This window comes from Mercurialis annua, linkage group LG3 (genome assembly GCF_937616625.2).
Source record: "Mercurialis annua linkage group LG3, ddMerAnnu1.2, whole genome shotgun sequence".
In the NCBI taxonomy this organism is placed as follows: domain Eukaryota; kingdom Viridiplantae; phylum Streptophyta; class Magnoliopsida; order Malpighiales; family Euphorbiaceae; genus Mercurialis; species Mercurialis annua.
Window position 1 is genome coordinate 63381243 of NC_065572.1, and position 72089 is coordinate 63453331.

The 72089-nt window shown below is 31.1% G+C and overlaps 5 protein-coding genes across 6 annotated transcripts in view; 1 reads left to right on the top strand and 4 right to left on the bottom strand.

The window, feature by feature from the left end:
• LOC126671440 (uncharacterized) overlaps window positions 1-136 on the bottom strand; it is a 1456-nt gene extending 1320 nt beyond the window's left edge. The window contains exon 1 of the mRNA XM_050365213.2: window positions 1-136. This exon is cut by the window's left edge and continues 1320 nt beyond it. The gene's annotated coding sequence lies outside the window, so the exon portion shown is untranslated.
• A 12124-nt stretch (window positions 137-12260) lies between these two features.
• Window positions 12261-16157, top strand: LOC126675472 (uncharacterized). Of its 2 annotated transcripts, XM_050370119.2 has the most exons (8): window positions 12263-12648; window positions 12902-12982; window positions 13087-13146; window positions 14110-14153; window positions 14684-14726; window positions 14824-14895; window positions 14980-15081; window positions 15735-16157. In XM_050370119.2, exons 1-8 carry the CDS (start codon window positions 12307-12309, stop codon window positions 15852-15854), a joined length of 864 nt encoding a protein of 287 aa, XP_050226076.1. In that variant the 5' UTR covers window positions 12263-12306; the 3' UTR covers window positions 15855-16157. The 2 variants fall into 2 exon arrangements, with proteins under 2 accessions (XP_050226077.1, XP_050226076.1); XM_050370120.2 differs by lacking the exon at window positions 15735-16157 and having other exon boundaries at window positions 12261-12648; window positions 14824-14846.
• A 758-nt stretch (window positions 16158-16915) lies between these two features.
• Window positions 16916-22850, bottom strand: LOC126673770 (choline/ethanolaminephosphotransferase 1). The gene is made up of 20 exons (XM_050368031.2): window positions 22621-22850; window positions 22377-22521; window positions 21920-21929; window positions 21767-21817; window positions 21610-21687; window positions 21412-21487; window positions 21294-21316; window positions 21110-21210; window positions 20782-20876; window positions 20571-20639; window positions 20206-20275; window positions 20055-20118; window positions 19931-19971; window positions 19758-19842; window positions 18495-18557; window positions 18037-18095; window positions 17885-17937; window positions 17667-17739; window positions 17365-17412; window positions 16916-17257 (listed from the first exon to the last, which is right to left on the bottom strand). The coding sequence occupies exons 2-19, from the start codon at window positions 22511-22513 to the stop codon at window positions 17391-17393; spliced, it is 1170 nt and encodes a 389-aa protein (XP_050223988.1). The 5' UTR covers window positions 22514-22521; window positions 22621-22850; the 3' UTR covers window positions 16916-17257; window positions 17365-17390.
• Window positions 22851-35206: 12356 nt separating this feature from the next.
• Window positions 35207-38161, bottom strand: LOC126674538 (protein STRICTOSIDINE SYNTHASE-LIKE 10-like). Its single transcript, XM_050368999.2, has 3 exons — window positions 37839-38161; window positions 36566-36835; window positions 35207-35878 (listed from the first exon to the last, which is right to left on the bottom strand). The coding sequence occupies exons 1-3, from the start codon at window positions 38102-38104 to the stop codon at window positions 35392-35394; spliced, it is 1023 nt and encodes a 340-aa protein (XP_050224956.1). The 5' UTR covers window positions 38105-38161; the 3' UTR covers window positions 35207-35391.
• An 11372-nt stretch (window positions 38162-49533) lies between these two features.
• On the bottom strand, window positions 49534-54921 carry LOC126671487 (protein STRICTOSIDINE SYNTHASE-LIKE 10-like). Its single transcript, XM_050365259.2, has 3 exons — window positions 54522-54921; window positions 53213-53482; window positions 49534-50257 (listed from the first exon to the last, which is right to left on the bottom strand). The coding sequence occupies exons 1-3, from the start codon at window positions 54821-54823 to the stop codon at window positions 49771-49773; spliced, it is 1059 nt and encodes a 352-aa protein (XP_050221216.1). The 5' UTR covers window positions 54824-54921; the 3' UTR covers window positions 49534-49770.
• Between the last annotated feature and the right edge of the window lie 17168 nt (window positions 54922-72089).

The window sequence follows — 72089 nt, forward strand, 5'->3', positions numbered from 1 at the left end:
TTGAGAGAGAAAAGGTGAGATATTTAGATTGATTGATGGAGAAGAGAAGGTGTAGATAGAAAAGAGAAGGCGTCTAGTTTACGTTTTTTTCTGTGTAATTGATGAATTTTGAGTGAGTGAAAAAGTGTAGAGAAACTGAAAAAGAAATAAAGACTTATTCCTTAGAAAAAAAGACTGTAAACAGGCTGGGTCTGCCGAGTTAACCCAAGCTCAAACTAAAGTTCGCGTATATTATCCCGGCTTGAGTTCGAGTTCGAGTTCGAGTTCGAGTTCGGACAATTTTCAACTAACTGAGCTCGAGCTCTACTTGAGTTTAATAAAATAGTTATTAAAAATAATAATATTTGATATATTTTGATTCTCTCACCATAAAATATAGTATATAATTTAATCAATTAGTATATGATACACATATAAATAGAAGTATAGAAAGTTAATATAATAAAGATAAATTATTGCTTTCTATATAAAGAGGCACGTTTAAATTCGTTTAGATTTACAAGTCTTGCGGCACTCTATAATTAATATTCGAACTCGGCTCGAGATAAAACTTGACTTTTTTCATTTACAAAAAACCTAGTTGATTTAAAAATATTTACAAAATATCAAAAAGTAAAAAATAATTACAAACATACGGTGTATATTGTTGGTATAATATCAGTATACTAATAAACTAAAAGTATACCAACATTATACCAACATTATATATCAGAACATATTGAAATTTTATTAATATTAAATAAAAATTATATCAAATTGTTTACTAAAAATTAAACTAATAATATACCAAAATTATACCAAGAGTATACACATAAAATTATACTGAAATTTATTAATATTAGATAAAAATTACACCAACACTATACCACATCGTATACTAAAAATTAAAATAATAACATACTAAAATTACACCAACAATATATAAACTCTCTAGTTCATTACCAACTATAGTGAAAACTACATATAAAAAAATGTACATGTTATCAACTAGAAAATTTATATATATAAATTATTATCGATATACTGAAATTATACTAATAATAAACCAAATAATGTTTTTAAATTTTCTGATTTATAGTTTTAATATATCGAAATTATACCATAATTATACTGACATTATACACATCGTACTTTTGTAAATAATTTTCATTTTTTGATACTTTTATAAATAATTTTAAATTAGACGATATTTTTATAAATAAAAAAAATTTACAAATACTTTTATAAATATTTTCGTCATCATCCTTTTTCTTTTTATTATATTTTTGGCCCAGAAGAACCGTAGTGTGAGGACAATATATTAATGAGGCCTAAATTGAGTAACATGACCGTTAGATAGATACTATAATAAATTCAAAATTTTAAGATAATGGATCAGTTAGTCCCTTTCACTTTTATGTTTTACATTTTTTCAATATGAGATTTCTCATTAAACTTATTATTCAACAATCTCTCTATTAAACGTAGATCTCTTCTATATTGAGACGTTCGACTTTACTCAGAACTTAATCCCAAACTGTTGTAAATCAGAGTGGACAAGGTAATCACTTTTCATATTTTTATCTGGCATTTCTTTAAAAGTGCCATAAGAATTATTGGATCAGAAGGAGTGATAGATATGAGAGATTATATATGGACTCCAAAATAGGAACCAGGACCCATAAATCATATTAAACTAAAAATTCTAAAACAATGGATTAGTCAGGTTTTATCATTTATATATGCAACATTTTTTCCATATATTTCTAATGTAAAATTTTCTATTACATATAAATTTTAATTTGTAGCTATTGGATTCAATCTAAATTAATTGGCTAATAATCAAACGGCCCCTGATTTTTTAGTTTGTGATCATTAAACTCTTTGATGTTGAAAAACGATCACTAAATTTCCTGATCTTTGTGGCGGCGCTCACTAAACCCCATAAACCCCAAATATGACTAAACTACCTTGACACTGTCTTTTTTGGTCAACTGTCATTTAAAAATAATAAGGCGCCACGTCAGCTGTCACGTCATCAAAATACCCTAAAAATTAAAATACCTAAAATACTCCTAAATTAAATTTAAAAAAATAAACAATTAACCCAACTCAATTCAATCTAACCCAACCATCCGGTCAACTCATCCACCATCGACCAAACCACTGATGCCCACTACCACCCAGCTTCCGCCGCCACCCAACCGTCGTCGAAAGACAAATCCAAGAACGGGTCTGTTCATGAAAAATGTTCTTCATGACAGACATGAAGAACAAGGTGGAGAAGATGACTAGTAAAATTTCCAGCGGTGGTTGGGTGGCGGCGGGCAACGGTGGCAGGGTCGGTGGTAGATGGATTGGCCGGGTGGTTTGGGTTCGATTGAATAGAGTTTGGTTATTTTTTTTTATTTTTTTAAAATTAAATTTAGGGGTATTTTGAGTGTTGTAGGGTATTTTAATGACGTGACAGCCGATGTGACGACGCCAAATTTTATTTTTTTAAGAATATCAGTTGATAAAAAAACAGCGCCAGATGTATTTTAATTCTTAGGGGGTTCAGCAAGTGCCGCCATAAAAATTAAACAGTTTGGTGATTGCTTTTAAATATCAGAGAGTTTAGTGATTATAAATCTAAAAGTCAAGGGACATGGGTGATTATTAGCCAAATTAATCAGAGCAGTAGTTCCGATCCAATGTCGACACTACCTATTCAATAATAAGTGATGAAGAAAAGCAGGAGCCATGAGTATTATAGTTTTGCAGGGAAGTGAATGGAACAGCAATTGAGTAAAACGGTGGACAAAATCCATCTTTTTACTTATATTCTCTGTTCCCTATTACTAGTAGCAATAGTATCACTTTTGCATTTGTAACACAACTATCCCTTACTTCATAACATGGAAACTACTTTTTTTTTTCCTTTTTTTAATTAGGCCAAATGTTTTAAAAAGGCCAAACCTTTCATAAAAGTTTCACAAAAGTCCCGACCTTTCAATTTTGTCGATTTTGGCCAAAAACAAATTATTTGGTTTCAATTGTGGCCAACTCTCAATTTGATTTCAATTTGCCTATGTAGAGCCTATGTGACGCCTATGTGGCATGCCAAATATTGAAAGGTCAGGACTTTTGTGAAACCAAATAATCCATTTTTGGTCAAAATCGACAAAATTGAAAGGTCGGGACTTTTGTGAAACCAAATAATCAGTTTTTGGCCAAAATTGACAAAATTAAAAGGTCAGGACTTTTGTGAAAGGTTTGGCCTTTTTACAACATTTGGCCTTTTAATTATAATGATAACATCCTAACTTCTATAAATTTTCTATAATGTATATATTTAATTTGTTATATTAATATTTAAGTTTTAAAATTCATCAAAAACAATCTTTAAATATAAACTTAATCACCCAAAATTTTTACTTTTTCGATTTTTCAATCATAGCCTTACTTTTTAAAATCTTTAATTTTAGTATTTTTTAGTTTTAGTCATTTGTTTAAATTGGAGTTAAAAAAATTTCAAAAGAATCTTTTATATTATTTCGTTTTTTAAAATTTATTATATTAAAAATGTATATTGGAATAATATAAAAATATATAAACGATATATTTCAGTTTTTCTCATTACAATTTAGATAAACGACTAAGACTGAAAGTGAAAGTTGAGAAATGGCTAAACTCTAGTCTATTGAACTTATGAAACAATAAAGAAAACAAACAAAAAATTAATCGAAAATGAGAAAACTCAAATTGTGGATGCTAAAAGTGTCATTTTGGACTGCAACAATGAACAAAGTTTTGTTGTGTGCCGGGATTCCCTCAAATTAATCTTACACCATTCATTTTATAATGAACGGTGTAGATTATGAACATGACCCCCTCAAGTTCAAAATGAACTTAAGAGAATTCCAATCCATTAAAAAATGTATAAAATTGATATTTAATACTTTTATATTAAATTAGATTCAATTATTTTTATTAACAGAGACGAAGCCATAAATTATTGAAAAGGGGGGTAAAATTTGAAATGTCATTTGATGTAATTATAAGATTACAGTGGGCAATATATTAATAGAAAACAATCAAATGTATATTTTTAAACTAATTCATATGTATGTTAATTAACGATGGAGTCTGTCTTCTGATCCGGTAGATTAACTTGCAAAACAAGGTAGAAGCTAACCGGACGGTGGTGGTCCGATTAACTCTTCAATGCTAAAGTCAGTTTAGGTTTTGAACAACGTTTTGAGTATGTGAATGTAGTTGTGTGTTTAGGCATATCTTAAACTCCTTATATAGTAGTTGAACATATACTTATTTGACTTCGAATAGAAAAGTGATTCCTATTTAGTAGGGTGTGACCCTGAATAGGAACGTAGTTTCCTATTCAGGTGAAATTCTTATTTAGGAATATCTTCTTAAATAAGTTTATCTTTCTAAGTTGGAGTTTGTATCGAATCCGAGTCTTTAAAAGATTCGGCCTTATCTTCGTGATTCGACGTATTATTCTGGTCAAGGCGAATCTCATGGATTCAGTTGCTGGTTTTATCTGGTTTACCCCTTTAGACGAGAGCTTATTATCGGCTCGGAGGATGAATCTCCTACGACTCGGCTCCATAATACTTATGATAGGATCCGATATCCATCAGTTAAGAAATAAAGACTGAAAGGGGGTCAATTGACCACCTAAGACAATGGGTAGTTTCGCCACTGATTATTAGTGAAGATAAATTTAATTTATTTAATTTTTTTAGGGTAGTTTTGAATAAAAATTCTAATTTTTTTATCCCACCAAGAAAAATCCTAGCTTCATCTCTGATCTTGATTTTAAAACACTTTCGATTTAACCTTCAAACAGCTAAATACGTTGAAATTTTATATTTTTCGATCTTTATCTTCAAAAAAATTATAAAAAAATATATTTTTATCATCAAAATACCTTCGATTATCCAAAAAACTAAAAAAAAAACTATAACAAAACTTAATAAAATTTTAGATTTAAAAGAATTTATTGATTAAAGATCTAAAACAAATATAAATAGAAATTTAATATGAGCGGAAAAAGGACGGCTTTCTGGTTGAACAGAAAAATTATCTTTTTCTACCCTTTAAGATCAAATTGCGAGAAAAAAATTTAAAAAGGAAGGGAGAGCAAATTTTTAAAAAAAATAAAAGGGTCTTGGGATGTTCTTTTTAATTTTATTTAAATGAGGTTTTGTGATGCTTTTTACAACTTATATCACTCTTATAGTCTTATTCCATTCTTTTTTATGAGCAATTTCCCTTTTTATATTCTAATTCCCATAAAGATTAGAGATGCATGCACGTACACTCTTAATTGTCGACTTCTCATTCCTATTTTCAGTTATGAGAAGACACCTCTTATACTACGTCGTTTTCTTGTAGATCCTAGGCACGTGTACCACCGACAAATCTATTACATGATCCTACATGGACAGTTACTAGACCTTCTCCAAGGTTGACTTGTATAACTATTAAATGTAATAAATAGATTATAAATATATTGATGGCTCTGATAGGTCAGCTCCATGGGCAAATCATACTCATCAAATGCATCATTACACCATCTTTAAGGCATGCTCTATTGCAATTGTGACCTTAAGGGTTCCAAATTTTCAATAGAACTAGAAGTAGGGTGGGCATCTAATGAATCGAGTCGAGTCGAAATTGAAATAACTGAAATCTCTGCTCGTGGCTATCAAAACCATTGATTCAATTGAGCAAAGAGTGTACGTGATTTTTCATAACCGAAATGAAACTGAATTATTTTAAAATCGAACACTAATGAATTGAAATAATATTTCGGCTCTATCGATCATTTTGGTTTGTTGAATTACCGAATTTCATTAAAGTTGACGATTAAAAAATAAAAATAATTAATTTTGCTATTAATTTTTAATTAATATACAATTTGAAAAGCATTTAATTTATAAGCTATTAATTCGGTTTGGTTGGTTACTTCGGTTAAAACCAAATAGTGCACACCTAACCGGAAGATGTTGTTTCCATTTATTTATATTCTTTCTCATTTCTAAAATTTGAAAAAAAAATATAACAATATGTTATCAGTCTTTTTGTAAGATATCAAACTCTTAGTCTCAACGAGAAATTCGTAGGTAGATCGAATCTGCCACGTCAACTGTAGACTAAGTCACTCATAATACAACATCTCATTAAAATAATGGCAATATCATAATAATTGTGCAATAAATGCATTCAAATCTTAAGGGTGATATTATGATATTGCCATCATTTTAATGAAGTGTTGTATTATGAATGGCTTACTACGGATGACGTGGTACACTCGGTCTACCTAAGAATTTATCTAGTATCAACATATGTTTAACAAATGATATAAACTCAAAGTTAAATAGCTTAAATGTAAATAAAATTATAAAGGGTTAATGTCATAAAAATTCACCAACTTTACACGTTTTCTCAAATCACACCCTTTATATAAACATTGTCATTTTCATATACGAACTACCAGTTTTTCTTAAATACATACACCGTTCAAAAATCCGATGAAAAATGTTGAGTTGGCAATCAGATAGTGACATGTCATAACGAGTTGGATAGTAACACATCATCAATTTTCACCGGATTTTTGAACGGTGTATAAATTTGAGAAAAATTGGTAATTAATGTATGAAAATGATGATTTTTAAATGGCGTGATAAAAAATGACAAAACATATAAAGTTTGTGAATTTTTATAACATTGTCCCAATTATAAATTATAGTAACAAAACAATTTAGTTTTTACAATTCAAAACATGAATTTTTAATATTATTTGAATCATTAATTGAAAATACGATCAATGGACTCTGATGTGTTTAGTAAAATTAAAACAAAAAGAGTTTAATAAGATGGATTTCAACATTTCATATCAATATCGGTTGACCAGATTTCTTATCGGTGATTTAAATTGTAAGATAAAATAAATTTATAGTTTAAATTATATAAATTAAAGTTCATGGTGAAATAATTTTATAAATTTATTTACATTTAACATAATTTTTATTGATAATATTAATATTTTTTAAGATAGATAATTGAAATGTATCCAATACAACGAGCAGTTTGTTTATAATTGAAGGAATTCAAAAAACATTTTAAAAAATTGTGACAAAATAAGTACAACATACAATCAAGAAAAATTAGCGACATGTAATGTCTTTTACGTGTTGGAGTAAACTTTCCTGTTTTTATGATTTTTTATCCCCGATTTGATATTTCATCTATAAATAGACTAGACATTAATACTAAATCGACTTAAAAATTTACAAATATATTTAAAAATAAAAATAAAATTTTAAAAATCCAGTTTTACTACTTATATAATTTCAGCTTATTTTAATATTATCGTTAATAATATATAAATATATTTTAATATGTATATTTATAGTATGGGCAATGTTAAAAAATTCATAAAATATTTTTTTTTTTTAATTTAATCACAAACTTTAAAATGTGTCAACTGTACGTAGAAAGTTGATTTTTTTTTTTTATAAATATGCTGAAGTGATACTCATTCATTGGTGTACTTTTGGTGAGGTGAAAGTCATTTTTGGCGCCCACATCACTCATCAGTATGTTATTATTTCGTGTATCGGATTGAAAAAATATGTAACTTCTTGTATACAATTGACGCATTATAAAGTTTCTGATTTGATTGAAAAAATATGTATAGTTTATGAATTTATTTAATATTACCTCTTTAAAGTATTATTTAATTTTAATATATGTCAATAAATTATATATACATCAATAATTTTATAGGGAGTTCTTATCGTCAAATAGATATAAAAATTATGTGATTTTTCTTGCCGATAAGTTTTCTTGAGGAAAATATGTCAAATCCAGTATGCCATTTTTCATTAACGGTATTAAAATTTAATAAATCATTTTCCTAGAGAACTTTGATTCGTTGGAAGATCTTATCAATAAGAAATTTTTATCGGTGTTAAATTCAATATGTTTCATTTTCTCAAGAAAGTTTCTTAATTCAAGCCTTTTCTGTTCTCATGTTTTTCATTTTATTACTTTTTTCTGTAGTAATTCTTAAGTTGGTTGCTCTATTTCTAACTGTTTTGCCATGCATTGCTTCGTGGTTGATTCCATTGATCATTTATCCAAAACCAACCCATGAACAGTAATAAAATCTTATTTTCCACCATTATAACTCAATTAAATCACTTCCATTGACAACTAAAACTTTCAAAATTCAAATTGGCTAATTCAATTCATTTGTAGTTTATTAATACTTTTATTAACAAAATAGTCTCTACGATTTTAATACTTTTATAATTATTTTTCTATATTCTTGTTCTAATCTTACAGAATTGGTTATATTTAATTTTTTTAAAAAATATATTTTATTTTTCACATGAATTTCGTACTTTGAGAAATTATTTTTTAATGATAAAAAATATTTTAATTTTTTAAGAAAGCGTTAAGTAAAACTCCTAAAAAATAATTGGTATAAAAAATATTAAATTAGATTACGTCAAGTACAATGCTCAATTAATCTATAAAAAGTTTATAGGTATGTTTTTAGGATACTAGAACATAAATAATTGTTTATAATTAATTTTTTTAAATTATAAAAATTAAATAAAAAACAATTAAATCCATTAAGCTAGATTCTCACTTGTTGCAAAACAGATTAGTTGGCCAATATAAAAAATGCAAATTTTAAATTGTAGGGAGGCTAATAAAAAAAAATATAGGAACGGAATGAAACATAACATAATGGTTAAATAAATAAAGATGCATGCGCCCCCACGCATGCACAATCATTAGGGCACATTTACAAGTCTTTCTTAAGGGATGTTTTTCTTATCTAATTCAATCCTTCTTTTAAATATCAATACTTACGTCTGTTTTTTTTCATATTTATAATATTTATCGCATTTAAAAAAATTAATTTATAATATTCATTGTATTAAAATATTAAAAAATTAAATTTAATAAAATAACTAAATTACAAATGTTAAATTTATGCGATCAAATGGGCAACATATTTTTATATAAAATAAATATATTATTCAATGTAATTAAATTTTATTAAATTAAATTTGGAATAGTTATATTTATAAAAAATTTAAAGAAAAAACAAAAATTAAATTGTATTATTTAACATGGAACAAATTATTATACTAACGTGCGTTGTTTGATTTCCATATCTACTTACGAAAATAAAAATTAAATTATCAATTGTTTCATTAATTAAGTGCAACCTTTGATTAAATCTATTCAACGCCTGGTAGCTGATTTCTGATATCAAAAATGAAAACCATAACATCTTATTCAACCATCACCGGTCAAATCCTTCTAAAAAAGGCATATATAATAAAATTTTCATAAGAAAGGACAACAAACATTTCACATAGAAAGAACAATAAACAATAAAAAATACTTTAACCCATAAACGATTCTATTTTTATTATTGAATGGTTTTCAATCTATATTCGGCTCTTTATTTGCGATAAATTAAATTTGATATGCGTTTCGTCGATAAATTTAATATGCATTTCGTCGATAATTTTTAATCCATTAAGAATAAACATAAAAAAGAGTTGGTTATTTATTAGAGTTTATGTAATTACAATATTATAGAAAAAGACATGGCTACCGCCAAATGAAAAATTAAACCATTGATGCAAAATAATAATAATAATAAACAAACCATATGCAGTTAGAGTTTTTTTTAGAGAGTAAAAGAGAGAGAAATGTAGAAATGCAACTATCGAACCTTGTTTTATTTATGGTAAAATCTATTCTGAATTTTTTTGTACTTTTTTTATTTACTTCGCCCCTAGATATTTTTATTTCTTTATTTGATATTTATACTTTTGAAAATAATTTTATAAAGTCTTTTAATCAATAAAAGTGCATAAGTATGAGGGATTAAATAAATTCATTTTTGAAAGTATAGGAGTCATGTAAAGAAATAAAATTATTTTATAAAATTATTTTCAAAAATATAAAGACCAAATAAAAAAATAAAAGTGCTAAAGATGAAATAAAGAAAAAATAAAAGATATATTAACTTTAAAATAGGTTAAGCCTTTATTTATTTTATACTTAATAAAAGATAAATCATTTATTTGGTATAATTTTAAAATAAGTACTCCCTCCGTTTTAAAGTAATAATACAGTTTCTAAAAAATAATTATCCCAAATAGTTGTCCATATTCCTAATAAATCACAATTTATACTGTTGATTTTTCCATATTGCCCTTATTTAAAATTTATCATTTAATGGAATTAGCCTAAAAAGTAAATTAGTCATAGCATTTATAAAATTTATAAAAATTAGATCATTAATTGTGTTTTTTAAACTATGTGAAAAGAAGAAAATGAACTATATTATTGAGATAGAGGGAGTATTAATTATATATCATATTTTTTTTGAAAGACTGACTATTTAACTTTTATAAAATAAAGTGATTTGCAGATAAAATAAATTTTTAAATTATAATATATAGTAGTGAAATGGGAAATACTCAACACTTTTGTGCAAGTGATGTTTATGATTCATATAATGTAAAGCAGCTGTGTTAGTGGTGGTGGTGGCCGCCTTAAGCCGCCTACTTTTTGGTGTTTGGCCAACAAGCGGCGGAAAGCTTTTCTTTACGCTTGATTGCACTATGCCTACCAGATTTTAAGCATTACAACTTCCCATCTCCTTTTTGTTGGGACATAATATGTTAAATTAAACTTACTATTACATGCAATATTTATGAATGGCAACTAGGCGGGATTGGATGGAGATAATTATAATAAAAGGTCATAGATTTATAATAAAATTAAAAACTAAATTAAGTTGTAATTATGTAAATTTGTAATATAATTTTTCAGCTTGCCGGAATTACTGAAGATGCCGAGAAAGACACCGGAGATACCGGAAAAGACTTCGAAACTTCCTATATGAAGAAGATACAAAAGTTATCATCCATATAGGGTAGATAAACTTCAAAATGGATATATAAAATAAAACCCGTAAAGAGAAGATAAACTAAATAAATAAAAAAGAAAAAAAAAGACAATTTAAACAAATTTTTTTATCTATTTACATAAAATTGTAAAATATTGGAGGTGAGAGGTGATTTTTTTGCCAAAAATAGTTAAAAAACCACCTACCACCATAGGGTATGCACTAAAATTTGAGAAAATAAGTTGGGAGGGTTAGGAAAAAAGAGAAAAGAAAAGAACGATTTTGTGTGTTTATAAAAAAACGTATTAATTCGCATATATTGTTATTAAAAACATTTAATTTATTTAATTAAAATCTTATTAGCTATCTGTAATATTCTTATTAAATAATTAATATATTTTATTAAAAAATTTATTCAAAATAACTCATGAAATTCATATAAATTCATTGTTAATATTAATATAATCAAAATATATCAATTGTTGTTGTTATTAAGTTCATCATCAATGTAATTTAGTTGGTAAAACTTATTCAATTGAAGACATTTTAAATAGAATTATTGTCAATAAAATATTTTTATTTTTGTATTTTTCAAATTAAGCACATTCTGAAGATGTGGTATTATATATCACAATTTTTATTTTGTAGTATATATAATTTAAGTACCTTATACGATATTATTTTGCTCATTCAAACGGCAAAAACGACATCATCTTTTACGGATGATAACAATGAAATGGTAACTGAGCTATAAGATGAAAATTTAAAAAGACTAAGATGCGAGGTGAGACGTTTTTTAAATTGCACTTAAAAAAAGATAAAGGTGCCGTATTTAATAACAATAACCCTTTTAAATATGTATCTACTTACCGATTTTAAAAATAAAAATAAGACTTCGAAAAATCAGTTTATCTTTTATGGACTGTTGGAGTATATTTTTAATATGGGTTATATAATAAAAATTTACCGGTTTATATGTTTTTTATTTAACCATATCTTTAAAACTTGTCATAAAAATATTATTATTTTTTATGTTTTTCTAAATTCATACAGGATGCTGAGATGACACTTATTCATTAATAAAATTTGTCGAGGTGGAGGTCATTGACGGCTTCCGTTCGGATGATTAATTTTGATAAACGGCTATCATCATCAAAATGTTGGACTAGATAAGCTCAGAAGCATTACTCATCTTGATTTGAATAACTAGGCCTTGATCACAAATCCAATGAGCCTATAACTCCAATCCAAAAAAGAACGATTCACAAGAAATAAGGCCCATAATAACCCAGAACTCCACTCCACCACTCCTCTAAAATTTGCTCTTACATTATAATCTAACCCAACAAAAACAAAACAAACTAACAAACATGAACCTCCTCAAACTCAACTCCCATGTCTTCCACTCCCACAATTTCCATTTCTCCCATTTTCACTCAATTCCTCATGAATTCAAATTCCCATTCAAGCCCTTCACTCCTTTGCCACTTCCCTCCACACCCACCTTCAAAGTCTCAAGCTTTTCAAAAGCTGAACCTTCATTTTTTGACAATAAAGAACAACTACAAGATGGGTATGCTAGTGGAAAAGAATTTGAATACTTGGCTCAAGATGGTGCAGTTTATCAGAATACTCTTAGACTGGTGGAGTGCTCTATGTTTGCTGCTGTTTCTGGTCTTGTTTATTTCTTGAGCGTTTCTTTATCCATTGAGGTTTGGTTTCTTGATCATTTCAAGTTGTTTGCTTTGTGGGTTTGGATTGTTATTGTTTTTTACTTCTTTAATTGAGCCTTTTTACTGTATTTGAATTATTTTCATGCCCTTTAATGGTTAAAGTTATAATCTTTCAATTGAATAAGAAATGAAGTTCTTGGCATTTGATTTAAGATTTCATTCTTTTGGTTTTACCTACCATGTAGAAATGTTTATGTACTATGTTATCTCATTGTAATTTGGTTTTGTGCAGAATTATTTTGGATGCTTCTTCTCACTGCCTATAGTAATCTCTTCATTGCGATGGGGCGTTGCTGGTGGAAGGAAGACAATGGTTTATGACCAGCTATAACTTGCTTTGTAGAAGTTCAAAATTTAATGTTTTTCTAATTATTGTGAATGATTCATTATCATTGGTCTAATGTTGAATTCTCGCAGGTCGCGACAGCTATGCTTTTGTTTGTCTTGTCTGGTCCGCTGAAAGCTTTAACATATCTGGTGAGCTACATCTTATCATATTTAGCATTGCCTTATTGCTGTATCCTCGTGCTCTTGGATCTTAATGTTGGAGATTGTTATTGAATCTTTTGGTTGCACTTTGTATTTGTGATGATTGAGATTTAATGTGGCATGGCAGGATGACCGAGAACTTGGCCAAATATTTTTGGCTTTTCAATATGAAGAAAACTGTCCGTTGTCTGAAATAAAAAATATATTCCTTAGCCATAGTTTAACTTGCTATCATTATCATACATTTCAGAAATTGGCAAGTTATAATTCTGCGAGACTATGGCACAGCTGTGGTTAGTGACCGGACCACCACAGCATGTCAACTCACCAAGAGGAGTCACATTTTGAAAGGGTAAAAGAAAACCGATAATCTTCAACTTCCACATTTCAGAAAATTGAAAGACTTACTCTAGAGTTGCAAGCTAGTTTATCTCTTCAACCTAGTTCAATCAAGAATGATCTAAAACGTTGTGAGAGAATTGATTTCTCTTAAAGTAACATGTAGGGGAGAAGCATGAAAATGTTGTCAATTTTTTTCGTTAGATTTCTATGTTTTTGATGGTTGGGGGAAGAGGGGATGCCTTCGATGTGCTTATACAATATTCTTGACTCCCAATTTAACAAAACGGCGGAAACCTGTTTAGGAACAGCAATTACTTTAGGTCAAAAGCCGCTATTTGATTATTCCATTTGCGAAAATAAGCAAAGTTTAACTCCAGTTCCTTTTATTTTGTGAATTTCTGTTACTCTGTAGTCCAATTTTCTTACCCCTGAAAGCACATCTTAGTTTTTGAGCATGTTAAATAAGTTATACAAGTTTCCTTCACTATATATTTCTGAAAACTTCAAAAATGATGTGCCAAGTGATCTAGTTTTCTATGACGAATTCATAAGCCTGTTGTCCTGGGTAGAAAAATTGATGATTTACATGCTTGTACTTTTTTTTTCCAGCTAACACATGGCGTAGTTGGTTTCACAATGGGTTCTTTGTGGAGGTATGAGATTACAAGCTTTACATTTATCAATTGCAATTATTGTTCGCCCATGTCCTCCCTTATTCTGAGAACTTGTGATTTTCATGCAATATTTGGGTAGCTGCTGGTATTATTATACATATTGATTTACACAATGACATGGTAGTTGTTAGTGTATAACAAAATATTTAACGGCACTCTTTTATTTCTAAATTAATTGCTGATTTTAAGTAATTCTGCCATAATTTAATTTTTTTGACGAGGCACACTTGTTTCACTGCCTTGTGCAGTGAAATACATATCGTGTTAATATCTCACTAGCATCTGAATGCTGACCATCAAGAAGCGGTAGAAATTTTATATTTAGTAGCAGCAGTCCTGAATTAATGCATGTGAATTCTAAATGACTGGCTTTGTTAGGGAAATGATATTTATGGGATTTCAGCTGTTCTTTTGACATGCATCAAAGTTTAAATGCCCTAGCTGGACAAGAAATATAAGTGATCATTCAATTCTAGGTGACCGTTTCTTTGGTTTTTGGATCTTTTCAGGTTGAAAGCGGATTGGGGTCTTTCTATACTCGCATGCACAATTGTATTGTTTGCTCCCTTTGGCCTTAGATTTCATTTATTCCATTCCGAGCAATGGCTTGTTTGAATCTCTCACTTAATAGACCTTTCTTTAAATGCAGGCTCGAGCATCAGGTGCCATGGGGTATGTCTTCTTAACCTCATTCTTGATAAGAGAAAACATACTTGCTTTGGTAATTGATTACTTTTCATCCCATAGTCTTTCTTTATTCTGCTTCAGCATACACTTTTCTGACGATTCTCTCATTTCCTTGTAGATTACGATAAACATTCATGCTTCTCTGACGGTTATATTTTCTGTGATTGGTGTCAATACAATTCCATCAATGAATCTGATTTACACCTTGTTTGGGATCCTGGTAATATCGATAAACACCTCCTTTCTTCCAATAGTCTTTTTTTCATTATATTTACACTAAACGACTGAAATGATCAAAACCTACGCGCTTGACAAATTTGACCAACCCTGTGATGATTATAACCAACTTACAGAAGCAGAAAATAAGCTATTATTGTTTCTAGGGTTAATTCCATAAAAAATCACGACCTTTATACAAATTTTCATTTTAATCACGACTTTTAAAAATTGCCATATAAAACCATGACCTTTCATTTTTTGTCAAATCTATCACCGACTATTTTTCCGGTGAATTTTACCTTTCATTTTTTTTCAAATCTACCAGATTATGGTGGCCACGTCATCAAAAATACACCAAAAATTGATTTGGTGATAGATTTGAAAAAAATTGAAAGGTCGTGGTTTTATATGGCAACTTTTAAAAGTCGTGATTAAAATGAAAATTCGTGTAAAGGTCGTGATTTTTTATGGAATTAACCCTTGTTTCTAACATCAGTAATTCAGCTACGGAAGCAAATAATTATTCAAGTCAGCCTAAAGTAAAAAGAAGAATAAGATCAATTAAATTTCTAATGCACATAAAGGCTTGGAATTTACGTGTATGTCCATTTTCACTAAATGTATGCCATGCTTAAATGTCTAATTGTGAAACAGGTATTGCTGAATAGTGCGTCTTTCGTGTTTTTACTACACCTTTTATATTCCGTGTTTCTTACACGGCTCGGGATGAGAGATTCATTGAGATTGCCAAAATGGCTGGAGAAAGCATTGTAAGTACAGTCAGCATTGTTATGGCATCATGTTCAGGTGGCCACAAAAAATTTGAAGTCTTGCTCAGGATTATACAGTAGTACTAGCAGAAATTCAATTGCCATTCAACTTAGCACTACAATCATCATAACTTCATTTTGTTTCTTCTCCTCACCCGATTACCATATATGAATGAAGGCTGTTCGTAATCAACCAGTCACGCTTACTCTGTATTGTAAAATTCATTAGTTATTATAGTGCAAAATGCCAAAGCTGTAATGAAGTTTTACTCAACTCTAAAATGTGAATGAATGTATTTTTTTTCTTTCACTTTTTCTCACCGTCATTTATCATTCGAAGTAGTCTATTAATTTCATACCGGCAAAAATAAACTGATCTAACTAATTAAATCTAGGTTTAATTCCTTAAAAAACCCCACCTTGCACTTATTCTTCGTTTATACCCTGACCTTGTAAAAACACCATTTGTACCTAATTTTGGGTTTTTATGTTTAATCCCTACCCAAAAGCATTAAATTGTACTTTTTTCATTTGGAAAAGAGTTTAAAACATACTTTTTTCTATTTTAAAATATACAAATAAATTCTTAAACTTAAAAAATAATCAAATACATCCAAATAATTAATTAATTTTTTTAATTTTATAAAATAAAAAAAATTAAAAAAAATTATGATTATTTTTAATTTTTTTGTCGGAAATATTTTTAAAACATTAAAAAAAATTAAAAAAATTAGGAAAAAAAGAGAATATTTTTTTAAAAAATTAAAAAAGAATTATTATTTTTATTTTTTTGAAAAAGATGGTATTTTAATACTATTAATAACATTAATATCTAATTAGTATATAAGTTAAAAATGAAGGATTGTTTTAAACTCTTTTTCAAATGAAAAAAATGCAATATAATGCTTTTGGGTAGAGATGAAACATAAAAATTCAAAATTGGGTACAAATGGTGTTTTTACAAGGTCAGGGTATAAACGAAAAAAAAATGCAAGGTGGGGGTTTTTTAAAAAATTAAGCCTTAAATCTAATTAGTCCACTAAATAAATTATAAAACTGTACACATACACAACGCGCACATTAATTAGATCCAGCATGCAGCTGCTGTTGGAAAAACGTAAAGCTAAATTGCAGCTAAGATCACTACTACATTTTCAGAATTTAAACCATAGAAATAATTATGAAAGCATTTGTATGCCACAAATTGCATGCCCTACTGTGACAAATAATTAATCTATAACAATATTGTTGAACCAGACTGCCCTGGATCATGTTACAATCCTACCATTTAATATTGCACCAAAAAGATGAGTCAATCATTATCAATTTGCTGAATTACTCCTCACTTGCCAGCGGAATGAAGAGTCGAATCGTACAAAAAATCCCATCCATTCAAAGCAGTCCAAACTGCTTAACACAAATTAAAAGCCATATGTTACAGGTTTAACCATATGTTACAGGTTTAACCATATGTTACAGGTCAATATTAAATAAGAAAAAGGTAAGGACATTACCAAAAAATCCAAACCTACAACTTTTTTCAAGCTTCTTTCCTAGTTATCCTGTAAAATAAAAAATAAGCGATGAAAGTTAGTAGTCCTGTCTTCAGCAACACAAAAGCAAAGGATTCTTCTAACTTAACACCTGATGGTGCAAGTATGAATATCCGAGAATCATTTTTTTGAAATAAAAACTGTAACATGACGATGCATTTCATAGAGCCAAAACCACCGAAAAATAAGAGCAGAAACTTAAACAAAAGCTTTGTACCAAAAAGTATCAATTTCAATGCATTTCATGGCACCGAAATTCTCACCTGAAGCAATTGATTCCCAAGGCCGTTGTGATTTCATGAATGACTGATGTGGAAAAATGTAAATAGAGCCCCACTGAGGTAAGAAAACAATTGTGACATCAAAATATGAACACAACAACATACACTAACAGCTAAATATTGTATTATATATACATGTTCATAAGAGCTTCAAAAGCAAACCGAGTTCAATGCATTTTCTCAGTATACAAGCAACATACCTGTAAATACACAGTAACCAAGTAGAACCCAAAACTCATCGACCAAAGGAACTCTGCAACAGAAAGCGGGATGGGCCACATTACTATCACAGAAAATTCATTAAGACTCAAAAGAGATGTGCATTAGCAGCATATGATTCATTGTCACATACCCATCATTCAATCTGGCTGTTAGGGCATTTGCAATGGCAAGTGGCAGATATAATAATGACTGCAGAAATTAAAAAAGTTAATCTTAGACCTTCATTTTTCAGTCTTTAACCAAATACATGATAGATCCCTCAAACACAAATAGTAAAACGTCAGCAGACAATAAAAGGAGTTCCTCAACAGCTAGCTGCTAAATACAGGAACACATGAGCATTCATTAGACGCCTCACACAAGGACATGAATGCTTCATTTGAAGCTAGGATATCCGAGTGATTAACGTCTATCTGACATTTTTGATAGACATTCCAATTCAGACAAGGATAAACATGCTAATGATATACAAAAACTAGAAAACGAAGAAAAAACATACTTGTCAGATGAAATCTTTAAATTAGCGCATATGAGTAATCTAGGGCACTACTGAATGATTTTATATTATAGAATTCAATAATTACGTACCATACACATGTTTGTTTTCAACCCCTTTGGTTCATCACACAAGTGAGCCAGAATCATCCTCCCCTGTGAAAGCAAACTTTCTTTCAGCACAACATACAAATTTATTAACTACTTTTTTGTTTTTGCTAACTTAAATCTTATTATTCCAAAAGAGTTAGATCTATTATATGATTATATCTTTTTAACATTTGATAATGCACACAAAGGCAAAGTTACCCCATGATGAATTAAAAAAAGACCATCTATTAAACCAATCAAAGTCTGCCTGAAAGAACATGGCATAGAAGAATTAGGGACAGATGAAATGTGATGCGACACAAATGGCCTAAAATACTTAACCTGAAATTGAGCAATTGCAAACTAAATTCAATATTAAAATTTAAAAAACATCATAAAGTAAGCCCATGCAACCTCTAATAAATACTGCAAGGTTGACTAGTTACTTGACAGTTAACCCAGCTCAAAACAGATGAAGTTGAGACGAGATTTGAGTAAACATAAAAAAACACATGAAAGAAACAAACTAGATACTCCCCGATTCAACCCCACTGTCACCGAGATGCTAAACTGACTAAAACTATATAAATTAAAAAAAATTACAGCTTAATGAACTTTATTTTCCAAGAGCACAAGCCCACAGAACATTTGCCTAAAAAATTACAATAGTGCATGAATATGCATTTTCTTGTTCACTGACTTCATTGATTCAACTAATTTTTATTTATATATAGCCAATCATATCTGCAGTTTGCAATGCTAGGGATTAAGTGGATATTGAGAATTTGAGATAAAAAAAATTAATTAAGAGTCCCAATTCAGTATTTCCGTAAATTGGTGCTCTCCTGCGCAGAAATCGCTATAGTTCATAAACCCCTTTTCCACTCATGGTCGGAGCACTACTTCACTAAAAGTTACTACACGACGACTCATCAGTAGGATTGAGTATGTAACATCAGCACAACAGCACCGTATTACTCTAAACTCTGAAAGCACCACATAGTGCAATTTATAAAGAAATGTAATTGCAAATTCCATGTCCATTAATGTGTCTAGTTGTTTTATTATGAGGTAACAATAAATAGGCCCACACGACATATCAAGCAGCCAGTATGCGATTTATTTTTTTCTTTCTTCAAAATCGACTAACTTCCTTAAAATAAATAAAGCTAAAAGTCATCAAATATTTATATTAGAATGAACATAAATTTAAAAAAGACATACATTGACTAAAAATATGTTACTGAAATAGAAAAAGCATCTTACCACAAGAAATCCAAATGCAAGTCCAGTTCCCAGGATAACTAAATGAGGATAGTTTCCCATTAAATCAGATGGCGACAGATAATCCCTGCATAAGATGTGATATCCTCAATAAAGATAAATATGCAACTTGAGAATAGACTATATACATGAAAGTATTGCAGGTCGAGTCATACCATACCAAGACGCCTACCATAAGCACGGCAAACGGATAAAGCTGGTAAGAATAAAGAAGTATAAGACATCTCCAAAGCATAAATATAAATAAGAAATTGAAGGTTCTAAACATTATAAACATACCATGGCTAATGCCAATAACATGCTGCTTTTTCTTGCCTGAACAACCTTGTAGACATTTTGCACACTGTGAAAAAGCATTATATTAGATGAGGATAAGAAATGCATTAGTTACTTACAATTTTCAACACTTCATAAATATTTGACTGCTTACTTGAATGTTACGGTCGGTATAACAGCAAATGCTACCATTAAGAACATAACAGCATGGTATGTTCGGATTTCTGGCATACAGAAAGTCCACAAAAATATTCAAATATTAGTTCCAACAACCTAAAAGTATTGATAGAAAGGCAATTTACAGGTAAAGAGAAACAAAATGTGTCAAAAAAGGAATGGCGTTATGAAAGTAGTAATCGGCAACGTAAATATAAAGCTGAACCGTGAAGATGGTGATCAATGGCTAATCATGTATTGTTCACTTTATGGAAACTGCATTCTAAGGTATAAGGCTATAAGCACATGATAAGAGATGAAAGCAAAACAAAAGTTTAATAACAAAAAATTCATAATTCTTACCACTAATAATTGGCACCCAACTTAAAAAGGGTAAAGACTTCCCGAAGTGCTGACTCCACCACTCAGCACCTTTAAAACGAAGGGAAAAAAATCAAGTTAGCATGAAAGTAATAATAGACAAAGCACAGAGAGAAGTAGTAAAGAAATAGTCCATTATATTATTGATAAAACATCTCCAATAATATTTGTATAAGGAATAGAGAGACAATACCAACTATTCCTGTGAAAAAATGAGCCACATAAATTAGCATCAGACCCTCTGTAGGTCCATTAACTGCTGGAAGAATCAGTGTATTTGTAAAGAAGCTGGATCAAAGAACAAGTAAATATTCAAGTAGTCAGTGTAAATACAAATTATGTCATAAGAACTTCCCTCAGAGAACATGAAACCAAAAATATGTAGTGGTCAAGAAAAAAAAAACAAATAAAAAGGAGGTCAAGAACACAAACAAACTTAGACACAAAAGAAAAAGAAAATAGAACTCATTCAGTCAATACTACATCATTCAATTCATACATTAAAAAGAACAACACTTAACTGTTCCCAAGTTGCACCATAAAATGGAACAGCTGAAATAACCCAAAACCAGAAAGTGTCCCTTCCGCACATGGCAGTGCTGCCAAAAGCCATGCCTTCAAACTGTGGACAGTAAGAGCAGATTTTGAACCAAGGTGCAATTGCTACTTGGTAGCACATAACAATTAAAGATGAAAAACACATACCGCACATGCAAGCGCATCACATCCTGCAGTATTTTGAAACCACCAAAAATAAATTCAGCAACATTGAACATTAATTTTTTAACAGAATGGCAAGTCAAAGAATAACAGAGCTCATCACCGTGGTCAAAAAGTTCTCCCAGTGGACTTGAGGAGTTTGTCCGCCGTGCTTGTTTGCCATCAACAGCATCAAAAGTCTAGAAAATTAAAGAGAGAAGCCAGTTAAAGCCATAGTAGATATAAGACAGTCTACTTAGTCTACCAACACAGCACACCAGACATAGTTACAACAGCAACAGATTTAAATTGAAAACTAAACCTGATATAAGAACAGAAGCAATCCATGTGCGAAATGAACCCATCTTGGTGGAGCTGTATCCAAGTGAGGTGAATATATCTGGCATAAATGAAAAGTTACAATTCCTCATCTTTGAAAACACAAAAGCAAAGAAAAGACAAAGATACTTGCTACTTACATAGCCCAGCAGAGCAGAAGTAAGTAGGAACATGAATCCCATAAGTGTGATCTAAATTAAGGAAAAAAACCAGAAACAGCAGAACCAATTAGCAACCAGAAGCTAGCAAAACAATCACTATTACAGCAAATTAACGTCTTCTTTTTATCATACCATGTTCGGACTGCAGAATCCAGAGGCAGATTACAAACCCCAAACAAAAACAAAGAAAAAATAGTTAGTAAATTATTAAATTTGAAGCATTATTGAATTAGCATTACAAACTAACTTACAGCTCAGTTTTGCATGATTAAAGGTTTTACCTTTCAATTAGGAATCATGCAACTCTACAATTATACATATAGTACAAAAACTTTATTCAACAAAATGAAACTTTATAGGATTTGAGTTATGCAAAGTACATACACACTAAAATTAGAAAAGTTAGCTTATAGCACGGACACCGGGAGACTTGGATACATCGAAACAGTGTTATTTTAACGTTTCCTAGGCAAAAAGTGAAGTTTCTTGTCCGAAATGTTTCTGAAACAGGACATGTTGATTGAATGAAGTGCCCGTGCTACTTAGTATACAGTTTATATAAAAAAATGAGAGAAATTGAAGTACTAACGGCATCCAAAGAGGGAAGAAGTTAACAAAACGCGACCAAAAGGGTTGCAGAACATATTTAGCGACGTAAGAGTGATCTACTCCACTGTATTTGTATCTGTGCAGTGCTGATATCCCATGCGACCCTATATACCCCATTTTTCTCCCTGCAATACAAACACAATCACTGTAATCAGAAACTTAATTCAAAAAACAAACACAAAGACTGATAGCAAACCAATTGAACCAATAATTTCCGCAAAAACCTTGGGTTAGTGATGAATAAATGGATCTGGAATTAGAAATGAGTGTATACAGCAGATCTAAATCTCAGCGGCGAGAGAGAAGTGAACGGTTTATAAGGGTAATTTCTTGTATTGTTTTAGCGATCGGAATCAATGGAGACTGATTGAATTAGATTTTGGATTTTTTTTTCTCTGTGAGAATAATTGATTTTTTTTTTTAATTTTTGGGTGTGAACTGAAAAAAGAGCAAAATAATTATATATTTTTGTTCCCTTTATTTGTTCCTTCTACTTTAAGTTTTAACTCGGTCCGTCCCGCCCAAAGCATAACGATAATTAGGCTAATAATCATCGACGGTCCTCGACCTTTGCTCTAAGCTTCCGTAAACCCCCCAACCTTTCAAAAGCTTCCCTAAACCCCCCAACCTTTGTGGCGGCGCCATTCACGGTCCTTATGGACGAAAACACCCTTACAAAAAAAAAATTGGCGGCTGGCGGCGCCACGTCATCTGACATGTCATAATTTTTTTAAAAAAATGAAAGCCCCAAAATACCCCTAAAATAAGCTAATCAAACCAAAATTCAATCATATTCGATCCAACCAAACCAAAAAAAAAATGAACCAAACTAACCAAACCACCATCCACCATCCACCCGCCGCCGGTACAGTCGCCGGTCGTCATCTCCGGCGACCATATGTTATAAGAACAGATCTGAAAACCCAGATCTGTTCTTGGAACAGATCTGGAACAGATCAACAGATCTGTTCTTAGCTCCCTGGTCTCCTAGGTTTTGGTTGAATCACCACCGCCGCACTGCCGTCATTTTTCACCGTGTAACCCTAAGAACAGATCTCCCTCGTGTAACCCTAACCCTAACAATCCTTTATCCTCATCCAAAACCCTAGCTGCTGCTACTAGTGGCGGTTGCGGTGCTTTCGGCGGCCTCCCTGGTCTCCTAGGTTTTTGTAATACCCCGTAATTTTAAGTAATTAGAATATGCCACGAGGTCAAATTGGAGTAATCAAAATATTAAAAATAATATTTTGAGATTTCGAATATTAAGAAAAATATTCGGAAAGACCAAGTTTAATAGTCAAATGGTAATAATAAGGTTTAACCATTTAAGGTTATTAAATTAAATCAGGAAAGTGATTTAATAAATTCGGAATACGTAAATTAAATTTAAACGTAAATTTAATTTATACGTATATGTAAAAGAATATCGTAATAATTGGAGTTTATAATTTAAATCGAGAATTTAAATTTTAATAAAAGGATATGAACGAGATTAATGTAATAGAGAATACGACTGGGCGTCGTTGATAAAAATATATTGATAATTAAAATATCAATGTACTACTCTAAATGGAGAGTTTAAGATTTCGGACAAAACCCCGAAATTAAAATGTCGAAATTCAGAAAGCTCGACGAGTTATGGACGAATATACGCTAAGATATATATAAATATATATATATATATATATATATATATTAAAAGATAAAGAAAATAAAAAGAATAAGAATAGTGAGGCGGTGGCTAATAAGGAAAAAGGCTTCCTTTAGTCCCTCAATTCTTTACTTTCATTAGTTTTAATTATAAACTAATTAAATGGTATTAGATTTTCTAAATTGAAAATAAAATAATATATAAGTCCCGAGCGAATAATTTTGGTGTCATTATTCGCGAAATAATTCGAAGAAGTTACGGTCCAATTTTTATTAAATTTGGACGTAGTAATTTTATTTAAGTGGGACTGATTTGGACCTAATAAATCTTTGGAGATTTATTAAAAATAAAATATAAGTCGGATGCGAATAAAAATTATATTTTTATTCGTTTTGTATTTTATTGGATTTTTGGGTAAAGTTTGACGGAATTTGGAATTAGTCTCCGTTTGGATTACGGACGACTAATTAAAATTAGAGTTAAAGTGCATGATTGAGCTAGTACCAAATGGTACTTTAGCCATTCCAAATGCCTATATATAGAAGTGAGGGGGGCATCTCATTTCTCTGCGTCAAGATGGTTGACGTGCTTGCTAGTTATAGCAAGCCGAGGGCGGCGCGACGCGATCCATTTCGCGATTCCGACTCCGATTCTTCAACGAATCAAGTAGTAATCGAGGTATTAATCTCGTATACGATATTTATTTCGATATATATTAATTATATATTCGATATTAAACGGTAAACGTATCGAATCGATCGCGTACATATCAGTTCGACGTTTTAATAATAGAATTGAATTGGATTGTGTAGTAGAGTGTTGAATTAATATTTTTGAATGTTCCAGAGCATCGGAAACACGTCGAATTTGGCCCGGGGAGTGTTCCCGTGGCTGTGCACACGCACAGCCAAAGCGCTGTGCGGGCGCACAGGCTAGCTGTGCGTGCGCACAGCCCAGGGAAAGGCTGTGCGAGCGCACAACCAGGGCTGTGCGGACGCACAGCTCTGCTGTGCGAACGCACAGGCCCCTCTGTGCGGACGCACAGCGAGTCGGAGGTCCGGTATTTGGACGTTTTCGTCCTAGTTCGAGTTGTATACTCGATTGTTGATTCAAGGGACTTCTGAAACGTTAGTTGATACGTTTAAAAGGTTAAAAAGAACCTAGACGTTTGAGGATAGTTGGTTTATTAAAACAATGTGATGTTTTAATAAAGTCCTACGCTAATCAAAGTGATTAATGTTAAAAGGACTATAAGTCCATACCAAGAGTGGTACTATATATTGAACGAGAAGTTCAATATTGAGATGAGTTTATATGCGATGTTTATAGTGTCAGAGTTTGTTTATTGAGTCTATCGTTTATACGATAGGACTAGAGTTAAAATTCAATGTCTAATGTATTTTGACATTTGAATTTTAATTAGATCCGACGAGTGGTCGATCTAGTGAGCCAAACACCAACGTGTTTGACTGACAAGTTTGCTTGGAGCTTACGTTTTTAAAAATGGGGACGACAGTACTGTGAGTTTTACTTTGTGGTTTTTACTTTTGAATATTTATATTTAAACTGTTTTTAAATAACAAATCGCACTAGTATAACTTAACCATGAAAGATCCATTGGAACAAGCTTCCTATTGGTTGTCAATAGGACTGTGTGATCACCAGTAGTGTTTCTCGATACGAGCCTGTGTCTGACATAGAGGTCAGTTAATGTCATTGGGCGTTGGAAGTGCTAGCGACCCTGACTTAACAGTCTGAGATGGCAGTAACGGTTACGGTCACAGGCAGTACTGTGATGGCAGTTTCACGGTTACGGTCCAGACACCCGGCTTAGACGGCAGTGATTCAGTTCACGGTCTAAGGCCTATATTGTGTAGGTTGAGACCCATACAATAGTCTGTCTTGTAGCGTTTCATCTGGATCGACTAATTGGTAATATTTTTGATATGTACAAATGTTTTACATATATGCGATTTAAATATTCAATTGTAAATATGCAAACTCACTCAGAAATATTTATATTTCTGACCCTCCCCAATGTTTACCTTTCAGGTAATCAAGTACGAGGTCGGACTTCCACAATAATTCCGGAAGTCAATGTCAGTCATACCTCTAGAGCTGCAAGTAGTTGGGTACGGGAAGTCTGTCTTTCTGTTTACAGTAGTTCAAACTATTTTGATAAACTCTGATTGAACTACTGTATATAAGATATAAGTTTTGAAAAGCTGCGTGTTTTCTAAAATGCTTGGACCAGTTGTTTGAGAGATACACTGGTTTCATGATTTAGCATTTTAGGATTGTATTGAAAACAGAGCAGGTGCGTCAGCTGAGATTGATGTTTGCGCTCTGATTTCTTGAAATACAATCAGGGTCTTAAGACCCAGTTTTCAGAAATGTGTTTACGTTAAACGAGAAAAAGGTTTTAACGATATTTTCTGAAAACAGATCATATGTGATATATGATCTTGAATTGCGATCGCGTTTTTTAATAAAGGTGTTAAAGTGTTTCCGCAACGAGGTTGCAAACCTTTTCATGTTTTAAAACGCAAAAAATTTATAATGGTTTTCAGGCTTGCTACGGGTTTCGGAGCAACCACTCCCATTCCCTAGCGCCGGTCGTGATCCATGAATTTGGGTCATGACAGTTTTGGTTGAATCACCACCGCCGCATTGCCGTCATTTTTCACCGCTGATATCTCCTGACCTTTTCGTCTCGGATTGCGTCTCAATTGAGACGGCTTCTCCTCGTCGGTCTCCTCTACCTGAGTAAAAAAGTGAACGAGAATAGAAGTTTCTTCGCCGAGCTTCAAAACGTCGCCGTGATGGATAGGGACGGGAGTGAAAGGAGGAACAGGCGTTGAGTTGATGGTTGTTCCGTTGGAAGACTTGAGATCTTCGACTAGCCATTTACCGGCCAATGAGGAGAATTTGATGATTAGGTGCTTGGAGGAGATGGCCAGTTCTTTAATGGTGAGATTGTTGCCTCTTATGAGAAGACGAACAGATCTGTTCTTAGAACAGATCTGATTTCTAGATCTGTTCTAAGAACAGATCACATCTGTTTCTGTTCTTCAAGAACAGATGTGAAATCTGTTCTTGAAGAACAGATCAGAACAGATTGTGGCGACCGGAGGTGGCGACCGGAAGTGGCGGCTGAGGTGGCGGCCGGACCGGCGGCGGTTGTTGGCCATATGGTCTGATTAGGCTGTTTTGGGTTTGGTTAGATTAAACTAGGGTGTTTTGGTTTGATTTTGATTTGGTTAAATTAAGGGTGTTTTGGGGTTTTTGAATATTTTTGGACCTATGATGACGTGGCGCCGTCAATTTTTTTTTTTGCGCCGCCAGCCGCCAAATTTTTTTGTAGGGATATTTTCGTCCATAAGGACCGTGAATGAGCGCCGCCATAAAGGTTGGGGGGTTTAGGGAAGCTTTTGAAAGGTTGGGGGGTTTACGGAAGCTTAGAGCAAAGGTCGAGGACCGTCGGTGATTATTAGCCCGATAATTAAAATGAAAATGAGAAATTATTTTTAATCCTCTATGTTGAAGTCGGACCATAATTTGAGGACGCGGCATAGTTTTATGAAAGACGAAAATCAAAATATAATACCATATTTTTTAGATTAAATTGCGATTTTATTATGATCTTTAAAATTGTGAATTTCATTTGTTATCTTTTAATACATGTTTTTTTTATAAAATTAATACATGTTTTTAACTATGTCACGATGAGTTGTAGCTAACATGGTACAACAAGTCAGAGGTTACAAGTAATTGATATAATTGAAAAAAATTGTATTGGCTAATAATGAAATCTTTTATAATTTTTTTTATACAAATTCAATAAATTAATAATTCTAATAATTAATAAATTTTTGATCCACCGTATGTATTAATTATCAGAGGATCGACTGTAATTAAAAAAAGCTTAATCCAAACTTTTAAAATAGTAAATTATACTAGTATTTTTTATGAAGATAAATATATTTTTGTAATTTGGGCCAATTAATTGCTGATAGAAATGGGTGGACCAATCAACAACACGACTCCCAACATTTTGGGAATAAATCAAAGTTGGGGGTAACTTCCTGGACAGTCACTCAACTTTTGTAATCGTTAACATAGTCCCTAAATTAAATTCTTCATTAGCAAAAGGTAAACATGTTTGGCTTAATAGATTTTTTAATCATAAAATAATACTTTATTCATCTCAATTAGAGGTAGTCATTTTATCATTATCACACGGTTTAAAGAAAATACAATTATAATGTTTACAATCTTTGTTTTTGTTGATCGCCTACTTTTTTTATTCTACCCCTAATTAATATGTTCACTAACTATTGTTTATATATATATTTTTAATAGATAACAATAAATACTAATTTATTAGTGGATATTAAACAGGAGTGATATGTAACACAAATAATTTTAATTGTTTTTACTAGAAATGGATAAGAATTTTAGGACAAAAAAAAATTATTATTTACTATTTTATTCTTAAGTTAAACTATATCATTTTACTCTATGACACTTTTTAACTATGTTTTTTTCTATTCGCATATTTAAATTTTTATTTTTTTCAATTTAACCTCTTGATTTTAATTTTTTGTCGACTTGACTCTTTTCGTGCTCGTGGCTAAACGTGTGTATTCATACGCTTTACAGCGCGCGAAGAATTACCAGCAATGTATAATTTTACCCTAAATTATACTATTTTGACCTATAATGCCTCTTAACTATTTTAATTCTATTGTACATCCAAATTTTTATTATTTTTTCCCATTTAATCTCTCAAGAATGCAATTATTTAAATTTCAACCATATTATATCTAGTATAAATGCTTAAAAACATATGAACTAAACTTATGCACCATGCAATGGAGTTCCACAAAAATATTTGTTCCAAATTTTTTGATAAGAATTGTTGATGATTGTAGAAATCAAAAAAATAATAATAACAATAAATAAAATATATTTAAATTTAATCAAGTAATTTCATAATACCATTTCTTGTACATGTAATAATAGTTTTTTTAATATTCCAATAATTATAAACAAAGTTTGTCTCCTTTTTAACAATGTTTATACAGAAAATTATTTTACTTTAATGGTAAATAATGTATTTTCAAGTTAAATAATATATAAAAGACATTGTTCTTTAGTGTATATATGATTGAAATATTTACACTTTTTTAAAAATTAGTTCATTATTTAAGGGTTTAATACATCTACGTGTCCCTACACTTTTCTGTTTTTGCACATAAGATCCCTGCACTAAAGTATCCCATTATTAAATTCCTGCACTTTAACTTCCATCATCTCAAGATCCCTCTGTTAAGGTTCTGTTAACGCGTGCAGTACACGCGCCGTTAATGAGACTAGTATTCAGTTTTGTAGTTTGATATATACAAATAAGGTCCCTACACTTTAATTTTATGTAAACAAAGTCCTTATAATTGTTTTTATATAAAAATTTATTTTAATATATATATTTTAAAAAATATATAATTTTTAATTAATAATATAAGATGTTAATTCAATTTAATTAACTTTTTATAATGTTTAAATTAACAATAAAAATATTTTTTAAATTAATAAAAATATTATTATTTATTATTTTTATCAGAAACGGAAGCAGTCAGCTTTGTTTTGTAAGTTTATATAACACACTCAAATTCAAAATTGACATATATGAGGATCGACGCTTGTTTTATTTTTTTTGAAAATACGTCTGTTTACTTCTGTAAGTGCGATTTTGTTATATATTATTTAAAAAAAATCATTAATATAAAAAATCATTTTAATAATTAATAAATACTATTAAAATTAGTTTTATTTAGGTTAGTTAATATTTACTTTTAAAAAATAAAAAATCTAGTTCACTTTTATTTTTTAATATAATTAAAGAATTAATTAATTTTATTTTTTATTTAAAGTTAAGTAATTTATAATTTAAAGATTTAATAAAATTATATTAACAATCATTTTATCAAAATAAATATGATTTAAATATTAGAGTATATTTCGTGAATGTGACCCTTACTCAAGAAATATTCAACATTAGTTTAAAAAAAATATTAAAGGTAACATAAAAAATTATTAAGAAATTAGAAATTCATTCAGACTTCCGCTTGATATGTCTCCTTTAAAAATGGAAGTAGATAGCTCGAACTTGTAAGTTTATATAACATACTCAACTTCGAATTTGACATATATCAAGATCAACGTCCGTTTACACCTCTAAGTGCGATGTTATCATATTATTTAAAAAATAAAATTTATCGGTATATAATATTATTTTAATTATTTAATAAAAAATATTAAATTCGTTTTATTTCTCTAAGTTAATATTTATTTGTTAAAAAAATTAAATTCACTTTTATTTTCAACATAATAAAATAAATAAATAAATTTGTTTTATTTATAGATGAATAATAATACATTAAACATTCAGTAAGAATGAATGAAATTTTCAATAAAATAATTAAAAGATATAATTTTTGACATTATTATTATTTAAATATGTTAAATTTGTACCCTTTAAAAAATATTAGTTTTAATATTTTATACTTAAATTTAATTTTATTAAACTAAAAATTAATGCATATTTATACATAATCTCAACATTTAAAAGTGCAGGGACGTAACATTAAAAAAATAAAAGTGCAGGGATCTAAAATTAAGAAAACTGAAAGTGCGTTAACGGCGTCAACACTCGCTTCAATAGAGGTACCTGGGGATGATGGAAGTTAAAGTGCAGTGATTTAATGATGGATATTTTAGTGCAGGGATCTTATGTGCAAAAACAGAAAAGTGTAGGGACACGCAGATGTATTAAGCCTTATTTAAGAGGTAAAATGGACGAAAAATAAAAGTTTAGATGTTCAATAGAGAAAAAAGAATAATTCAGTCTTATAAGTTAAAAAGGTATAGTTTAAGGGTCACATTTCAACATGTTTTTTTTACATTACCGCACATGTCATCCACGCCCTTCTTGAGGGGTTAAATTGACAAAAAAATAGAAGTTTAAATGTGCAATAGGAAAAACAATATAGTTAAATGGTATAGTTTAAGGGTTAAAAAACCCATTACGCCAAAAAAAAAATTCCTTCCAAATTATCAAAAAAGCACATATACTTTTAGTTTTATTGCCATTTAAGTCCTCAACAATTTTAAACTTCACAAAGGAGCTGTTTAAATTTTTGAAAAGACCGCTAAAATCCTTTTATTTTATTTTTTGGACACCTGCCCCCTCATATTTGTAGTTATTTCTATGATTTTTCAAGTTTGGGTGTTTATTTGCATCATTTAAAAACATTGAGGACTCAAGTGGCTAACAAAACTAAAAGAGATCATGTGCTATTTTTTTTTAATGATTTGACGGTTTTCACTTAGTTACAAAATAGGTATTATACTTTTTTTTTGTTTTTTTTTGTTACCGAAGTCCGAAGTTATCATTTTGTTTCATCGGAAAGGAGAGATCTACCAGTGACGAGAGAGAGGAAAAGAGATGGGTGTTTCCGGTCGTCCATTGATGGAGCAGCGACGCTCTTCAGTTCGTCTCCGGCCACAGGTATTAGGAGTTTCAGATTATAGATTTGGAAAATCATTTTGTTTTGTGTTTGAAATTCAAATCGTTAGTGTGAATGATGATTTTCAGGAAATTATGTTTATGAATTTGAGGAAGAAGGTGAAGCAACAGTGAAGATGAAATTCAAATCATTTTGGATCTTGATAATTTCAACGATTATGTTTGGTTTTTGAGAGATGGGCTTCCACCGTCGTTCTTGTCACCGGTCTAGAAAGAAAAGTTGTAGTTGCTGGCCGGAGAGGATCTGCACTCGTCGCCGTTCTTAGTGATGTAGCGCTACCGCCGAACAAGTCCTCCCACCTGAAATACAGCCAATTTTGATTTATTAGGTTTAGGTTAAATTCGATTTGATTAAATTAATTAGAATTTTAGTTTAGTTTTAATTAATGTTAAAAACTATAATAATTGAATTAATATTAAATTTAATTTAATTATTAATGTAAATAGTCCAAAATGATCCCTAAATTTTTATTAAACTGATATTTAATTAGAGATAAATTCATTTGACGTGGCATATGAGGCATGTATGATGTGGACATCCGGCGAGACATGTCATAAAAACGGTGAGATTTGTATGAGTGACTTCCCATTATAACAAATTGTTAACTTCAGTGATACTTTTGTAATAAAAGTCCGTTTAGTGACCTTTCTGTAATCTGGCCTAAATTTAATGATTCAGGGAGTTTAATATTGCAATTTCTTGTGTTCTTATGCCTATTTGCTATTAATCAAAAATTGTGCTTATATTATATGCTTTGTCAATTTCATTTTGTATTTTGTATTTATGCTAATTAACTTTTTTTTAACAAATGGGGAGAAATATTTATTTTTGTATTTATTTTTTTTTAAAATTGCAAATTTTACCAAATGCCTAAATTTCAAAAAAAATCTTTACTTTATGCCTTTAAAATATGTTTTGATATTTAATGTATAAAGTGAGCGAGAGACAAAGTTCGTTTGAACTCTCTTTGACTTAGTATTTGAATAAATTGATTGTCGAAATCAAAAAGAGTTGTTGGACCAAGTTTTTTTGATCTCTTTAACTTTGACTTGGACAATCAGTTTAAAGATTATAAGAATGTTTATTAGTGTGTAGGAACCTATTAAAACTATCATGGATCAAACCGAAGCCTTCTAGTAGAATCGGAAATTCAAAATCCTCGAGAAACAGGAGGTTTTTGCGACGGCAACCTATGGTAAGTCACGTATGCAAAACACGCTTCACGGCCGCGATGTAGTAAAGTTACGAGCGCGACTCAGGGTTTCTAAATACCCTTTGGTTATGGACAAGGTTCGCGGGCACGATTGAAAGTGCCGTTGGAGAGACCAACAGTTATATTAGAATACCCCAATAAAATATTTCCATGTATCAAGTGACCGTTGAAGAATTCTGAAAAGTGGCAAAGTCGCAGAAACATTATGGGTCTTCACAGGCCTAACATGGGTCTTCATGGGTGCGACCTAGGCAATTCATGCATACAATTTATCCATCTTTTGAATGACATAGAGGAGAGTTATTGGGTATTATAAATATCAGATATTAAACTCTTTATGTCACTCAAATCTCATGAAATTTTAAAAAGGTCATTAAAGTCAATTTTCTTACAAAGGTCACTGAATTATTCATTTTATTACAAAAATATTTATATTGTTACGAAAAGAACAATAAACTTTTTGTGAACTACAAAAAAATCATTGAGTTATTCCTTTTATTACAAAAAGGTCACTGAACTATGTTCATTTTTGTAATTTTGGCTTGCCACATAAGCAAACATGTTAGATTTTTACGTCGTTTTATATGGGTGAACCCTTTTGTAATAAAAGGTATAGTTCAGTGACCATTTTGTAAGAAAATTCATTTTAGTGACCTTTTTGAAATTTCCTAAGACTTGAGTGACCCAGAGAGTTTAATATCCTATAAATATCCTTCAACCACCATATTTATATGGTTAGACACTCTAACAGCAACTCTGCTCTCAAGCAATCAATTTTGTACCTCTTTCATTAATTGTGCATCAGTTTAATTTGATTTCTTTTTGTTGATTATTATCTTTGATTAATCATTTAGTGTTTGTGGGTTTATGATTAGTCTTGTAAAATCACTTTGTGAGTTTGAGTTTAGCTCTGAAAAAATACTAATTGTATTACTTTGGTGTTAAGCTTAAAATACCTCAATTCATGGATCAAATCAATGTCTTCTAGCGAGAATTGGAAATTAAAAAATCCTCGAGAAACATGAGGTTTTTTGCGATGGCGACCTATGGTAAGTCACGTGCGCAAACCACGCTTCACGGGCGATGTACTCAAGTCACGAGCGCGACTCAAGGTTTCAAAATACCCTTTCGTTATGGACAAGGTTCACGTGCGCGACTGAGAGCGTCGTTGGAGAGACAAATGGTTATATTTGAATACCTCAATAAAAGATTGCCATGTGTCAAGTGACTGTTGGAGAATTCTAAAAAGTGGCAAAGTCGCAGACACAACATGAGTCTTTACGGGCGTAACATGGGTCTTCACGGCTGCGATCTAGGCAATTCATGCATAAAGTTTTGTCAGCTTTTGATTGACATGGAGGAGAGTTGTTGGGTATTATAAATATCCTTCAACCACCATATTTATTTGGTTAGACACTCTTACAACAACTCTACTTTGAAGCAATCAATTTTGTACCTCTTTCATTAATTGTGCATCAATTTAATTGATTGCTTTTTGTTGTTGTTGATTATCATCTTTGATTAATCATATAGTGTTTGTGGATTTATGATTAGTCTTATAAAATCACTTTATGAGGTTGTGTTTATTTCTAAAAAACTACTTATTGTATTAGTTTGGTGTTAAGTTTAAAACATCCTCATTAATAGACTAAAAAGAAATCTCAATTTTTAATTGAGTAGTGGAGTAAAATCGATTTGTGATTCGAACCACTTTAAATTTTTAGGTCATTTTATAAAATTTTAATTTTTTCTGATCTTTTAAAATTAGTCATTAATTCTAATTCACCTTCCTTTTAGGGATTTGATCAACTACTCCATTTGACGTTAGGAGCTTCTATTCTTTGTGGTTAGTTTTGGCAAACTCAAAATTCAAGAATCTTTGAACAATCATTTGGATGTTAATATTTGAAAAGCGAGAAACAAAGAAATTATGATTCACTATAAATATCATAATTTTAACTTTTCTTATAATGACAATGACCATAGTCCTAACTTTTCTATGTGAATTTAGACGTGGAAACAATGATTATTTTTGATGTACACATCACTATTTTTTTTATAGAAATTTGCTCAGTGTCTAAAATTATATAAAAAAATAGTTCATATATTAATTTGCCTAAATTAAAAATTCGTGTTAATTTGCAACGCTCGCTAAAGTTCGTGAATAGCTATTAAGCTTAGATGAGATTGATGATATCATTTATTCAACGTTAATAAATAGACAAAACAACACTTATTTTATTAAAAAAAAAACTAAGACGCCTATAATACATTATAAATTAAGTAGATGAAAGATTATGTATAAAATCTTTAAAATGATTAAGCATGACTAAATTAAAGAAAACACTCTTCAAAACTAAACTACAACAATTGTGAAATTTTAATTTAGTTACAATAGACCACTTTTAGAATGATGAGTTCATATGAGAAGGATTTATGAAGATCGGGGATACACAATAAATTTTCAATTAAGCAAAACCAAAAAGCAAAGCAGTTTGATTAATACGTCGATTTTGATTCGCTTGCTTCAAAGACGGGTATACTAACTAGACTTCGTAGTACCAACATAAGGTCGTGCTGGAGATCCAAACCACAGCCTTCCATTATGTTCTTCAACTTCACTCACCAATTCCAGAGTGTTAGTATCATCCGAATTAACAACCTTAATAATTCTTCCATGTTCGTCATATTTGATACCGACAGGGACCTCGGTAACAATTTGAGGATGTTTATGACTACCTAATGCGACCCAAAAATCACCATTATCGGTTCTTCTAATGTTATCTGCAAACTTGTCGACCCTTGCGAAAACTTGAGGAGCGGATACATTATGATGACTAGAGAGTGTAAACTTCAAGATTTGAAAATTAGTTGAATCAGCAAGTAATAGATATGAATTATTTTTGGCTAAAACGACACCATTTGGAAATGATAAACCTCTATGCAATACGCTAACGTTCTTGGTGGCTGGATCATATTTCAATAGTCTTCCACTTTTATCTCCTGTAAGAATTATTTGGCTAAAGTCTCTGCACTTAAAAAAAAAACTACATTAGCAAAATTAAAAAATTAGGGTGAATCACAAATTAACACACGAACTTTATCCTGATGTGCAATTATAATACGAACTTTAAAACTTGACAATTACCACATCAACTTTCATTTTTTGACAAATTGGTATACCGAACTAGAAAAATGTTAACGTGGACATTGTAACATACAACCACGTATTGTTGTATGATTGGTCGGTGTATCAATTTGCCAAACAAATGAAACAGACAAAATGACTTATCTATCTATAATTTTAACGTTAACAATTTTTAAATTTTACCAATTTGATCTATCAATTTTTAAATCTTTATCAAATATACCCACGACGATCATTTGGAGATGACTTGGCATAAAATTGTATACACTCCATAGGACCATAGGATAAATTTTATACATATAGACGTACAAATATTACGCCACATCAACTCAAAACGAGTTATGAATATATTTAATAAAAATCGAAAAGATGATAGATCAAACTGACAAGATTTCAAGGTCGTGATATATATATATTTAACAAAAACACTAAAATTGTGAGTATAAAGTTTCACTTTGCCTATTATTATATCCACCACAATAAAAAAATTCATAAATATATCATAAAATAAAAGACACCATTGTGTTCTTCAATTATAAAATTCACAAATAAGAAACTAAGAGAATACCTTCTTTCATAGTAAGTGCTGCTATCGGTAAAATAAACGACACCGTTGTCTGAATTAATGTCCAAATCATTTGTAAATTTGAACGGCACTCCTTCAGCTGAGCTAGCAAGTTGTGTAGCAACTCCTCCATTTGGTCCTACTTTTAAAAGCCCGTAATAAGCATCTGCTATATATAATTCACAGCTTTTTTTATCAAATTTTAAACCTAACGGTCTCCCACATGCTGATTCTTTTTCCTTTTCCATAGATCCATCACATAGTCGCCTATTTCTGATATAAAAAAAATCAAAAAATATACTTCAGCTTTATTTATAAAGTTTAAAGGATATTTTTATTTCAGGGTTACATATTTTTCCAGTTACGGAACTATAACCTCTCTATACAATGGTTACCGAATTACAAAGGATTATAAAATGGTTACCGTACTATAGATTTTTTACAAAGCGGTTACTAAATTATAAAGAGATGGAAAGCGGTAGGTTACCAAACTATAGTTTTTTTTACAAAAATGGTTAAATAGGCTTGCTGATGTAGACGAGGAAAAGATGTCAGATATCTAGTTATAACCATATTGTAAAATATTATAGTTACGTATTCACAGAAATAATTATTTTTAAGTGATTATTATAAAAATTGAACATCGCTTAGTCGATAAATATAGCCACCAGTTCACGGTTTTATCGATTTAATGACCAATCTGGTCCGACTTTCAAAAACTTATAAATAATTTACTTAGATTTTTTTTAAAAAAGTTATTTTCCCTATTAAAGAAAGGCCTAATGGCAAAAAAAACTCAAACCTTTACGACTTGTTGCAATTATATCCAAACCTTTTAATTTTTGTAATAATATCCAAATTGCATTATTTTGTTGCAATAATATCCAAATTGTATTTTTTGTAGCAATAATAGTCAAATTGATGGCTAGACTTGTTGTTTTTAATTAAGATATTAAGCTATTATTATGTTTTGATGTATAATAATATAGTAAAAGTCCTAAAAAATGACAAAAAACTCAAAAAAAAATCACATAAAAAGTGCAATTTGGATATTATTGCAACAAAATAATGGAATTTGGATATTATTGCAAAAATTAAAAGGTTTGGATATAATTGCAACAAGTCGTAAAGGTTTGGGTTTTTTTTGCCATTAAGCCTTAAAGAAACATTTGGCTCTTAGTTTTCCAAAAAGTAAAATATTTATAGTATTTTTTGTGTTCCGAAAAATTAATACTTCATTGATCCTGACAAAATAATTCTGAACAAAAAATGTTACCTATGAGGTGAGGTGAACGCAAATTCGACCCAACTTTGTGCTTCCGGTTTCCATCTAAGAATCCGACCATCGGAAACACCAGAGTAAGGTCCGTTCCCGTTGCAATCAAAAGCAATACTTTCAGGGCCGATTGCTCCTCCGAGAAGATTGAGTTGATAGTAATCATTTTTCGATGCAACCGATGGGGCATGTCGTGTAGATTCTGTGAAAACAAACAGCAAGAGAAAGCCTGTAGTCAGCAGTAACATTGTTGAAGAAAAAGACATGGTTCGAGTAAACTTATCTTAATTATAGAGTTTTGAGTGTATAAAATAATAGAACGTTTAATGTTTTATCCTGTGTTTTCTCAACATAATAGCAACAAAATAGCTGAAGAGTATTCAAAATTTAAATAGTAATTGCTTGACCTATTCTCAAGCACGTCCACTGTACATGCCCCATGCACGTATCCTGTGTATATATGTCCATTTGCACACTTTTCTGATTTTTTTGATTTTTTGATAAGTCGGGAGAAATTTTTAGATAAACCAAATTCACCACGTAGGATTATAAAAAAAAAAATTAGGTGAACCAATTTCACCATGTAGGATTATGAACTATATCCATTTAAATAATTATTTACAACTAATTAATGAAAGACACATTCATCAATGATTATTTAATAATATGTTTTATTAAAAATAAATGTTCCTTTTATTGATTGGTTGTTGTAAATAATCACGGCACGTGTTACATATTAAATGGATGGTTCATAATTTTACGTGGTGAATTTTGGTTCGCCTAAAAATTTCTCTATAATATAGATATCCAAAGAAACATCCAAACGGGAATGTATGTTTCTAGAAGAAATGATAAAAAAATTCATAAAATAATTTCATATTAGTAACTATTAAATTAGAACACACAATCATCAAAACCCCACAAAACATCAAATATAACTACTAAAAATTTCTACCCATGCATTACAGTAATTATATCCATATAAAATCACCAAAATTTAATAAATATCAATTAAAAAGACAAATGCAAAACAAAAAAACTAACCGATATAAGAGTAAGTGTTAAAATCTTAAGAACTTGAGGCTTAAAAATTTAGAATTTTTGGGTAAGGATTGGTGCTTTGATAGAAAAGTTAAAGTCAAAATGCAAGAGCAAGTGTAATGTGAAAGAAGAATCTCAACAGTAAGAAAAGCAAACTGAAACCAGAGAAACATAGATATTGCAGAGGAATATGGAAAAATAAACAGTGAACTGCCCCCAAATAAAAACTGAAACCTTTTAGCATGGCAAGCAATTTGCTTTTTGTTTTCTAATATATGTATCATTGAAAGTATGAAATACTTAATGACATGAGGGCTTAATTATACCTAAAAAAATAAAGAGGCAGATTTGTATTTTTGAGAAAAAGTCGAGGATTTTTTTTTGTACCGCCTTCTACCTATTTAAAATCATTTAATCACATAAACTATATGTTAGCAAAAATTATAATCAGGACTATAAAATTCATATTTAAAAATGGTGAGAAAAAGTATTTCTCTTTATCATATTTTTCGAAGATTTGATGATTGAAAATTGTTGAAGCGTTTGACTATGATAAATCCGTTGATATCGAAGGAGTAGCAAGTCGAATGTAAGGAAGCAGCGTCAAAAGAGCCATATTCTAACTTGCATGTACGTTTCTAACAACTTTGGGTACTTAGTAAAATTTGATTGTGGTTTTATTTTGTTAATGTGACCATTTTCGTCTTGATCAATCAAAAGTAAAGAACTTTTGGTAATCGCTATAGAGAACTAAATAATGATTTTCATACAATGCATACCGTCAAATTTGGGTAATTTTCTCTAAATGTCCCTGAACTTTCGTCTTTTTTCTCTAACTGTCCCTAAACTTTAATTCATACTCCAGTCGTCACTGAACTTTAATTTTAGGCCTAATTACTTAAAAATCACTCACCTTGTAACTTTTTTTTTCATTTATACCATGACCTAGAAAAATTTTCAATTGTACCCTATTTTTGATTTTTATGTGTCATCTCTACCCTAATGAGTTAAATTGACCTATTTTCTTTTGAAAAAGAGTTTAAATTAGTCTTTCATTTTAATCTATATTCTGATAAAACGTTAATGTTAATCATTTATATATCTTGTTTTTAATATTTTCATCCTTAAATTAATTAAATTATCAAATTTTTTAATTTTGGGGTACAAACGAAACATAAAAATCGAAAATAGAGTATAAATGAAAATTTTCCTAGGCCCTGGTATAAATGAAAAAAAGTTACAAAGTGGGTGGTTTTTAAGTAATTAGGCCTTAATTTTATATCTCGAAGATCCCTAACGTCACATTTATAGCAACTCTGTCCAATTATTTGACCTGAAAATATGACTAGGAATTTAGGTGGTTCAAATTAAAAATGGTGAGATGACATTTATGTGGAGAAATAAAAAAAAATTGGACGAAGTTACTATAAAAGTGACGTTAGGGGCCTTGGGGATATGAAATTAAAATTCAGGGACGGATGGGGTACAAAGTAAAGTTCAAGGACAGTTGGAAGAAAGAGACAAAAATTTAGGGAGGGTTGGTGAAAATTACCCTCAAATTTATTACGGTGGCTGTTATTGTGGAAGAGACGGTATTGTTGAAGAAAACTTGTAGCCAGACCTATGTTGATTCCAACGTGCAATTCAAAATGTTAATTCGCATGAATACAATAGGGATGATGACAAAAGTACCTAAAATTTTAAAAATATTTACAAAAATATCTGTAAACCTTTTTTATTTACAAAAATATCGACTGATTTAAAATTAATTACAAAACTACCAAAAAATAAATATTATTTACAAAAATACGATGTGTAAAATATCGGTATAATTATGGTATAATTTTGGTATATTAAAACTAGAAATTAGAGAATTGAAAAATAGTATTTAGTTTATTATTGGTATAATTTCAGTCTATTTTTGGTAATATCGATAATAACTTTTTATATATTTTTTCTATTTGATAACATGTATATTTTTTTATATGTATTTTTCACTATAGTTGGTAATGAACTAGAAAATTTGTATATTATTGGTATAATTTTAGTATATTGCTAGTTTAATTTTTAGTATACGATGTGGTGCAATGTTGGTGTAATTTTTATCTTATAATAAAATTTTAGTATATTTTGATGTGTATGCTCTTGATATACGGTTGGTATAATTTTGGTATATTATTAATTTAATTTTTAGTATATGATTTGATATAATTTTGATAAATTTTTATTTAATATTAATAAAATCTCAGTATACATAATGTTGGTATAATGTTGATATAATGTTGATATAATGCTAGTTTATTAGTATACTGACATTATACCAACAGTATACGCCGTACGTTTGTAATTATTTTTTATTTTTTAATATTTTTGTAATTATTTTTAAGTCAACTAGAATTTTTGTAAATGAAAAAAGTCAATATGTAGTTTTATAATTATTTTCATTTTTTTGTTAAATGGTGTAATTTCTTCAATACAATAATATAAGATCCATCAAACTAATCCACCTAAATAAAGATCAGATCCACCATCCGAATCTGGTGAACATCAAATTTATCTAAAATATGAATGTGGATCAAACATTAATCATGAGCCTGGCCTGGGTACCCATCCGGCTTGGATAATAAATTTTCCGTACCCGAACATGTAGAAAGCCCAAGTTTTTATGGGCGGGTTTGGAATTTAATTGATATGTAATTCTCCATGTAAGCCAAAAATAGTCCAGCCCGAACCTGCATATAATGCAAGGGTCAGGTTTGAGTAACAAATATGAGGCCCGGATCGTGCTCGGGCTTGCATTATAAATTACAAAACTGGTTGGTCAAGCCAGAATCCGATACATGAACAAGTCTATCTAATATGAGCACAAAAACATTAAATTCATCAAAATTCATTGTCGGTCTCATGCGAAAGCGGCAATGGTGGTCAGTGGTGATCCGGAAACCGTAAAAACCAAATTAATATTATTGAATTTTCTTAGATTAGTAAGTGTTTTTAGTGTTTTTCACACATAGTACGTTTGTAAAGAAAAGAAACTCATTAGATAAAGATAGATATGATATTTTTATGATTAACTCAAACTATATTAGTAAAATAAAGAGATATTAGAAGAACAACTTTTAACGTTTCAGCTTTATAGCGATTTAATTTTACTGTTCAAAATGTTATAAAAACAAACATTTGTAGTCCAAACCCGTTTTTTCGGTAATTGTATGCATCCATTTTCCAACAACTTTATTGTGAATCAAAATATTAACCATATTTTTTAAATGGACTTTTTATATAAAATACTGTTTTTTCTTTACTTTTTTTTACCCCTTTTAAACCTTTACATCACATACCAACTATTTTTCTTTTTATGCTACTTTTTAAAAAAAAATTACTTTTTGTATTAATTCGGGTTAATTTCATATAAAATCACCACCTTTACACGTTTTTTCATTTTAATCATGTCCTTTAAAAAGTGTCAAATAAAATCAGCATCTTTTATTTTTTCATAAACTATCACCGATGAGAAAATCCGTGAAAAAATCTTTCACCATTATATTCCTGCATTTAATTTTTATCACATATTTATTTATTTTTTAATTTTTTTTTGACTTTTTTTGGATTTTGACTGTTGATGTTCTCGTCAGTTTTAATATCAACACAAAATAAACTAACTAATTTAAATTTTTCAATCCTTTTTTACACTAATTTTTATTTTTTAAACTTTATTTCAATTTCAATTTCAATTTTATTTTTATTTTTTATTTTATTTCACATATAATGTGTTTTTTTGTTAATGCTAAAATCAACATAATATCAATACAATTTCAACATTGTAACATTATAATAATTTAACATTATTATTGTCGTTTTCACCAATTCTAAAATCAACAAAATATCAGCAGAAAATCAACACAGTATGAACACTGTAACATAATAATTCAACATGATTATTTGTTTTCTTCCCCAATACTAATATATCATTATCTAGTCTCAGTTTAATTTTTATTTTTTTAACTTATTTCACGGACAAACTTATCTTATTTGCCAATGTTAAAATCAAGAAAATATCAACATACTATCAACATAAAATCAACAACATTGTAACATTACCATAATTCATCAATCAACCATCATCAACAAATCGTACTGCATAATTAAATAAACGCAGAAATACAACAAAACACAGTAAAATTGCAAAATTAATAGATTTTTATTCCATAAAATTGCAAAATTATTTTATATAACATAAAAATATAATCTTTATACATGTTTAATGATGAAAACTTACTGTTATATAAAACAAAGTAAACAAAAAAAATTGCTGATCTGAAATGAAGAAAAAGAAGAGAAACGATAAAATTCAGATCTGATGAAATCAAAATAAAAAACGGCGATAGTAACATCGAGCGGAGAAAATGACTTCGATGGCGAGACAAAGGTGGAACGGCGGTGACGGAGCGCGAGAAATAGATCTAAAGATGTCGATCTATTGAATTGAAGATGAACAGAGATGACTAGGGGTGATCAATCGGTCAGTTCGGTTAAAACCGAACCAAATTTTGCCAAACCGACCTAACCGAATGTTGAGGTACATTTAACCAAACCGACCGAATAAGAAGTATTAACCAAATTTATTTCTACCGAAACTGTTTTTGGTCGGTTTGCTCAGTTTGGTTAAATGGGCTATGTATGGGCTTTTATAGGCTTTTTACAAATAAATATGTTTTAAATATCAATTACACTCATTTTTTATATCCAATTTTTCATTGACTTTGTAGCTTCTCAAGGAACCAAATTTCTCATATGGATTAATTTTCTTGAATATAAAATGAATACGAGAATCATCGCTTCTGCTAATAATAACCTCAATATGTCATTTCATGTTTAAAGCTAGATAAATTGTTGATTTTAGTAATAAACATATTAATACAAAAAATTAAATTAGAATTTGTATGGGAAATGAGTACAGAAAGAAGAAGAGAAATTAAAGTGATTGGCGCATGAAAGAAGAAGAGAAATTAGGGTGGAAGATTTGAAATTGGTGAAAGAAATGAAAGTAGGGCTAAGAGTTTGAACTTTGAATGACGGCTAGTGGGTGTATATTGCTTCAAAGTTCAAATCCCAAAGAAAGATTAAGAGTCTAAGAGTGAGTAAAAATAAAACGCGGTGTTTTATTCAAAACGCAGTGTGCAAGTTTTCGGTCGGTTCGGTTAAGATGTAAAATTAAAATTTAAAATCGAACCGAAAACCGAAAACTGAAAACTGAAAACCAAAAATTTACATTATCCTAATCAAACCGACCAAATAAAATTTCAAAACCGAACCAAACCGACCGAAAATATTCGGTTCGGTCGGTTTGGTCGGTTCTCTGAAAAATTTGCTGACCCCTAAAGATGACTATGGAAAAAAAGAAAAAGTTTTCTGAAAATTTGAGTTGAGAGAGAGAAGAGAGAAATATGACGAAAGAAAAAATAATTGTAATTGTAAGAATAAAGATACTAAAATGTTGGAGAAAGTTAATTGTTCGTGTAAAAAGTTTTTTTTAAAATTGTGTGAGTTAGTCGTAATATTCTCTCCGTCCCATTATAATTGACAAAATTTGGAATTTTTGGTGTCTCATTTTAATTGACAAAACTAACATAATTATAATTTTATTCTTTAATTTTTCATTTTTACCGTCATTTAAATTAAACTTTCTATAAGAAAATGGTGAATATTTAATAAAAAATTTACTAATATACTAATAGCATTAATTAGCTTGATTATCAATAGACGGGTATAAAAGTAACTGTCTATATCAATTTATATTGGTTATTGTAAATTAGGTATTTTGTCGATTAGAGTGGACGGAAAGAGTACATGAATTTCTTTCCGAATAAAATAACAGACCAATCAAACAACGTGACTCCCAAAATTTTGGGCACTGAGAGTTGGGCCAAGAGAAAAAGTTGGTCCATGAGCTGGCGAATTTATAAGCTTTGCAGCAAAAGGTACACACCCTTTATAACCTCTCAGGTCAACTTGCCAAAGTTTCTCTCACCATTTATTCAATTCCCTATCTACTAATGAAGCGACAATCTAATCAATTGATGATTGAAAAAAATTCTCTCTCTCAAACTTCCTCTCATTTCTCTCTAAACAACTTACTCTATATTTCATCTCTTCAAAAATCGAAAAATTACCTCCTCTCAGTCTATAAAAATTTATTATTTATTAATTTAAACTTTATTTCAATAAATTTACTCGTTTGATAATTTTTTCGGTATCAATTTTATTGCTTTTTTACTTGAAAGTTTATATTTTTATGTTTTTATGATGTGTTTTCTTAGATCTCTCAAAACTCTTGAGTGATTGTTCAATTTTCATGATCAATTTCTTGTAGATTTAAGGTTTTTAGATGAATATTGTTCTAACTTTTTAGAATTTTATTGGAGATAAGAATCACAAATACTAAACTTCAACGGATCAAGCGGATAAGGACAAATCGAAGACCCGCTCCAACGGAACTTCACTCTTAAATTCTCGTTCGATCCTTTCATGCAGAATCGATGTATAGATTTACCTAATTTCGATGTATTTTTTGCTTATATCTTGAATTGTTTGTTAGTTTTTAGATCAAAGTTGAAAAATCATATATTAACTTTATTATATGACTTTCTTATGTAATTTACTCTTCGTGAATGAATTTTATCTTTAGAAAAAAAAAAATCTAATCAAACTTTTCTCTGAAAAAATATATTGTCTATTTTTGTTTTGTTTGAAAGGGTGATTCTCTTCTTATTAGCCGGAAAATCTCCTACTCATCCACTATATATACTAAATATACATATAAGATCATAATCCTTCCAATTTAATTAAATATGACAATTTAATTTAGTTTAATTTTGTAAAATTTAAACCATTCTTTTAAGGAAGATTGTTTAATCAACTTGAAAAGATAGACTGTTTATCTAGATATTTTTTTAGTTGGTCAATATACTTTCAGAAAACAGTTTTATAAAAACTTTTAGTCAATAAAAGTGTGGAAGTGTGATGCATAATTATAGATCAAGTAAAATAATTTATAAAAGTATAAGATCTAAGTAAAAAAATAGAATGATTTCATTCGTTTTTGAAAGTATAGAGATCAAATAAAGAAAAAAAAAACGAACAGGAATGAAATAGAAAAATAATAGAAGTACAAAAATCTTAGAATAAATCAAGCCTAAAATACCTCTCAAAAAAAAATTAAGCCTAAAATATCATACACTCAAGATATATTAAAAGATCAAAAGCTTTATGGTTAAAGGAAGGAGACAGGAATACGGCTTATTTTCATAGGAAATCTTCTCAGCGTCGCCAACGCAACACCATTCAAGGTCTCTTTGATTCTAACGGGCAATGGTGTGAAGAGGAATCAGATCTCGACAGAATATCTAGGCAGTACTTCCAAGAACTGTTTGAAACTTTGAATCCAGCTAACTTCGACGAAGCTATTAAAGGAATTAGACATTCCTTATCAGCTCATCAGTCCGAGCAACTGACAAAGAAATACACCAGAGAAGAAGTTTCAAAAGCCATCAACAACATGCATCCTCATAAAGCCCCGGGTCCGGATGGCATGTCACCCCTATTTTTTCAAAAGTATTGGCATATACTGGGAAACGAAGTGTGCAGTTTTGTCCTTGAGATGTTAAATGGAGCCCCTTTTCCGGAAGGTCTGAATCACACCCACATCGTTTTAATCCCCAAGATCAAATACCCGGAAACCATGAAAGACTACAGACCCATTAGTCTATGCAATGTCCTATACAAAATTGTCTCAAAAGTCCTCGCCAATCGTCTAAAGAATGTCCTGCCCCACATAATATCGCCGACGCAAAGTGCTTTTGTCAAAGATAGACTAATCTCTGATAACATTCTAGTCGCTTTCGAATGTTTTCACTCGATGTATCAAAAGCGAAAAGGCAAGAAAGGTCTAATGGCTATGAAGCTTGACATGAGTAAAGCATTCGACAGAGTTGAATGGGGTTTCCTCCGCGCTGTTTTAGAAAAAATGGGCTTCCCTGTGCCTTTTCAAAATCTGATACTGAAATGTATCTCCTCCGTCACTTTCTCAGTCATGATCAATGGTATTCCTCAGCGCCAATTCACTCCGACCAGGGGGCTTCGTCAAGGCGACCCATTATCCCCCTTTTTATTCATCCTATGCGCAGAAGCATTCTCCGGTTTGCTCACCGCTGCAACTGAGGAAGGGAAACTCCATGGGATAAAAGTCGCCCGATCTGCTCCTGAAATTTCACACCTCTTTTTCGCGGACGATTCAGTGATTTTCTGCCGGGCATCTGAAAAGGAAGCATTAGAAGTTCAGGCTATTATTCGCTGCTACGAGAAAGCTTCTGGACAACTAATAAATTTCGAAAAAACTGCCATCTCTTTTAGTCGCAATGTGGGGACTGAAAATAAAAGGAATATAGCAGGTTTACTAAGAGTCCGCTCAGTTGTTCATCATGACAAATACTTGGGACTCCCGACGTTTGTTGGAAGATCGAAACGTGAAATCTTCAACATTCTTCTGGAAAAAGTTTGGAAAAAACTCAGCGGGTGGAAGGAAAAGCTCCTATCGAAAGCAGCTAAAGAAGTACTCCTAAAATCTGTTATTCAAGCAATACCAACATATGCAATGGGAGTGTTCAGATTGCCGGCCAATATATGTCAGGAGTTTCAAAGTCTTATGGCAAATTTCTGGTGGAAAAATAGTGCTAAGGATAAAGGAATGCACTGGGTCGGATGGGAGAAAATGTGTCGTGCTAAATCAAGCGGTGGTCTCGGATTTAGGAATATCTCAGCATTCAATTCAGCGATGCTTGCAAAACAGGGTTGGCGCATTATGCATGAGGAAAATTCGTTGGTGGCCAAAGTCTTAAAAGCTAGATATTTTCCGAGACATTCCCTCCTAGAATCAAAACTTTGCCCGAGATCTAGCTTCACTTGGAAGAGTATTCACGGAGCCATTCCTCTCCTCTCTCGTGGTACTAGATGGAACATTGGTGACGGTAGTTCCACTAGAATCTTTAAAGACCCTTGGCTTCCTAGAGATGGAAGATTTTACGTCCAGCCGGCAAACAATTCTGTCAATTTAGATATCACAGTCAATGAAATCCTGAATCAGCAGATGGGAGGATGGGATGAGAATTACATTGATAACCTTTGTCAACATGATGATGCCCTGTTCATCAAAAATTGGATTCGAAGGAAATCGGCAGCCCCGGATAAAATTTGTTGGCACTTCTCCAAAACAGGTTTCTTCTCGGTCAAGAGTGCTTACCATCTAGATATGGACAGCAGAATACCTCCAGGGCCCTCAAACCAATCTGTTTCAGACCTGAATAACTCTTGGAATTCTCTTTGGAAGATGGCCATTCCACCAAAGATTAAACACTTTGCCTGGAGAATTCTAACGAATAGTCTTTCGACTAAAGGAGCTCTGAAACACCGTACTAACATTGGAGATGGCTTATGTTTAAGATGCGGGGAACTAGAAAACATCAATCACGTTTTTAAGGACTGCGAATGGGTCAGAGGTGTTTGGTTCGCTTGCAATCTTGGTCTCGACACAAATCGCTATCCGAATGTAGACTTCATTGATTGGGCAAAACTACACTGGAAGAATTTAGAAAAGGAGGACTTGGAACTGTTCTGGGTTGTTTGTTGGGGCATCTGGTATGGTCGTAATCAGCTATGCTTCAGTAACAATGACGTTCCCTACCCACAGCTTATTAAGCTTATCGCCAAAGTCCTAAGGGACTTCAGATCTGTTCACTCAGACAAGAGTGTGGACAACTCTAACACTGAAGTTAGATGGAGAAGACCAGAGAAAGATTTTGTCAAAATGAATTCTGATGCAGGTCTCGCAGAGAATGGCAGCTGGGGTATCGGCATCGTTGGTAGAAATGACAAAGGAGATACCATGGTTGTTGGCAACGCTCAAAGAAAGGCAGGACTAGATATCGTTTTGGCTGAAGCTGAAGCTCTTTACTGGGGATTGGAAATTGCGCAAAGTTGTTCATTCAGGAAGATTGAAGTTGAAAGTGACAACGCTCAGCTCATATCCGCCCTGCAAGGAAATGTGGAATACCTCACTGACTTAGGACCAATTCTGGATGACATCAGAGCCTTATCTACTGAATTCACTCAAGTCAATTGGAACTGGATTCCCAGAATAGCCAATAAGCTGGCCCACACAATTGCAGCTGATGCTCTTCCTGGAGAAGCTCAAGTCTGGATTGAAGACCTTCCTCCCCAATGGAAGAAGATATGGGAAGAAGATAATCATGAAGGCAGTTAATTAGTCTGTTTTTTCTATTTTTTTTCGTTTTTTTTTGCTTTCTTGTTTTGCAAGATTCTGTTATTCCTCAAAAAAAAAAAAAAAAAAAAAATTTTAAGTTTTATATGCAATTGAGACCGTGATCATTAACTCTTTATTTGGTTAAATCTTATAAAATTCAATTTATTAAATTCATTTATTCATTTACTCAATGGATATTATTAATTCTATGAACTTAAAAAATAAAATAGAAAACTTATTAATAATCACTGACAAAAGTATTAAATTTAAATTAGAAAGTAGCTTTTTAAATAAAAAAAAACTCTTTTTTATGTATTTATAATAAATGCTACTATATATAAAATTCATCTAAAAATTATTTAAATGAAATGCACCATCATTAACAATATGTTATTACATTATCAATTTGGAAAATGAGAGATTATGCATAACCTCTTGAAAATGACTAAAAGCATGACCAAATTAAAGAAAAACACTCCAAACCAAATCACAACAAACTGGCATGATCGATCACTTTCACACAAGTGAATTAAAAAAAATGAATTCTTCTGAAAAGGTCTAGGCATGAAAAACCTAACTATACTTCATAGTGCCAACATAAGGTCGTACTTGAGATCCGAACCATAACCTTCCATTATGTTCTTCAACTTGACTAACCCATTCTAGTGTATTACTATCATCGCCATTAACAGTTTTAATAATTCTTCCATGTTCATCAAATTTAATACCGACCGGAACCTCCGAAACAACTTCAGGATTTCTTTGACCGTTTAGTGCAACCCAAAATTCACCGTTCTTGGTTCTTCTTATGTTATCTGCGAATTTATCTATGCTTGCGAAAATTTGTGGAGCGGATTTATGATGATGTTTCGAGAGCGAAAATTTCAGGATTTGGAAATTAGTTGATTCGGCAAGTAAGAGATAGGAATTATTTTTGGATAAAGCGATGCCATTTGGAAATGCTAAACCTCTATGCAATACGGTAACTTTCTTGGTAGCGGGGTCATATTTCAGCAATCTTCCACTTTTATCTCCCATGTCGATGATTTGGTTATAGTTTCTACAATTTTAAAAGAAATAAAATATATTAGTATAAGGACATTCAACAATAAATAGCATGCTGCATGGGGAAAGTTTGACAGTAGATTCGTATTCTCGTACATAAAAAGTTTACTCATTTACCTCATTTTTATCAAATGATTTGATCAATAACATAGTTATAAACTGGTTTATTATACCTAAGGCATCTTATAAAAATACAAATTCAAAAAAAAAGGACAAATTAACCAACATAAGACAAAGAAAGATTCATGCTATAAAAAAAATCCTATTCACTTATAGTATTTTTTTGATAAAATAATTTCATACATATACAATTCAGATCAAACTGATATACATAATTTAAAAAATTTATTTTGATAGTTCGATAATTCAATTTTAACAATAATAATAATTATATCCAAGTAGTAAATAGAAAAAAAATAAAGGATCTAATTGTTAAAAGTAATTTGTTTAATGTTTTAATTAATTTTTTTTTCATGATTAGTTTGTTTATAATCAAAGAAAAAATCATCATCTATTTAATTTTATGAAGATTTGTATATTACAATTATAATATTTTCATTATTATAAAAGGTTGTAAAAGAACTCTTCAAATCTGGACTAATATATCATAAAACATTACTTAAGATACTAATAAATAATCCTCTAAAAAGATACTGATAAATAATTTATTGTTATTCATTAAACTCTTTAACTTTTTTTTTTTAAATATCATAGCCATAATTTGTAAAATTGATGGTTCAAACTACTAAAATAAATTTTTAAAAATATTTTTATTTTCGTCAAATATATATATATATATATATATATATATATATATATATATATATATATATATATATATTCTTACAGACTATCAGTGGTACATTAATTAATTATTTTATGAGCCTTTTTATATTTATTATAATTCACACTTTAATTCCTTTTATTTGAAAATTGAACGATATATTCTCACATTTGTTTCTATTAACTATTTAATCACTCCATTCATTTTTTATGTTAGTCAACCGAATTAACGACATTATATGGTCCTACATTTTATTTTTATCAACGATTTCGTCCCACTTTTATTTTTGTCAACGATTTTGTCTCTCATCTTTAAAAATTAATTATCCCTAAATCCTTTGACTTCATTGACTAATATCAAAAATGGACAGAGAGACTAAACTGTCGATGAAAATAAAAATGATAGATCGTATCATTTGATTTTGAAACAGAAAGAATTAAAGTGTGAATTATGATAAATATGAAAATGTTATAATACTTTACTCTTTTTTAAAAAGTTTTTAAATTTTTCAAACATAATAAAATTAGCTCCACATTTTGAGTACAAATGTCAATATTGAAGATCAACACGTTTTAATAATAAAGATGGACATTTCGACAATAAAAAATGAGTTATTTGGTTTAAAAATATACTTATTTAATATTTTATAATAGTTTTATTTTATGTATTAAAAAATTGATTAGTTATTAAAAAAATTGCCTTCCACAGGGTAGTTTTTTTTTAATAATTTTTCGGTCTTCTATGAAAGTTTATTTCATCTGCCTTTATGGAAATTTAGTTTATCTTTCTAAATGAAAGTTTGAAAGAGGGTACTAATTCTAATCAAGTGGATACGTAATTCAATTTTTAAAATGTGTTATGTGATATACGAATAATATTGTACATGCTTTTACTTAGAGATCCCATTTTATATTAGGTCAACATATATAGATGTACTCAAATTATAAACAAAATAAAAATTCTCACACATATATTAGTAATCTATTGTACCAAAAAAAAGGTCATTTATATTTTTACAACCCGAAAAAGGTCATTTATTGTGATTAAGCCAAAATTGATTAGTTATTAAAAAAATTGCCTTCCACATGGTAATTTGTTTTTTAAATATTTTTTCGGTCCTTTATGAAAGTTTATTTCGTCTGTCTTTATGGAAATTTAGTTTATCTTTCTAAATGAAAATTTGAAAGAGGGTTCTAATTATAAACAAAATTAAAATTCTCACACATATATCAGTAATCTATTGTACCAAGAAAAAAGGTCATTTATATTTTTAAGGTTTCACTCTAAAATCAAGCAAGCTTCCAATGTTTAAAAAGATTCAAATATGCTCCTAACGTTTTAAAAAGTGAACAATCAGACCCCAATTTCAATATTTATAAATAAAACGTTGGGGTTCTGGTTATCAAAATTGGAGGTTTGGTTGTTCATTTTTCAAAACATTAGGATATATTTGAATCTTTTTAAACGTTGAGCGTTTATTTAATTATGGAGTCAACTTTTAAGGGCATAAAAACCTTTTTTTCCTTTTACTAATGATATAACACAATACATGTGTGGAATAACTATGCTACGTTAAGTTTTTCATCTAGATCCATGGGTGCAAGTTGGGAGGTCCTACTTCTATTAACGAAATAATTTCCATGGGTGCAAGTTGCAAGTTTGATTTATAATTATATGCTTAATAACAAATACTTTCCATAAAATTACTATTAAAAAGCTTATATATAGTTAATCATACAGTAGAAGTAACTTATTTTATTATTTGGAAAGAGAGATTTTTAATTTTTATGGAAAAATTTAATTCTATAACTCTGATAAAATGTTGTCCAACGCATATCTTATTTGAATTATATTTCATTATAATAAGTAATAATTTTATTTGATTTATTTTTTAAAAATATAATATATTTTTTAATCTACTTACGAGCCAGTTATAGCTAACATGAATTCTTCTAAATTTTTTTAAGATTTTGAATTTAAGAGATTAATATACAACAGTATAAAACTCATTATATATTTACCAACAAACACATTTATATATATTCCTTCTCATATTTTTGTGGATAGTTTTGAACTTTATACTTTTAGGTTTAAATAGTTTTTTCTAAAAAAATAAGTGTATTTCTATATTAATTATTACTAACAATAAGTGCTAAACAGTATCACCTTCTTTCATAGTACGTGCTGCTGTCGGTAAAATAAACGACGCCGGTGTCGGAATTAATGTCCAAATCATTCGTAAATTTGAGCGGCACTCCTTCAGCTGAGTTAGCGAGTTGGGTTGCAACACCACCGTCCGATCCTACTTTTAATAGTCCGAAATAAGCATCTGCTATGTATAACTCACAGCTTTTTGGGTGAAATTTTAGCCCTAACGGTCTCCCACAGATTGACTCCTTTTCTTTCTCAGTAGTTCCGTCACATAATTTCCTATTTCTGATAATAAATCAAGGAAAAAGACTCTTCAATTTTTATCAATATAATTTAAAGCTTCTGAAAATAACAAAATCTTTTATAAGACAATGACCTAACACCACAGAATCAAAAATACTATTAGAATATTGGTTTCTCTCTCTATCTACTCCCTTCAATTAAATTCTAGGTCATAATTTCTTCATTCGAAATTATATACTTTCGGTGATTCTAGTATTTATTTGACTAGAAATATAGAAATTGCTTAATTTTTTTCTAATCACATAAAAGGTAGATCTATAATTTTTCAAAACTAAAATATTTGAAATGAATTAAACAAATAAATTTATAGGGTTAAATATTTTTACATTTTTATCAATATATCTACATTTTCGATAAAAAAAATATATTTTTACATTACCAAACTATAATTTTTTGAAAAATGGTTGTTGAAATTTCAAAAGTTATTAATTAAAATAATTACCCAATTATAATCTTTTTTAAAAAAATTTATTAAATTATAGATTTTTTTATAAAATGATTACTGACTTGCTATATGGCTATATATCTTTGTCTCGTCTATATTTGTCTATGCCAGCAAGCCCATAACTGTTTTGTTAAAAGACTATTAGCAAATTGGTGTCTATACCCGCAAACCAGTAAGGGTTTGGTTAAAAAATTATCTAGATTCGGTCTATGGAAAATTCATGAATCTGTCCAATGAGATGTTAAAAAAATGAGAAGAAAAAAACATAATAAAAAGAGAGAGAAAATTATGTTATATTTTCTAACATCTCATTGATGGAGGTATGGGAAATTCATATATCAGGTCTAGATAAAAATTTCCATTCATGGAAAATTCTTATCCATAATGCAGTATATATTATATAGCTTCTTATAATTTAATTACCATTTTATGAAAAGAGAGTTTCAGAAATAATTATTTTTAATTTGATAATTATTTTATAAAATATTATAATTCGGTAACCGTACAAATATCTAACCCTAATAAAACCACTGTACTGAAAATTCTACTCACTCTAAACCAAGCAAAATATGTTACCTATGAGGTGAGGTGACAGCAAACTCGACCCAACTCTGCGTAGATCTTCGCCATCTAAGAATCCGACCATCGGAAACACCAGCATACGGTCCCTTCCCGTTACAATCGAAAGCAAGACTTTCAGGGCCGAGAACTCCTCCGAGTAGATTCAGTTGATAGTAGTCATTTTTCGACGCAACCGGTGGTGCATGTCGTGAAGAAGATCTTCTCTGTGGCGCCGCAATACTGTCCACTGTAGACTCTGTAAAAACAAAGAGCAAGACAAAGGCGGCTGAGAACAGTAACATTGTCGAAAAAGACATGGTTGCTAAAAATAATGTTCTTCTCTTGGTGTGCAGTATTCTACGTAGAAGGTGGTGTCTTATAGTCCTTAATATGCCTATTATGTCACCTCAAGTCACCCGTATTCCTTATTTATTGTCAGTAGTTTTTTTAAACTGAGTATTGTTAGTAGTTTCTAGATATAGGCGTGTTATTTATTTTATGAAGGGTATTAAAAAATTCAAGTTTCGCTATTATTATAACAAAAAAAAAATACAATCTGGTTAATATTATAAAAAAATATAAAAAATTTGGTTTATATTAAACAAGCCCTAAATGTTTTGATTTTTTCGCCATTTTATCTTATATAAATGAGAGCTGATGAAATATTTCGGATGTGTAATATGCATTGAGTGGTTCTTATTCTCTTTTTGATTTCTTTCATTATTGGAACTCTCTTTCACATAAGAGATACCGAATTTTGTGGTGTACAATTTGGTTTTATTGTGTTTGAATTATGAAAAGTAAAAAACAAGAGGGGTTTCAACAATAAATTTATTGAAATTGATTCAGTGGTTTATACTATAAAGACAACTATCATGGATTTGAATATTCCATAAATGATGCTTTTAGAAATTAATTTATTTTTTGTAAGTCTTATAACTTTCGTTGCCTTTCTTAAGGCGTTTTTCAATCATGGCTTTATAATTGAGCTAACATATCCATTAATTATCTAAAATGAATCATCTATAAATAACTATTAAAAATAAAATAAGTAGTTTATTCATGATAAAGTCTGCCTTCTCATCTTGATGATTAAACCTGCAAAATAGAGTAAATAGCCAATCAGACGATGGTTGTCCGATTAACTCTCCGATGTTAAATTCAGTTTAGGTTTTGAGCAGCGTTTTAGCGTATTGAATGTAACTGTGTATTTAGACATATCTCAAACTTCTTATATAGTAGTAGTTGAGAGAATACCTAGTTGAATTCAAATAGGAAAGTGATTCATATTTAGTAGATTTGTGTGTGAATGGAAAAGTGATTCCTTATTCAAAAGAAGTTTTATTCAGGAATATTTTCATGAATATACTTATCTTTCTATATAGGAGTTTGTTTTCGAATAAGAAATTGACCCTATATTAGTATTCTAGATGTTACTCATTTCTCATGTAAATAGGTCTCTGGCGACGCGTTTTGGCATAAATTTTGTATGTTGACCGAATTCTCTGTGAGTCGGTCTTTCTGAAGATTCGGGTGAATTCCTCTTTAATCTTCAAGCTTGGCGAGCCTCGTGGACTCGAGCATTGACATCTTTCGACTTTCGCCTTAGGCGAGTCCTGAGAATCACCCAAAAGGGCAGATCCTATACGACTTGATTACATTATGCTTATGCTGGAATTCGATTTCCTTCAATTCATAAGTAGTAGTTTATTTAAATTGAAAACTCGTAAAAATATTTTCTAAGTCCTTTTAATTGTATAAATATATAAATAATTATTAAAAATTAGGCTTACTCATCTATAAATATTAAATCTATATATCTTGTTTCAGTTATATCTAAATATTGGAGATGAATATTATATTTTATCCCTAATTATTTTTATTTTGTATATATATCACTGGAAAGTTAAACTGGGGTGATTTTTTTATTTTTATTTTATCAAACCGGAGTGAATTCACTCACAAGCTTTGTGAATGAAACAATATCTCATAAGACATGTTTGAGATAAGGGAAAAACAGTTAGCTTTATTTAGATAAATTGTTAGAAATGTTGCTGTCAAGAATGGAACATAACAAGATGATTAATTTTTCATATAGTAATAATAATAAAGTACCTGATAATTATTAATGCATCATTCAAAAATACTGTACACTCACTGTCTTGTAGGTACAGATGTTTTTGACTAAACAATTGTAAATTTATTGCTCCAGATCATCACCAAAATTAACCTTTTTTTACTGATTTTTTAAGTTAATTTGCTTATCAATTAGAGTGATTACCTAGATTCAAAAGCTTGTAAGTGTTACGGTACTATATTTCTACAATTTAAAATGCCTAAATTCAAAAATTAAAATTTCAGAATCCATAAAATATTTTACGGATATTGACAAAACAAATGTTAATATTTTAACTTTTTAGCGATTTAATCCTATTATTGAAAACATTATAAAACAAATTCTAGTTTTTTTTCATTTTTGCATTTTATAGCTAAAATCTATTTTTCGGCAATTTTGTCTCACTTTTTAAGCTACATAATGAAAAAAACGCGAGAAGTTAGAATTTCATTTATATCGTTTTTAAAACGTTAGAATTTAATATGCCAATACATGTATCTAATTTTACTGTTATATATGTAATTTCTTTTTTTTTTCCAAATAACATATTAGATTACAAAAGGTATAAAATAGAAAGGTTAGGTCATTTCCAATATATAGCACACTAAATTGTCAATTTAGCGTGCGACTCCAATAATACTCTATAATAAACTTGATTAGTGTATTTTATTTTTTATTTTATATATAGAGTAAGTCTATTATTCTACCTTAAAATAGAATACTAATAGAGCGTCTCCAACGAACTATTTAAATTTGTCAAACTGTTTAAAATAAAAAGTTTGACAAAAAATTAAAAGTTTAATGGACTCTTTATAATTTGAATTTACAGTACAGAGTGAAAATGGTTTCCATATATATAGAGTTATTTTCATTTTCTATTTTAAATTAAAAAAAAAATTGGTTATTTTTCTTTTTAGATATATTATTTTATATTTTTTTACATAAAATTGAATAAATAAATAAATTAAAAATACATTAACATTATTAATATTTTTGTTTTTATTATTTTTCATAAAAATAAAAATAAAATAAAGAGTCAATATTAGAAAGTCCATTGAAATAAATTTTAAAATATTACTCTTTATTTTAAACATGCTCTTCATTTTACAAATAAATGCTCTTTGAAATAAAGAGCATCATATGTTTAAAGTTGAAAACAAAGTAACTGTATTTTATTTTTAGTTCTTTATTTTATTATTAATTTTATCATTAAATATTTGTTAGTTTTTGTTACAATATAATCCAAATAAGTATGTGGTACCTTGATTGATTGTGTCATGTTGGGTGATTTATGTGTACCCCTTAAGACTCAAAGTATTTGATGTTGAATTGATTTATTTTCAGGTTGTTATCGAAACAATATTTGCATAATTTCCAAATCTCCCATGCTGTAGTAAAATATTCATATTTCCCAATTGAACCGTCTGATCGGGATGCCCTTCGGATATGTTGTACCTAAAAGAATTCGTTCATCCGACAGTTCGGATCGTCGTTTTGACCCTTTTTCTGGTCAAACGGGCCTGTTGTAATACCCCGTAAGTTCAGATGCCGATTAGTGCAACATGTCCTGCAAAGAAGCACCGGAGTTGCAATAATAGAGGATTTTAGATATTAAAGAAAAGGATAATATCACACAATTTAGTGTGAAATTCACACAATTTCTCCTCTAATTATTGGAGATGCTTTTAATGTCTATGTTATAATATTTTGAACAACAAAATTAAATCGTAATAATGTTAAAACATTAATTTTTTTTCATCAATATTCTAATATTTTACTACTTGATTTCATTAATTGGTAGAACTTAGGTAGTCCATCGTCCATGTATCGCAATAAAGAAAGTTGGTGAGGCCGTACAATAACATGTAATTACAAAGAAAGCTCTATTTGCAATTTGTTGAAGCAATTCACATCAATGTAATGAGAATGGGGGACTTACGATAATGATAGATCAAAAAGTCTAATATAAATTTGATTTATTTTAGTTTAAATATTTCTAAAAATAATAAAAATAAATTATGACTTCTGTCGTTTAGATTATTAATTATAACACCTATAAAAAGATTAATCTGACATTTTTATATAAATTATAATTATAATTTAATTTATTTTTTTTCAACTGAGTACTTTGTGAAATTTTTTCTAATACGAAAATTAAAAATAATATAAAAACTAATAATTGATGAGTTTGAACAAATTCAATTTAGTGTCGACGATTTTCCTTGTTGGTCACCAATAATTTCTCTCTTATGGATAGCGCAAGATATTGTAAAATATATGTTAATTATTTGCATGCCATTAATATTAACCTGTTGCCGTTAGAGCTTTAATATTCTCATGTGTCCAGTCTGCTAACTAATTTCTCTTTTTTGAGAGATTTTAAGGACATGTAAATCTTCATTTATAATAGAATAAATTAATGAAGACTTTTAATAGCATTATCTTAAACTTTTCATGCTTTTCACTTTTTTTCTATCTTCTCCACAAATACATTTAAATTCTTTAGAATGTACAAAGTAAATAAGTGAATGAGCAATAGATAATAAGAGCAGTACACAAATTTATTATACATTAATCTCCTTAATTTATACTACCTCCTATCGAAATATACAGAAAATATTTCTATTTTGAGTTGTTACAAAATATAAAAAAAATATAATTGGTTATATTTTAAATATTATTATTTAAATTTGGCAAAAGATATAAAAAAACTCTCGAAATTTCCTCCAAAATACAGATAAGCCCCTTTTTTGGATACAAAAAATCCCTCGTCGTTTTAAAACTGAACAATTAAACGCACTAAAATTTTAAAATCGGACTAATAAACCAATTTGTTAAATATGTAGTTAACGGAGTCAAATTGGTTAAAACAAATTCAAAAATGTTCTTAATATTTATAATATATCTCAAATTAATCCTTCAAATAATTTTTATTTAAAAAATATCAGAAAATATTTTAAAAAATGACCGCCGACGAGCTTGTTAGAGGTCGTCTGCCGGTCTGTTCCCAAAAGAGCACAGACCCGGTGATCTGCTCTCTTTTGAGAATAGATCAGTATAATAGAAAAATAAAAAAAATTACACACCATCTTATAGAAATAGATACATTTGTCATTTTGGACATCCGATTATATAAGAAAGTTTATTATATTGATTTGACTAGTGTAGCTGGGCGCTTGAGATATCAACTTAATCCTATTAATTTATATATTTATATTATATTTTTTAAATATTATAAATAAATTTTTTATACAAAAAAAAGTACCAACAAAAATTCATTTTCTATAAAAATGAATTTTTATTCTGAAATAAATATTTATTTGTTTAATATTTTACTATATTGTCGACATTGAATTTTGCATAAAAGTTAAAATATATAATTAAATATACTGAAAATAATGAAATAATTAAATTAATAGTATAATAAATTAATAATATGTGAATAAAAACTAATCCATATAATTTTTTAAGTGGTAATGGTAAAACAAATCTTAATGTTTTATTTTTATAATGATTTAATCCAACGTTTAGAACGTTACGAAGCAGATCTCATTTTTTTTATTTTTATAAATTGTTGACCCAGTCAGTGTTCCGGCAGTTTATCTTCTTTTTTTTCAGGTTACAAAGTGAAAAAATATGAAATGTTAGAATTTTATTTTAATTTTTTTGAAACGTTTGAATTTAATATATCAATACATGTATCTAATATGACTGCCACGTATGTATAAAGTTTCCGGACAACGGTTTATACTGTAAATTGTAAAAATAGATTAAAAATAAGATTATTTTGTAATATTTTAAATGTATAAATTCTTATAAAAATAAAACGTTAAAATTTATTTTATAAATATTCCATTTTTAATCAACAAACAAAACAGTCATACGGTAGGTAGGTTGGGAATGGTTGAATAGCTTAAAAATAAAGGAGAGACGACCACTTGATCATCTATTAATTCACCCATTAATGTTCGTTGAACTTTAGCATTTAGCCAACTCAAGTTGACTATGCAATTAATGTTTAATAACACCATGATATTCTTTTATAATCATAATTCATAACAAAGAGAGGAAAAATCGAAATAAATCGAACTGAAGTGTACCAATCAATAGGCTAAAAATATTAATAATGATATTAATTGCGAACAAATTAGTTAATTGACACATTGTGTTAGTTTAATTATTTTTTTATCGAGCGATATTATTCATTTAAATCGGAAGCAATTGCATTTGTAAAAGAATTCAAAAAAGTGATAAATCCACTCCTGATGACCTGACAAGAAACGGGCGTAACGCGCAAGAAAATGCACAGCCTGATTCGCAGACTGTCTTACGAAAACAAAAGATAAATTAAATTATTGTTTCGCTAATTTCACACAGTCCAGAACCAACATATCCTGCTGCAATATCCGTATTATATTTTCATTATTATTAAATAATTTAATTTAATTTGAACCGTTCAGTCGTCCACATTTGTTTTAAATAATTGTCCACGTTTATTTCCAACAATTTAATCTGACCCATCATACTCTTGTTTTGACTATAAAGGAGCAATAATATTTGTTCTGAACTTAGGCCGGGAGGCGGCTTAAAATCTTGGCCAAAAGCCGGCGGAGGTGGGTGAACCGCTTGTGCACCCATTGCCTCATCGACTTCTTGATCAAGATCTTCTGCTTAAGCAAGCTTTTCAATCCTTACTCCCATTTACCTTTTCCTAGCGAGGCGTTGAATACCTTTTCGCCAAATATCTAGTTAAAGTGATCACCGTGCACCCGAATTGCACCAACCTTATTCGCAAAAAACTCCAACTTGAGAAATGTCTTGTTCCCAATGCTCCATGACCATTCCTAAGAGAGGGTGTGTATGCTTTGGCCTTTTTCACTTGATGATTGACAAAAGACCCAACCCAAATAATGTTCTTCTTCTTGTGCAAGCCCGCAAGATGATCCATGAAGTACCAAGCCCACAAAAATTTAACTCCATGCACCGCACACCATAAAAAACATAGATCCTTCTTGGGCATTTTTTCATTCCCCTCATGCTCTGCATTGATTGAATATGATACAATGCGGTGAAAGATGAAGAGAGGGAGAGTCTTGATACTCTTGGACTTAGAGGTTTTAGGATTATAGCGACTTTTCATACTAATCTCCCTCCAAAATTCATAGGAGCCAAATTCTTGAACCCGTAATGGATTCGTATAATGCCCATCCTCAAATCCCAAAGCCTCATTTATCTCCGTTGTGGTTAGATTACACATCATTCCATTAACCATGAATGTGACCCCGAAAAACCTGGATTCATTATCTTTTTCGGATAATGAATAGAGTTGAAAGAAACTCCTTGTTAAGCCTTCAATTGCCTCCTCGCAATTTTCACTCACAAACTTTCACCATCCCATGATATTAATGTATTCTAGGACATCAGTATGCAAGTTATCATTCTTTAAATCCGAGAAATCAAGCAACCGAGCCCTCCAAAGCACAATCCGCCAAATATTTAGCCCGTAGAGAAATAATTTCATATCTAAGCAAGGAATAAAGGAACTAGATGCCCCTTGAGTGGATGAAGAAGAACGATGTCGAATCGGAGCTTTCTTGGGTGCCATGAATGATATGTGATGTATGAAGATGAAAAAGTGACAAAATTTGAAGAATGAGGACTAAAATAGCAATTTTTGGCTTTTTAAAATGATAAGAATTGAAGAGAGTGTTTGTAAAATGAAAAGGATCCCAAATGATGTATTTATAAACACAAAATAGCCAAAAAAAACGGTCATAAAACGGCTAGCTTTTCGAATATGTCGCGGGGGCGAAACTCGGGTCACGCCCGCGAAGTTAGCAGTGGAAATTTTTTTTAGTTCTACTTAAACTTTGCGGGGGAGACATATCTGTCACGCCTATGTCATTCCCAAAAACATTTTTTTTTCATACAAAAATAAGGTTTTATGCATTTATCAAGCCTTGATTACAACACACAAGGAAAAAATTAATGATCAAAAATCACTGAATCATGTAAATATCAAGAATTTGAATATACATCTATATTGGTCCAAAAAATTGAACAAGTAAGCATCTGAAGCATATACCATTTTAAAAAATTCAAATGTACAAACATACAAATAAAGCCAATGAGCTCTCCATCCAGCATATCAAGCTCTCTTATGATAAAATTCGTACGTTCTTCATTGAGAGACTTGGTAAAAATATTCGCAATTTGGTTAGTTATAACGATGAATTCGACTAAAATGACGACGGACATCTATGTGCTTACTCCTAGAGTGTCGAATAGGGTTACTTGATAGGTTTATTGCACTAGTTTTGTCACATTTATTGCGAATGTGATCAAGTGCAAGACCGTAATTAATGAGTAGTTGGGATTTGAGCATAATAACAATTGGCTGCTACATACACAGCATCCGCGATTGACAAAGCCATAGATACTTGTGTCTTGCTACTCCAAGAGATCGACAAATAGATAGGTTCGATTCGGTTTGAAAATTATTTTACCCTAAAACTTTGGTCGGTCAGTTTATAAAAAGAAAAAATTTAGTTCGGTTCAGTTCAATTTAACCGATTGCACACCCCTTATCCTAGGGCTGTTTCGAGTTGAACTTTTGATGCCACTATTCTGAAATGTTCATCCACTTTTTCACAGATTATCATATCAAGTAGATCAGCATGAATGCATGTCATCATCTCCCTGATTGCGCATAATCATCTTCATATCGAATTCCATATTTTCATCCCATATCTGGAGTGTAAGCTCGCCTTCATGAATATCAATCAAAATCCTGCCAGTATTCACGAGTGGGCATCTTGGAAACACTGGGAAGTCTCTGTTCATCTCATAGACAAAGACAACAAAATTCATTGGAAAAATGAATTTGTTAACCTTGACGAGATCATCTTCCATAATCTCATGTGGCTTCTTTAATGAATTGTCAGCCAGCTGCTACATTGTGGGAGTAGCCTGTAAAAGCTACATCAAATTGATAATAGCACCTAAATCACATAAGCAATTAACAGACTGCATGTTACTAGTAGTGCAAGGAATAGTGAAACCCCATTGGTCTGCTTTATTAGCAAATTTTCTCTGAATGATCGAGCTACAGTTCTATGTCATCGGAATTGTGCCATTATCATTTCAGCTTCTTTTATGAGTGATGATGTCTTTTAGGAATTTGGCGTAATGTGACATCTCTCGGAGCATCCTCCAGGCTACTATTGATTTGAAGCTTGTTGAACATTAAAAACTTAATAGTGAAATTTTCAAGTATCTTGTGGCTTATTCACTTTGTGTGGAAAAGACATCGTGGACACAAAAGGTGGTGGTGGTGAGGATTTAAGAACTACTAGTTCAGGCTCACCACCCTCACATTACTCCTACTCCGCCTATGTTGCTGCACAAGATACGTACAGTTCATCCAAGGCGTTTCCACTGCTCATCTCAATTTTTCCTTCAGTTGTTCTCTCAAATTTGCCTCAGTAGTAGCTTGCAATCTTTCTTTATTTTATACCATGCATAACATTGGCTAACTGAGCAAACTTCTAGGTTATGGTTGTGGATATATGCAGTTTTTCCTTTTTCTGAATCTTTTAGTTATCCACATCCATTTTTTCCATGTGTTGTCAGCTGTCTACATCCATTCTTTCCATGTGTTATCAGTTGTCTACATCCATTTTCTCCATGCGATCCATTGTCTTATCAAACTTGTTGAATTCATCAAGCATCCTCTATCCTGAAAGCCATGTGGATGTTATGCCATGTTGTCATTATTGTTATTATTGCTAATTCAGCTGTGACTTGTTCTCTTGACAAAAATTGGAGCCGATGTTTCCATATGCATTGTCTTGTTATCTTTCCATGAAAAGTTTGGGTGATTTTGTCAGTCCATATTATAAGTGTTGAAGAATGGGTCATTTCCCTATCTCTGACCTCCCATAAAGTTCATAAGCTCGTTCACAGCTTGACAAAGTACAAGGCAATCCCCTCTCATATGGTTAAGATTTTATACTTTTTTCTAAAATTAAATATATTAAACTTTAAACTAACATATCAATACTTAAATAAATAAAATTAGGTAAAAACTTATTTTAAACAAATATGAATATAAAACATTATAAAAATATAAATAATCGATCTGACTGATTAGTGTGATCTATTTTTTTAACAGTTGCTTTGAGGATGTACAAATGCAAATTAAATAAAGAAACAATAATGAATATTAATTTATTTTAACGCACATGCAAAAAAATTACTAGCAATCTTTCTTTTTTGTTGATATTATTCTTATTGTTTGTTTAAAATAGATATATATTAAATAATAAGGTTGTAGTATTGTTTGCATTGTAGAACACCAGCATTACAGTTCTTTTCATATTTTTCCAACTTTGGATGCAAAATAGTGGATTACCGAATTTGGGGATTTGTCAAGATGTATGGTCTCGATAGAGAGACATAAACAAAAAGACTTCTAACTTCAATTCCTTGTCCAAGTCTTCCACGACTTTATTAATTCATCACTTTTTCACATTTTTAGTTCAAATTAGTCTTGCATTCACTTCATTGTGCCTGCAACGCTCAAACATGTAATAAAGTACACAAACATCCATAATTGCACAATAAATCACGATAAAAATGATGCAAAATGACTCTAATACTAGGAGTATTTTACTTCTATCATATGACATTTATAACGTTGTATTGTAAATTGTTCGGTTCAATATGTCAATCATAGGTTTAATAGCTTGGCAGATAATTTGGCTTCTCTTGTTAAGTCTTTGTATCTTCAGGAGTTGTAATGTTTCTGTATTATGCTTTTTTTTTTTTTTGATACAAGAAAAGAGGCAAAAGCCTAAGAACAACTAGCAGATAACAGCTCTATCATAGGACACACCATGAAGGTCATGTTGAATCCAATGTAAAACGCTCTCAGGGGGAGTCTCGTGATAAGAAATGCCGATACCATCCTCAAAACCCAACGAAGCAAGATGATCCGCAGCAAAATTAGCTTCTCTATAGATATGCACTATCCGCACCTCCCAATCCCTATTAACCAACGTACGAATTGCTATAAGCAAATTGGAATACTGACTAGCAATACCCGTCCCATTGATCTTTTCCACCACTAACTTGTTGTCCACCTCTAGAATAACTCTTCTCGCCCCTAGGCTCCACCCCAGGAGCAAACCATAATACACGCCTTTGAATTCTGCTCCTACAACTGAATCCAAACCTATGGACATGGAGAAACTTCCCATCCAAATACCCATCTCATTCCGGACAATACCACCTGCTTTAGCAAATCCCGTGGCGGAATTAAACGCACCATCCGTATTAATTTTGATCCAACCTGACGGGGGCAAAACCCAACTAACAGACTCAACAGATTTACTGACAGCAGGGTTCAAATGCCTAACAATACCAGATCTAGCCAGGTTAATATAATCAACATGTTGAATAATTTCAGCTTGAACTTGACTCACAGGCAAGAATTTATTACCCATAACCATCTGATTACGCCAAGACCAAATTTTCCACACCGCCACTCCAAAAACAGAAACCCAATCCAAAACTGGATCAAACACCATACCACCAGAAAGATTATCAATTAACCAATCATCAAAAGAGGAGTTATAGAACTGACCTCTATTCGGCAGCTTGACAAATCTGTTCCACACCTGCTTAGTGAACCAGCAACTTCTCAAAACATGCTCCACATCTTCTTCACCCACCCTACACCTACTGCAATTGGACTCTGAAGTTAAATGACGCCTGCTGCGCTCAACATTCGTGAGCAATTTCTTGTGCATAACCAGCCAAAGGAAATGCTTAATTCTCTCGGGACCCTGCCAATTCCAAATAGTCTTCCAACAATTATTCAAAACAGACCAGCTCGGGCTTGTAATAGCTTTATAAGCAGATTTGGAAGAGAAATCTCCAGAAGAAGAGAGACCCCAATACACAAAATCGTCCCCATACTCTCTATTAGGAGGGCACATGTTAGCAATTCTGACAAGCCAATCATAAGGAATAAGGTGAGAGAATTTATCCCAACACCAATTATTATTCTCCATATAGAAACTCACAGTGCAATGCAACTCAAACTGGGGGATCAACCCTGTAACAACCTGATTCAGAGTAACTTCATCCCCTAGCCAAGGGTCAAGCCAAAATCTGATTTTCTTCCCATCACAAAGAGCCCACCTCACCCCTTTAACCACCTGATCCCAAACACCGTTCAAAGACTTCCATAAGTGCGACGCCCCCTTAGTCCGAGGAAGATTATGGTAATTATCAAAGCTGAACTTGTATTTACCTCGCAGAACTTGAACCCAAAGATTATCCTTATTCGCAATAACACTCCATCCTATCTTCATGAGTAACGCCTTGTTCGTATTTCTAAGGTTTCTATGACCCAATCCTCCAAAGCAACGTGGTTGGCAGATAGTATCCCATTTGACCAAATGAATCTTCCTGCTTTCAGCTGTATCACCCCACAGAAAACGCCTACACTTTCCTTCAATGTCATCACAAATGCCCAGGGGAATCGACATGGTTTGCATAGCATAAGTGGGCATAGCAGAAATAACTGAATTGATGAGCGTTGACCGGCCTGCCATAGACATAGACTTAGCCTGCCATTGAGAGAATCTGCTTCGGACGCGATCCATAAGACCTCTAGAGTGCTTCTTGGTAGCTCTTCCATGAAGCAAGTCCATGCCCAAGTACTTCCCTAAGTCTGATGTCTTAGTGACCCCTAAATTGTTAGCAATTTGACTCCCCAAAGAGGTAGAGATATTATTAGAAAACAAAACTTTTGTCTTTTCCTTGCTAACTTTCTGGCCTGAGCTGCTGCAAAAAGAATCCAGCACATGATTAACCACATCAGCTTGTTCCATAGAAGCTTCACAAAAGAGAAGCAGGTCATCCGCGAAAAAGAGGTAGCTCAGAGGGGGACAATTCTTGCTCAATTTAATAGGCTTCCATCTCTTCATCAAAATTTCAAAATTAATCAGATGAGCTAACCTCTCGATACAAAGAACAAACAGATAGGGGGATAAAGGGTCCCCCTGTCTAATACCACAACTCGGCTTAATGGGAGAGAGAGGAGACCCATTCCATAAAATACTTAAGGTAGAGGTAGTAACACACTCTAAGATAACCTTCCTCAGTAAATCCGGAATGCCAGCAGCCTGTAAAGTGTTCGTTAGGAAGTCCCAGGAGATTTTATCATACGCCTTTTCAAGATCTATTTTGATAGCCATATACCCCTTCCTGCCTTTCTTTTTCCTCATAGAATGCAGCACTTCTTGGGCCAAAATAATGTTATCAGTTATGTGTCTCCCCTCCACAAAACTAGTCTGCGCTGGGCCAATAATCACCGGCATAATCTTCCTCAAACGATTAGCAATCAGTTTAGTCACTATCTTGTAAGACACGTTGCACAGACTAATAGGCCGGTAATGCTTCAGAGAATCAGGATTATCACACTTCGGAATGAGAGTGATAAGGGTTTGGTTCACTTCTTCAGGAATAGGGTTCCCTGCAAAAATACCCTGCACAAACTCCACCAACTTCTTACCCACAATATGCCAGTAGCTCTGATAAAAGAAAGCATGCAGGCCATCTATACCCGGGGCTTTCAAGGGCTTCATATCCAAAAGAGCAGCACGAATTTCTTCTTCACAAACAGGATTCTCAAGATGCATAATCATATTCTGGTTCAACACAGGAAAAGACTCACAAGCAGGCAGCGGCTCAAATGGCACAGGGCTTTTAGTAAACAGATCCGAAAAATAAGTGACCGCTAAAGTTTTGAGCTGGTCTTGGTCATCAATCAAACTTCCCTCACTTCCTTTAAGCGCCACAATTTTATTAAAACGTCTCCTCTGCTGAACTTTCTGGTGAAAGAATTTGGTGTTGCGATCTCCATCTATAATCCACTCATATCTAGATTTTTGAAACCACAAAAGTTCCTCCTGGAGAAGCGTTTCATCTAGCTCCCTACGCAACTGATTCTCCAGATTCATCAGGTTCTGGGACCAGAAAATATCTCTAGTTTTTTGAATCCCTCCGATTCGAGCCATAAGATTATTCTTCCTCTGAAAAATGTTGCCAAAATCTCGATGGTTCCACTGTTTAGCAGCATTGGTGAAGCTATTAACGCAAGAGGCAAGAGACTCAGAAGTAAGCCAATTATTCCTCACCACCCCTTCAAAATTCTTATTGCCAACCCAAGCAGCAAGGAACCGAAACGGCTTAGGAGTATGATAAGACGGTCTATGGCAGCTAAAACGAATGAGAATAGGATTATGATCAGAATGTACCCTAGGAAGATGAGTAACATAGTAATCACTGAACTTTCGAGGCCACTCTTCATTGCAGATAAAACGATCAAGACGTTTCAGAATATTGCCTCTTCTCCATGTAAATTGCGACCCAACAAACCCCATATCAATGAGCTGATTATCGTCAAACCAATTTCTAAATAAAATGCATCTACCAGGAGCGCCATTGCTACCTCCCCGCTTTTCACTGTTACAAAGAGCAGCATTAAAATCACCGCCTAAAATCCAAGGACCTTGGATTGTCGTAGCCAATTCATTAAGATCTTCCCAAACAAAGCGACGAAGGGTAGCATTCGGATTAGCGTAAACAATAGTCAACACATATCTACTATTGCCATTAGTAACCTGTAAATGAACAAAGTGCTTATTATTCAACAGGACAACAATGTTCACAGAAGATTTCCAAAGGACCCAAATACCTCCTGAAAAACCAGAAGCTTCAATTCTATGAGAGTTATCAAAACCACTCCTTTTCACAAAGTCATCAGCTCTACTTCCACTAATTCGCGGCTCAACAATACCCACAATATCAAGGTGATACTTCAGACAAAGCATTCTGAAGCATCTGCTGAAAGCTTTTGAACCAGCTCCTTGAACATTCCAAATTAAAATCTTTTGCGTATCAATCATTAAAATTAATAAAAGAAAGAAACACCATAAATTGAAGAAACTCATCTGGGCAATTGATTCCCTTCTTTTCTCGCACGTCTCCCATTCTCCTGGGTGAGATCAAGCTGAGCACCATTATCGATAATCATCCCATCAGGGTCACTCATAATATTCAGAGGAGGGAGCTGATTTGGATTCTCATTCCCATCATCCATCATAGCATCATCCCCAATGTCCGGAGGATCTGGTTCAGTAATTTCCAAGTCCATGTCTTGAGCTTTCTCCGTCTCCTTTAATCTGTTATCAATCGGATTAGAAGCAGATGGAGTGTTCAATTTTTGGTTATTGAAAGAAACCTTGACCACCGAGTGATTAGTTGGATTTAAAGAAGAAGGGACTTTGGCAATAGCAAAACGCTGCGTATTTAAATTAGAGCTGATGGTGGGCCTTGTTCCATGGTCTTTTACACTCTGATGGGCTTTAGGCCTGCTAGGGGCATCTTGGTCCTTTCTTGCATGTTGTTTACCAGAATAACGTTTCTGGATATTTGGATTCTGATTTTCCTGATTAGAGTCCATCTCTTTCTCCCCTAAAATCGGGATCTCATCCCCAATCATTTCAGATTCCAGCTGATCCTCCTCTAAAACATGAAATCTTGACCCTGAATTATCTCCTCCCTTATTCGAAATAGACTTCCGAATAATTCTCTCACGGTTATTTACTGGGCTTGACTTACCTTTTTTACCCACCATCATCCAAGGGCCAAAATTAGGAACGTCAACTTCTTTAACAGGAATATTAATGGCGCCTGCCGGAGGAATAATCTGTGGAGTAGTGTCCCCTTGATCTTGATTAGCAACTTGAATCAATTCTGGACAATGAGCTTGAACATGGCCAAATTTGCCACAGTGAAAACAAATTCTTGGCAAACATTCATACTCAACAAACTGAAGTTTTCCATCAATATAAAATTGGGAAATCAAGGGTTTGGTCAGGTCCAGTTCAACAGCGATTCTAGCAAATTTGCCTCTTTCTGCCGACTCAGTACAGTAATCAATCTTGATCACATCTCCCACCATTTGGCCAATGTATCTGAGAACTTTTTTGTTGTAATAATGGATAGGCATACCTGGTAGGCGAATCCAGGCATTCACCGATTGAATCACATCCTTGGTACAATCGAAGTCCACACTCCATGCCTGGACCGAAAGATAATGCCCAAGCATAACCCAGGGGCCCCCGGTTAGAACTGCTTCAATATCATAACCGCTTTTTAATTTAACCAAGAAAAAATCATTCTCCAGATCAATAATATCAAATCCCTGTGTAAAACTCCACATAGATTCAAGCCGATTACAGAGATTCCGATACCCTATAGGCCTGCCCAAAAGTTTCACCACCACCGTTGAGCGCCAAGGCTTAGAAAGTTCCTCTGTAACCCTTTTCGAGAACGTAATGGCAGAACGGGGACCAGATTTGAACATAGTGACATCCTCCTCATGAAGAACAAAATCATCATCATCATTCCCTGAGATAGAATCTACCTTCTCTCTCTCCGTTTGCAGAACTTTATCTCTAAAGGACATGGCAGTAGGGGCATCCATAATAGCCTCATCATCTCTAAACTTGGCCTTTTTAGTAGAGCGATCTTCCTCAATAGGCTCTCTTCCATCTTCCTTTCGAAATTCCGAAGGAATCGGTTGAGAGAGAATTTCCGCCATCAAGCGTTGTGTATTATGCTCTTTATTATCTATTATCTATCTATGTCCTTTTCAAGAAAAAAAATTTGGACGCAAAATAAATTTTAACTATTTCTAATATAGTTGTGAGTAGGCTTTGCATATGGTGTGTCGTTTTATTTGATAAAATTATACAACTGAAATATTATTAAAAATAGTATAATTTTACTTAATTTTTAAACCAAATTATTTTTTTGTTTTTTGTAACAATTTTAATTTTATTATAATTTTTAAAAATATTAGACTTATTTCTAAAGATAAAAATTGAGTATTTAGTCTACTATTATAAATTTAGAGTGCAAATCAGTCATATCTTTTTGAATTTCTTTTAAAAATTTGGATTTATTGTATAATAAAATTTAATTTGGCAGTTATAATAAAAGGTTGAGCTCTTTTTTTTTTTATGAATAAGATTGAGCTCTTTTAGCAGTCCTCCAAATTGTTTCATCAAAAATGAAACATACTGTACAAATTGCTCTAAGCAAAAATGTCTTTGGGCCAGTGGACTAAAATAGTTACATGTGATTAGTTGCTCTAAGCAAAAATTGCTCTAACCACTTTACATATTGGGCCCAGAGCCAATGGTGGCAACTATGTCATAACATGTGCTAAAAAGAAAAAAGAGCATATTAGAGAAATGCACAACTAATTTTTATCTTAAATTCAATATGAAAAATATTAAAATTTTATATCTATTGCATATTATTTTAATTTTATCTTAAATGCAAATTATAAAAAAAAACTATAACTACTTACGACAATAATTATC

Bases quoted from the DNA above. Each gene is read 5' to 3' on its own strand.
- LOC126671487 (XM_050365259.2), bottom strand. From the start codon at position 54,823: ATGTCTTTTTCGACAATGTTACTGTTCTCAGCCGCCTTTGTCTTGCTC. The intron at 53,483-54,521 runs GTAACATATTTT...ATTTATTATCAG, and splicing joins GCTGTCACCTCACCTCATAG to AAATAGGAAATTATGTGACG. The intron at 50,258-53,212 runs GTGATACTGTTT...TTAAAATTGTAG, and splicing joins AGCACGTACTATGAAAGAAG to AAACTATAACCAAATCATCG.
- LOC126673770 (XM_050368031.2), bottom strand. From the start codon at position 22,513: ATGGGGTATATAGGGTCGCATGGGATATCAGCACTGCACAGATACAAA. The intron at 21,688-21,766 runs GTAAGTAGCAAG...CATTTATGCCAG, and splicing joins CTTCTGCTCTGCTGGGCTAT to ATATATTCACCTCACTTGGA. The intron at 20,640-20,781 runs GTATTGTCTCTC...TTCGTTTTAAAG, and splicing joins TTTTTTCACAGGAATAGTTG to GTGCTGAGTGGTGGAGTCAG.
- LOC126674538 (XM_050368999.2), bottom strand. From the start codon at position 38,104: ATGTCTTTTTCTTCAACAATGTTACTGCTGACTACAGGCTTTCTCTTG. The intron at 36,836-37,838 runs GTAACATTTTTT...TTTTTATATCAG, and splicing joins GCGTTCACCTCACCTCATAG to AAATAGGCGACTATGTGATG. The intron at 35,879-36,565 runs GTATTCTCTTAG...TTTTAAGTGCAG, and splicing joins AGCACTTACTATGAAAGAAG to AGACTTTAGCCAAATAATTC.
- LOC126675472 (XM_050370119.2), top strand. From the start codon at position 12,307: ATGAACCTCCTCAAACTCAACTCCCATGTCTTCCACTCCCACAATTTC. The intron at 14,154-14,683 runs GTATGAGATTAC...GGATCTTTTCAG, and splicing joins ACAATGGGTTCTTTGTGGAG to GTTGAAAGCGGATTGGGGTC. The intron at 14,896-14,979 runs GTAATTGATTAC...ATTTCCTTGTAG, and splicing joins GAGAAAACATACTTGCTTTG to ATTACGATAAACATTCATGC.